Source organism: Bidens hawaiensis, unplaced genomic scaffold (genome assembly GCF_021521415.1).
Source record: "Bidens hawaiensis isolate Kalapana, Puna unplaced genomic scaffold, B.hawaiensis_p1.1 tig00062677_1, whole genome shotgun sequence".
In the NCBI taxonomy this organism is placed as follows: domain Eukaryota; kingdom Viridiplantae; phylum Streptophyta; class Magnoliopsida; order Asterales; family Asteraceae; genus Bidens; species Bidens hawaiensis.
In genome coordinates, this window is record NW_027501253.1 from 1 (window position 1) to 58945 (window position 58945).

The window sequence follows — 58945 nt, forward strand, 5'->3', positions numbered from 1 at the left end:
TATGTTTGGTTGGACTTTGAGGTAATTGAATGAAGAGGGAATGAGATTGGAGAATGAATGAAATGTACATGGGAATGAAATGGATCATTGCATTCCTTTGTCTTGTTTGGTTAATCTATAGGAATGAAATAAATTATTACTTTATGTTGTTTGGTATCCAAAAAAATTACAAGAATGAAATAGAAATAATAAAAACACTCTTATCTCAATATATGTTTTCATTGACCAAAATAAAAAAAATACATTGGTGACGGTGGTGGTAGCTCTGGTGACGAAAATGGTGGTGGCGATAGTGACGGTGGTGATGGTGGTGGCGGTCAGGCTGCAGGGGCGATGGTTGTGGCGGTGGCAATGGTTAAGCAGTGGTAGCATTGGTAGTGATGACAATGGTAGGGTAGTGGTAGCGGTCAGGTAGCAAAAATGGTGGTGGCGGTGACGGCCAAGCGGAGGCGATGACAACGGTTGCAGTGGTTACTTCAACGATGGTTGCGACGACGGTGGCGGTGGTAACGCTGGTTGTAAAGTGGTGGAGTTGTTGAGAAAGTACGGTGAAGAAGGAATTGAATGAAAAAAAAAGAAGGGGGGGGGGGAGAAAGAATGATTTTGATGGAATGAGATTCCATGTGTAATGGATGATTCCATTCCATTGAGCAACCAAACATCATATTTTTCATTTCCACGTAATGAATCATTTCATTCCTTCTGTTATTGTTGCATACCAAACGTTACCTGAGTGATGTGGTGCTTATACGGAGTAAGAGGGGTTAAAATATACCCCAGACATTAAATGACATCTAGGCGTACCGCCTAGCCGACTCAAAAGTCAAAATTGTAGAAGACAACATCTAGATATGTAAAGAGCTGTTAGTTGACATAAATAGAACAATCATTATGCGTCATTTGGCACTATAACGCTAGTTAGTTTGGCATTTTGGTCGTAATTCTCATATCTCTGCGTTTATGGTTCGTGACTTGCTTAAAATTCATGAATCTAGCAATTTGGGGCATAAGAATAGCCAGGTGCTATATGGGATTATCTTACGACGTGCTAGTGTATTTAGAAAACAATGAACAAAGTCATCTTTTAAACTAAGCCGGCTAGGTTTGCAAAATGGTGGAAGACATAAAATCTTTGGTTTTTCTTCGGAGAAAAATCACACTTACAAAATTTGTAATGAAAGAATTGGTGTAACTTTTCATTAGAACTCTAATTTTGTTGTTTGGTTTCAACTCCTAGTTATTTTAATGAAATTTGTCGTTTAAAAAACCTTATGCTACAATTTACAATTGTACTAATGTTAGAAAACGATTATTCTTCAAGGCTATTTATTAATAAAGTTCAATACAAATTTTGAATTCTCTTTTGACAGACGTACACCCTAGAGATTAAAAATGCAACTCGTGTAAATTGCAAAATGTATCCCTCCACATCATGTTTGGGATTGAGTTTGAAAATGCTTATTGGCTTATTGGTTTTCTTAAAAAGTCATTTTGAAAAGCCAGCATTTGAGGTTTTTGAAAAACTGCTTTTTAACTCTTTTATAAAACTAAAATAAAAAAAAATTTGTGATTGTCAAACTCATTTTAACTTATTGGCTTTTTGAAAACACCAATAAACCAATAAGCATTTTTCAAACTCAATCCCAAACATAAATTTTTTAGGTTTACATGGTTTGGCGATACAGTAAGGTTAGATGGTATGGATAGCATCTCCAAAATTATCAGTTTTGTTCTCGATTGCTGTATTATTCATTTGCTTTTTTACAGGTTCTTGTTTACTTTTATCATTGTCTTGTTGATGAAGATTTTGGTCATCCTAGGTTGTAAGATCACCAAGTCTTACTTTTGTATCTGGATTCATTATTTGGTGTTCAATAAAATCTTTATGTTTAGTTTATTTTACAATCTATCAAATTTGCCCCCCTTTGTCTGTTGTACTTAGGCTGGTTCATTTGCAGTATTTCTGATGCTTTTTACTCATTTACTTCTATTTATGGCATCAGAAACAGCTTCAACCACAAGAATTATTCACAGAATATGTCAACTTGGATGCCAGTGAAGCAAAACCGGTGTTTGATCAAGTTGGTTGTGCCTAGAGATGGTAAAAAAAGGCCGAACCAGGACCCCATACCCAGGCATAACTATGTTTTAATTTAACAAGAAAGCAATGTTTAAAATCACACATAAGTTGCATTACTAAAAAAGAGTCCATACAACATAAAAGTCGCTCTTAATTTAAAATAAAAACAAATAAGTCGCATTCTTGGTTAAACTGCAAAAACACCTTAGAACCCAAGCTTTGTTCTGCGCCAATGCCTGCGCTTCGCATTATACCTAAATCAAATAAAAAAAACATGACAAACAATTAGAAAACATAAACCCATTGTGTAATTCCGTAATGTATGTTAAAATACCTTATGGTATTGTCAGTCCTCATGCGAATCCAATGAGGAATAGGCCTGTTTTGCCTCATCTTTTTCGCCAACTTCTTCTTAATCATGAACGTCTTGTGTGACGGCTGCAAATAAGATAAGCACAAGGTTAAGTTGCTATTTGTTCAATAACAACAGCAGCAACATGATTGCTGATATTATAGTCCTAACATCAAATGATAATCGCAACTGGAACATAACTTAAGCAAAAAGTGTTCTCACTATCAGTCAAATGTGAACCTTCAAACTTTGACAATGGTTGATTAAACAGATGTTTCATATTATAGTTTTGGCCCCAACTTTTGCAAATATTAGGGGTTTGTTATTCAATGTTTGCGGACCCGTAAGTGGACGGTGCTTAAATTTCTACTAAGCTTTGATTAAATGAATATTATACATATCCCTTTGTTAAAAACAAAAAGAAATTAAATGACTATGTTTGTTTTTAGTTCTTTACGGAACTATCTAGCTCAAAAATTATAAATAATCGAGTATGGCCAGCATTGGTAAAATGAATCGAACAAGACAAAACTTGTAACCGTGAAATAGAATGTATCAAAACAACCAACAAAACCCAAGATCAAATATAATAAAATTCTCAAGAGGAATCATGTAAACAATTTCGATAGAAGAATTAACAAAGAAGAAAAGTTACCATGGCGTTGGAAAAGTGAGAGCGGCGGCGTGAAGCTCAAATGCTGAGGAAAGAGGATTAGAATATGTAGCAACCTAGGTTCCAGTGGAAGAAAGTAAAGGGCTCAAAAGCCCAGTTACTATGTGGGCCTCTTGGAAAACCATGAGCTGACTGCGGTTTTATGTTAAGAGGTGTTTAGTTTGTAGAATGTTTTGTAAAAAAATATTAGAAATAGAATTTGAATTCAGATTAGGTTCGATCAATGGTTTAAAAACCGGTACGTATCGTTTGAAGCATTATACGAGCGTACGTGTGGAACGCCGATATGTTGGTATGAAACAAGAGATAATCAGACATTCCAGAGATATATAGTTCAGTTAACGACATATAAGGTGTTGCAAATTAGTGAATGTCTCAAAACTGCCAAAGACAGAAAGAAAAGCTACGCAAACGTTCATCGTAAGCCGTTAGAATTTCTAGTGGGCGATTAAGTGTTATTGAAAGTATTGCTTGGCTATACGATTCTGTAAGAAGGGAAAACTAAGTCCTCGTTCCATTGGACCATTTGAAATTCTCGAACAAATCGTTACAATAGCCCATTGCTTATGCTTGTCAGAAGAGATGAACGGAATACATGATATATTTAATGTCTCTAATATGCGTAAATGTTTGACAGAAGAAACTTTAGCTATGCTAGTAAGAGACGTTGCAATCAACGAAAATCTAAAATTTGTATAGCAACCTCTATAGATAGAAGATATCAAAATAAAGAAACTTAAAAGACAGAAGCTAAAATTAGTCAAAGTAAAGTGGAACTCTCGAAGATGTCCAAAATATATCTGGGAATTAGAATCAGAATTGAAGAAGAAATACCCACAATTGTTTTAGCGAACCTCGAGTACGAGATTCATTCCAAGGTAGGGAGGATGCAACATCACGAAATTTTCGGGTCAATTTTGTTAACTTTCAAATGTTGAAGGATGAAAATGAAAAATCTGAATTTTTTTCATTCAACCGCTACGCGATAGGCTAAGAATAAGTACCTCGCGATAAGCGATGGAGTCTCACAAAACCCAATAAATGGGCGGTGTAGCGCTATGCGACGACCTTATCCATTAAGTCATCGCGATACGTGATTACAAGGTTATGTAACCAGAAACACGTGTCGAACCACGTGTAACACGTGGCACAATGTGATAAACCACGTGTCACCATGCGCAACACCTGAATTTGTTGAGTCATCACGTTATGCGATGGCCTAATAACTAAGCCATCGCGATATGCGACAAAACCCAAACTTTGTCTATAAAAGGGGGCAGTCGGGCTCTGCTCCAAGCATCCAAAAACATTCAATATCACACACATAACCTTGGGAATCGTGCCATGTTCCGAAACCCTGAAGTTCCGACACTTTAAGCCCAAACACACGATATGGAGTAGAAGTGTTGCTCGATCAACCTTAGGCGTCCAACTTCAAGTACCGATATAAGGTAGGGGCTCCGCTTAAGTTATATTTATTATATGGCTAGTCCCTAATCGAGGGTATAACCTAAACCCTAATCAAAATTAAGTATACTTAAGTTTTACATATGCAAACGTTATAGTCAAAATAATGTTTCTTTATAACTAAGAAACATCAAGTTTTACATACAAGAGCTATTGTCAAATTGACGTTTTTCTTGAAGAAGAAACCTAACATGGACGTTTCTTTGTGAAGAAGAAATATAAGATATAATTGGTAAATAAACAAAGGGACTAAAGGTCCAAATGTTTTATACAAGCAAGTGATTTATCAAGGTTAAAGCTATGCAATACAGTCTATAGGTCTGAAGCTACATCGTTGATCTAGTTATTTACAAAAGTTATTCTCATACTATAGGTCTGAGGTAACGCACAAAAGTGAATACGTCTAATCTTTTTATAAGCATAAATGCAAATGACTTATTTATACAAAAGTTTGCATGGGATTATAGATCCATAAAACTTTAGTATCTATTATCATTCAGGCTAGTTATATGTGTGTCTGGATCTTTACATATGTGGGCTAAGGGTAGGCATACCACGCCACATTATTACCATGTCCCTGTCTCTAGAGGGCTGCTGATTATTTCAAGCATGAACTAAAGGTTTACATAAATATGTTTTAGCGTTAGCTTGTTCGCCAGCATGTGTTGCTGACGTATTTTATAAACTGTTTTACAGATAATGATGAATAAAAGTTAAGTATATATGGTACTGATAGCCGTTAGACTATCTGATGGCTCAGATTTATTGATCAATGCAAAAGATGTAAATTATGGTTTTTATTAGATAATATTTTGTAAAACTCTATTGCGTATTTAATTCCCGTCATTTTGAATATAATAATATTTTAATAAAGAGACTTTCTTTTTGCTACATATACTCTGAAATATTTATAAAACATGTACCAATGTTGGTCACAGGCCTAGGCTCATGGAGTTTAGTGTGACAATAGATCATTTGTGCTTAATAAGGTATGTTTCTTATTTAATCTCAATGGTGTATTATGTATATTATTAAATTTAATTTTTTTATTGTATTTTTTTAGCTACCTGTATATCACAAGAACTCTAACATAAGATTAAAAGTGACTTGTCGTGCATAAGATGGCTTTTGATTTTTATAGTTTTTTTTATAAGCATGCTTTTTTTAATATTGTTTATATCATAACAAATATAACTGATGCAACATTTCAAAAGGTTATGCATTTTAGGGGAGCATATAGATGCGCCTTAAAGAAAGGTATGTCTTAATCATCCATCCCACCCCACCTCCAAACACACCAAAGCCTACAAATATTAATGGTGTTTGGTACATTTGTTTGTTTGTTTGTTTATTTAGATGACCATATGCTTTTCACCTTATACGGCACCTTATACGGTGTACCCTAAATTACTCTACCAAAACTTCAATATCTCTTATTCAAAATATATATTTTCCACGATAACTTCTATCTTATCTTTTCATAAATGGCATTTATGACATTGACTATAACTTCATAACTCTCATACTATCATCATCATTATTTATAATTTTGACATAGGTGTGTTTACATGTGTGATTTTTGCAATTGACTGAAACTCGTACGTAAAGCCTGTGACATCATAACACGCTGCTTGTGCACGCCCTTAAAAGACAATAAGTTAAAAGAAGTTTTTACATATTTCTTTTTACTAACAGTATCTAATACATATCTTTTCAACTAAAAAAATCAATTGTATATTTTCCTTTTTATATTAAATTACCCATTTATTCCTATACAATTTACAATAATAGTTAATCAAATGAAGTTAAAAAACCAAAGAATAGAATCACACCACCTGAAACCCCACTTCTCAAATTGGAATTGAGGTTTCTTCAAATGGGTTTGGCCGGAACCACCACCACCTTCACCACCACTAACAACTGTCAAACAAGAAACCACCAATGTTCAGATCTGAAACGCCCATGATTGCGGCGAACCAAGGCGTGTAGAGAAGGGATGCGACGGACTGATGGCGAAGAGGCGAATCTGAGTCAACCACCGTCGACAAATTCCACCATTGTTGGATATGAACAAATCGTAGTATCGTACGGTGGTTTTCCGACGAATACTCAAGGGTAGCAATAGTATTTGGTGGTTGTGGCTTGGAATGGAAAATACATACAGTCTCTTGTTTGTGAGAAGTGGTGAAAGTGGTGCGTTAAGAGTTGCCTAAAGAAACAGTGAGTTATGAAGCTTGTGAATGAAAGATTTTCACATTTGATGTTATTTTATTTCATTGATTAATTAAATTTAAATAATAAATAAATAATACTAAATTATTTAGAAAACTAAAGCATAAAAAAGGTTAAAAATTATTATTTGTTATTGAGGGTATTATAGTCATTCAATAAGATGTATTTAATGAAATGAGGAAATATGTTATATATATATATATATAGGAAGAGGATTAAGAGAAAACTCACATTTAGAGAGAAAACTAAAAAACTCCTAAAGAATTATTTTTAATTAAAAATAAAAAAATATTTTTAAAATTCTGTTTTAGCCATTATTCTTATATTTTCTTATATTTCACTCAAAAAATATAAAAAAATAAAAAAAAACCCACTGTAATGCACATACGTATTACTATGCGATACCGTTGTATTACACATGTGTATTACTATATATTTTTGAGTTTAATAGTGTTTTATTGCATATATTCAATATTTGTGTATTGTATATGTGTAGTAGTGTTGTATTATATGGAAAAAAAATAATAATAAAATAAAAGTCGATGTGGTACACATGTGCGTTAATGTTGTATTACACATACGTACTAATGTGTATTCGATGTGTGTATTAGTCTTATATTGCATATATACAATAGTGTGTATCAAATATGTGCAATAGTGTTGTATTCTATGCAATACAAACACTTTTGCATATATGCAATGCACACTATTACACATGTGCACTATACCCATGAGGTTACCGACAATTTTTTTTAAACCAATAACAACATATAAGAATAATGGAAAAAAAAAACTTCAAAATTTTTTTTTTTAAAAAGTTAAAAATAGTTTTTTAGAAGTTTTTAGGAGTTTTTAAGTTTTCTTTTTAATATATTTATATATATATATATATATATATATATATAGGAGAAGTATAGAATGAAAACTCATTTGAGTTGTGAAAACCCGTGAAAACCTTATGTAACATCGTTTTTTTTTGCACACGTAATATATGTTGTAACATTTAGTACAAAACATCGAAACATCAAAATGAAATTGCTATTTTTAACATTTTTTTACTAATTTTTTATATGTTTTCAAAAGAGAGAAAAAGTTAAATTTATGTTTACATTTTTTATTAACTTTAATGTGGATCACATGATTCAAACTTTAATTAAAAATATTTGTTTAAGAATGAGCTTCTAGAGTTTTCATAACTAAAGTAGGTTTTTATTTTAACCTAACCCTATATATATATATATATATATATATATATAGAATATGGATATATTAAAAACCTTATTGAGTTAAAGAAACCCAATCTAATCCATTCATTTAATTAATTTATTAACATTCAATAGTTGAGATTGTATTATGATCAAACAATAGTTGATTCCAATATTTAATTATTATAGAAGTACCACAAGAGTAAAGTTTGAAGATAAAATATTATCTCTCTCTAGACTCACGTACTTTTGCCTTTTACAAATGGAATTTGAATTTTAAAATTTTCAATAAATTAATGGTAACTTTGTTGACTTATATATTTATATTATTAAATTTAAATTTCCATTTTAAATATTATATAAGAAAAAATCTAACATATTAAAGATTTATATTTTTCTATAACAGAATTTTCGTTAAATAAATTGCTTGCTTAATTTTTTTTAAAGTTTAAACTTTCGTAATCAACTTTTATAACATTTGTCTCTTAATTACATTTGTTTCATAATCAACTTTTATTATTTTATAACCAACTTTTATAATAGTAATTTCAAAATTTTGTAATCAACTTACGTGAAAAACTATCATCATAAAAATTAACAAATTTTATTACTATTATTATTATACATATTTTTAATATGCTTTTATATTTAGAAAATAATTTAATATGTAAATAGGTTAAAAAATATGTATCTTTTTGCTTAAAAATTGTAAAGATGAAAATTATTAAAAAATATATAAGTGCTCTTAATTCAAAATTTTGTACAGACAAGCCTTCAATATTTTTACATGCTTAAAAAATTGTTAAATTAATCCAAATACGTGAATCTTAAAAAAAAAATATGTAATCTTAATTTAAAAATTTGTAGAGATGAACCTTAATTATATTTACACACTAAAAATATATGTATTTCTAAATATGTAAACTTGTTAAAAAATATGTACTCTTAATTAAAATATATATAAATAATTAAAAAAAGTTAATTCCAAATATGTTAAAAAGGTTAAGAAAATATACTTATAATTTAAAATTTTGTAAAGATGAACCTTAATTATATTACATACTTATAAATGTTAAATTATTATTGTAAATTAAAGGTCTAATTTTTGAACATATTTTTAAAAATATGTAATAAATGGTGATTGAACAAAATTTGATTTTAACATATTTTCTTAAAGTTGATCAATTTGTAAAAAACACGTGAACAAATTTTGAAATATATATGTTACATATTTTCTTAACTTATTTGATATATTTGTTACATATTTAAAACTATGTAAACTTATTAGAATATGTGTATTTTTGAACTCATTTCATATATTTCTTTATTTAACTGTATTATTTAATATATTTGTTACATATTTAAAAATATGTAAACTTATTTGAAAATATGTTTTTTTAAAGCTAAAATTACTTTTACATGTATAGAAACATGTGAACTTATCCCTCACTTGTGGCTAGTGGTAAGAGGCTTGGGTTTTCCAGTGGAGACTTAAGTTCGAATCCCATTTGTGTCATATTTGGGTGGATATTGCCAATGAAGGATTTGAGCTAGGCCTTGTGCAAAGGTTGTCAGTTCGAATTCTGAGCCCACCCGGGTTTTCGTGCCACCGTGTGTTACGCCAGAGAGTTCTGCTCTTGTGATGGCACAATGACTGTCAAGTGGCAGTCGGTGGTATGGTTTCCATGGGGAAACTCCCAAGCCAAACTCTGAAGCCAGCGTGGGCCCGGTTAAGACAACATAGTCTGGCCAGAATGGGCATCGGGGCTCTTCAAATTTGAAGAGGATGGTAGCCTGAATATAAGAAAGTCGTCGTTCTAAAAAAAAAAAAACATGTGAACTTATTTAAAAATGTGTAAACATATTTAAAAAACAAGTAAAAATTTACTTGAAAACGGTTACATATATTTGGTAAATGTGTTACAAAAATATAATTCTTATAATAAGAAAATTACATATAATTATTGTAGTAACAAAAGTACAAAATAAAAACTTTCTTAACTATCTTTTTAGTGGATAAAATGCTTGTTTAATTTATTTACATTTGAAATTGCTTAAACTTTTCTAAAAGTGGTTTGGAAACCACCATAATATTAGAGGAACAGCTGCAAATGGATGTATTCAATCGCTTCATGCATTGACAGGTTTGGAAGACGGAGATGGCATTAAGCTTGAAGTAGATTTCGGTGACATTTTTTGTGGGTACCGAGAAAAAATGGTTCTGATTAACGGTGGCGGAGAGACGGCGTCGATGTTGAGGGTTTTGAGCTGCTTTGTCCAGAATTTGTGATTTCCATTGGAGCTTGTAGACTTTATATATAGTCAACAAATTAAGATCTGCTCATAATCTATAATGTGTGTTTTGAGAATTGGGGTTTGTGAGGGAGATAAATGAGTTAGGGGATGCACTTTTGTTCTCATTAACTTAAAAAGTTGGTAAGAGCATGTGATACTGACCTTTTATAATAAAAGGTTGGTGATAGGTAATGAGTATAAAGAAGGAAATGCCATTAACAAAATATCTATTAAAAAGGCAAAGGAGCATACGTGGGAACATGTGAGCCTTTCATTGAGTTTCTTGTGTTTTCTTAACTCATTCAGGAGAGTTTTTAAATTATACTTAACCTATATATATATATAGGGAAGATTTCAAATGAGAAACCCTTTGAATTTTAAGAACTCGAAAAACTCAGTGTAACGATTTTTTTTTCGAATTTTTTTTACACATGCGTAATATATGTAGGTTACATACACGTAAAAAAATTACAAAATTTTTTACGCATCGAGTCGACTTTTTACACATGTGTAACATACGTAAAAGTTAGTGTAACCACTTACATCTTTATTCTCTCTCATACTTTGATTTTTTTGCCAGATTAATCTCAACCACATATTTCAATCCATTTAATTAAATGTGTGGCCTAGAATTAAGTTCTTAAGTTCTTAAAACTCACCATGGTTCTCAAAATATCTCTCCCATATATATATATATATATATATATATATATATATATATATTAGAAAGGGGATATATGTGATTGATTATTATGGTTTGAGTATCATCATCATCATACTCAGTATATCCCACAAATAGCAAAGCTATGATAGGATCTGAGGAGAGTAAGATGTAGACAACATTACCTCTACCTCATAGGAATAGAGAGGATGCTTCCGGTGAGACCCATGGCTCGATAGTAGTTTTGCATTAAGCTATGGACATAAGGCACATATCACTCAACCATCGGCACATCGGTCGATTGGTGCATGTACCATTGTCTTTCGGCTATTAACGCCACCACAGGATGCCTAATTAACTTTCGGCCACATTTAATGTTATTTTCACGAGATTAGTAAAATAACGTCAAAATTAGTGCAATATGTAAAAATTAAACTAATGCACATTATTAGTAAAATTGGTTTGAGGATATATGTAATAAATGAGTTTAAGGAGGAGAAATATGTAAATGTTTCATAAGTCGATAACCAAACAGTTGAGCGATACCTGAATATACATTACAACTACAACATTTGCGTAATATATAATTTAAAGTATAAAATTAAACTAATGCACATTATTTAAACTGATTTATCTGTTTACAAATAATGTTTTAGCTTAACGGATTCTCTAAATCTTGCTTTGCTGAAGAACGAATATGTAGAAACTGATTTCTTTTTCTCCGTACCCAGAAGATGACCAAAATTCTCGTCTTCAGTTTTTACCAAAAACTGCTTCAAAGCAGTTATTTTGAGTGAAAATAGGTTCTGGTTTTGATATTGGATATTCATGTAATTATTTTAGAATTTATAAAATCCCGTGAACTTACAATAAGAAAAATCCAAGCTCCCAGGAGCGTTTCCCCCTAACCCCGCCAAATGGGCAGGGCCACTTGGAACTCCATATATCTACCCCTAAGAAACACGCATACGTTCCGCGTCTTCTGACTTGTTTGATGTATATAATGATTCAAGTGGTAACAAGCCAATCTATTTACACTTAAATAATATTCATGACACTAAAATTGATCACCAACATGATTCTGGGCGAAGACGATAGTAGTACTTGTTGGATTAGTCTCATGAAGCCTTATCATTTTCTTAAGGAAAGTGACATACTTTTTCGTCTATTATAAAAATTGCGGGAAAACAGAGAAGACACTCTTTTTGGAAGGATACTTAACTTTGTCACACCTTCACCTACTTGGTGGTGTATTTATTTATATATAAACTTTACAAGCAAACTGAAATATTGAGAACTATTAGAAGACAAACATATACTTCATCTTTAATCATATTTCACTACTCCAGTCCACTTGTCCTATTGGTTTTCAAGTCCATGTCTGGGAAGCTGCAAGCATATATAGATACCAATTAAAAGACCATTCCGTTAACATTTCATCTTATGATTGATTAAACATATATATAAAAACGAATGCGTACCTAGTCGTGAGATTTTCCATCCTTGATCGCCTACGACTGTCCAAAAGAAATATCCCCCTATGTTAAGAGATCGGGCATATTGTACCTTTTTCTGTATCGAGTTAACATCGTCATATCCAATCCAAGAGGTTCCTGCATACGAATAATAAGATACGGTTGATGTGTCATACACCACCTTAGCATTATTTTGGGCATTGAATTGTTGCACTTCTGAGTAAAGCAATGATCCATCATTTCCTGGTCCTATACCCAGAGCCGGAGCCCCGATACCATGTACAGATGGATCCGCTAGTTTCCATGTCCAACCATATAATGGCAACCCCATCACCAACTTTTGTCTTTGGATCCCAGCGCTGATCCAAGACTGTAGCCCGTCACTTGTGCTAAGGCCATCACCACTTGGATCATATAGCGCGGCTGGTGGGCCAGTTGCATCGGGAGTCCATGGCCCGTAATAATCGTAACACATTGCATTTATCCAATCCAAATTACTATTTATGGATGCCACCGGATAATCACAAACTTCATCAAACGTGATTTCTGGCATATAATTAGTGGCCGCTGATAGAAGAAGCCGCGGCTTACCGGTTGACTTGGCTTCTTGGTTGACCGCCACACGCCACTCACCAAGCAAGAGGCCAAGGTTGTCCATATCGGTTTGGGTTTGAGGATATTCCCAATCCAAGTCAGCCCCATCAAAGCCATACTTCCGTGCCACTTGTATGGTGGAACGGATGAAACTTGCCCTCGAGCCCGCGCTCGAGGCCATGTTGGAAAACACATCTGTGCCAAATGAACCGCCTCCGATGGAAAACAATGCCTTGATATTAGGGTTCTTTCTGTGAAGGGTGGTGGTGAAGCTATTTAGCGCGGAAGCTGTTGTCGCTTCAATATTGTCGAATTGGAATGTGTTTGGGTTAGGGGAAAGAAAAGCATAATAAACATGAGTGAACAAAGTGGTGTTAATATTGGATGGTGGAAAACTATCTTGAGCCCATGAAGGCCAATAACCACCTTTGATTGGAGCACTCGTAACACAACATATGGTGAGACTCAATATCACAATAGGAGCTTTAAGGAATTCCATGGTGTCTTATAATACTTTGTCAATCCCACGCTGTTATATACTTGAGCTTCGAGGGATTCAACTTCAAACGCTATTTAATGCAACTCATTGACTTTGACCTTTTTGGCTTCTCTAAATGTTAATACTTCATATTTCTCATCGTGAAAGTAACTTCAATGTGACGAAGTAAATGGGATTAAAAGTGGGACCCATAGACCACTGTAGTTCCATTTGAATTTTGATAAGGAATGGACGAAAAAAAGCCAGGGGTGGCAATTTTGACTAACTCCACACGTCTTAGTGTGGACTAGGGGTGGCAATTTTGACTTAAATCATTTTAAATAGATTAATTTAGGTTGTTTTAAAAATCATATGGGTTGATTTGGTCATAGATTTTAATAAGATGGGTTAAAATGGGTCACTTAAAATTTCACCTTCTTATTTTCGGGTCAAAATGGGTCGACAAATTTAAATAAATGGGTTTATTTGGGTTAGTGTCTTAAGGAAATGTGGCAAGCTCGGGTTGAAACGGGTTTTGGATTGGAACGAGTTCGGTTTAGGTTTCGAGCCGACATGAGCTTTCGCACTGGACGGGTTGGGTTTCGGTATCCTTTGTTTCTTTTTGGTCAGTTTCGGAGCACTGGACGGGTTGGGTTTCGATTTCTTTTGTTTGTTTTTGGTCGGTTTCAGATTCGTTTTCTGCCTTTTGTTTTGTTGTTGTCTGTTTTTTCAGTTTCATTTCTGTTAGTTTCAGTTTTTAGTTTCGTTTAGATCGATTTTTTTGGTTTTGATTAATTCGGTTCGTTTTTGGTTTTTGTTTCGTTTCCGTCGGCTTTCGGTTTCAGCTCATTTTTCGGTTTTTTTTAAGAACGAGGACAACGGCGCAAACCTTTTAGTGTTTTTAAATTTTTCCTTTTTGATTTATATTTTGAGTTATGAATTTTATATTAATTTTTTAGAATTTTTTTGGGAGAGGTTTTTATTAACAATAAAAACATGTACCCCTCCTAAAAAAATTAATAAAAAAATCATAACTCAAAATATAAATCAAAAACGAAAAATGTAAAAAAACTAAAACGTTTGCTCCTTTACCCTCGTTCTTAAAAAAAAAAACCGATCCGACCCGTTTTGACCCGTTCTGACCTTGACCCATTCCGACCTGGACCCGTTCTGACCCAAACCTTTTGACCCTAACCCGTTCCAAACCGAACCAAAACAACCCTTTTTTTAGTTGACCCATTCCGACCCTAACCCGTTTCGATCCTAACCCGTTCCGACCCATGACCCGTTTCGACCCAACCCATTTGCCACCCCTAGTGTGGACATTAACTATCGGCTAGAACAATCTAGATAAAAAAAACATGTTTTCATAAACAGCTCGCAAATCAAATTGCATGTTTAAAAATTTAGGATCTGTTTGGTAGGAGACCCAATGACCTCTTTTTTTCGTTCATTTTGGCCATGGAGTGACTTCATGTGGCGATTAGGAACATTCATATTGCGGGTCTTTTTAAAGGAGCTTCTTTTGGTAAATTTATCTCTCACATTTTTTGTGCGGATGATGCTATTTGCTTGGTGAACGGTTAGATGCTAATATGGAGAATATTCTCATCGCTCTAAATTGCTTTTATTTGGTTAGTGGGTTAAAAATTAATTTGAAGAAATCTTCCTTGTTGGACATTAGGGTGGATAGGGAAGACGTTTCTAGAGTCGTTAACTACGCGGGTTGTAAAGTCGGTTCTTTACCATTCTCTGATTTAGGTATTCCGAGAATGTGGCTCATTTTAGTGTGTAGGACCCCGATTATCAAAAAAAAAATTAAAAATAAGCTTTCTAATTGGAAAGCAAATCTTCTTTGTATTAATTGGTGTGATTGAGCTACCTTGATCACTTCCGGTTTTAGGAGCTATTAGAACCTATTATTTCTCTTTATTTCGTGTTAAAGTTATTAGACATCTTAAGCAATCCGATCTAATTTTTTTGGGGAGGGATGAAAAACATAGGAAGATGGCTTGGGTTAAATGGGATACGGTGTTATCTGATAAAAAAAAGTGGTGGGTTGGATTTCGGTAGTCTTAATGCTTTGAACTTGGCTTTGCTTTATAAATGGAAGTGGAGATTTCTTGATATTCCAGATGCATTATGGTCTAAGGTTATTATGGCTATTAACGGAGACTTAAGTGGGTTGGATAAGCCTTGTAATACGGCGGCGCATGGAATCATATTTGTCTATCTGTATATCGGTTACATTCAAATAACATCCTTCCAAATTAGGTTATATCCAAAAAAGTTGGTAATGGTAGCTCTATTCATTTTTGGCCAGATACTTGGCTTGGGGAGGTTACTTTGGCTACTCGTTTAGCCGTTTGTTTTCCCTTGAGAAGAACAAATCATGTCTCATTACGAATTGAAGCTCGAGCGACCATTGAATTTGGGACTGGCATAGGGACCCAAGAGGAGGAGTAGAGCAATCCCACCTTGGTGATCTTTTGAATTACCTCTTAGAGGTTCCTTTCCCGGACTCAGTCGATGCTTGGATTTGATCTCTTAACGGAAACACATAATTTTTAGTATAGGATCTTAGATTATATATTGATAAAGTCTCTCTTGACACACCCACTTTGAATTCGACTCCAACTAGATGGAACCCTTTCGTTCCAAGAAGAGTTAACATTTTGGCTTGACTGGTGATTCTGATCGTTTGCCTACTAGATGAAATCTTAGTCGTCGTTCAATTGATATTCAGACCATTGTTAGTCCTATGTGCAAATCGAGTGTTGAAGACAATGATCATATTTTTGGCTCGTGTTATATTGCTTCGAGATCTTAAAGATTAGTCGCGAACCGGTTAAATGTTGATTTTACGGTTGCGGTTTGGCCAAAAACTTTGATGGAATTACTTGATGGTGCTAGAATTAATGCAAAGAAGAAAAAGCTTATCAAGGCCGTTTGTTTCTGCACTTGGTGGGTGCTATTAAGACACAAAAACACTTCTATCTTTCAGCCGAATAAAATTAGGAATGAAGAGATTTATTATTTTATTTTACACTGATCGTATCTTTGGCATGTTTATAGGAACCGTAAAGTGATTTTTTTCTTGGAACAAGTGGTTAAAAAACCCTCCTCTTGATGTAATTTATTTGCACCGTTTTCGGCTCCTTGCCGGATTCTTTTGTTTTATATATCTGCCATTAAAAAATCGGATTTGTTTGGCAGGGGTAATGAAGTCGATAAGAGAATAGAATAGACAACGGAATGAAATGGTGGTAGTGGTGGGGGTGGGGGTGGTCAGGTGGTGGTGACAGTGCTGGTCAAGTGGTAGTATTGAGAAAGTAGGGAGAAAAAGAATGAAATGGGAAAAAGTTGTGCGTTGCGGATATATGGTTTGATGTGTTTAAAGAGAATGTGAATCCTTGTGTAATAGATTATTCCATTCCATTGACCAACATTAATAAAAATGCCTTAGTAGTTGCATGTCTCTAAAATAATAGTTTATACTTGAATCCACAATCAATTTGTAAATTTCGTATCATATTTATGTATTCATAACTTCGTTACACCCAAACCAACCAAGTTGGTTGTTTATTTATTTATACATCAAACTTTACAAGCAAACTGAAATGTGTAGAATTATTAAAAGGCATATGAATGCATATTTCAATCCTTCAATCCACTTGCCCTCTTGGGTTTTCAATTAATTCCATGTATCCGAAGCTGCATAAAAAGAAACCAAAGACGACAATTGCGGTTAAGGTTTCATTGTTTGATTGTTAATCATCCATAGATTACTTTTTAAAACCAACTATTTAAAATGGGTTAAAATCATCTGCTTGCATGTGTTTAAAAATGATAGAACTGAATGTGTACCTAGCTGAGAGATTTTCCAATCTTGATCACCGACAACCGTCCAGAAGAAATATCCTCCAATGTTAAGTGATTGTGCATATTCTATCTTTTTCTGTACTGATTCAATGTCGTCGTATCCTATCCAAGAGGTTCCTGCAACAGAATAGTAAGATACAGTTGGCTCGTCAAACACCACTTGGGCATTGTTTTGGGCATTGAACTCTTGCACTTCTGAGTAAAGCATTGCCCCTTCATTTCCTGGTCCTATACCCAAAGCTGGAGCCCCGATACCATTCACACTTGGATTCTGTAATTTCCACGTCCTACCAAATAATGGCAGCCCCATGACCAACTTTACTTTTTGGATTCCAGCGTCAATCCATGATTGCAGCCCGTCACTTGTGCTTACATCGCCATTCGGATCATATAATGCGGCTAGGGTCCCAGTTGCATCTGGAGTCCATGGTCCGTGATAATCATAGCACATTGCATTTATCCAATCCAAATTATTGTTTATGGATTCCACTGGATACTTAGAAACTCCATCAACTATTGACTTATAATTAGTGGCGGCTGAAAGAAGAAGTTGTGGATTACCGGTTGACTCAGCTTCTTCGTTGATTGCCACACGCCACTCATCAAGCAAGAGACCAAAGTTGTCCATAGCGGTTTGGGTTTGGGGATATTCCCAATCTATGTCAATTCCGTCAAAGTTATACTCTCGCGCCACTTGTATTGTGGAACTGATGAAAGTTCCCCTCGAGTCTGGGCTCGAGGCCATGCTGGTAAAGGTTTCCGTGCCAAATGAGCCACCTCCAATGGAAAACAGCGTCTTGACTGGCGGATTCTTCCCGTGAAGGGTAGTGGTGAAGCTATTAAGTGCGGACGCTGTTGACTCATCAATATCGAATTGGTATGTTTCAGTGTTAGGGGTGAGAAAAGCATAATAAAGATGAGTGAACAAAGAGGTTTCAATGTTCGATGGTGGAAAACTATCTTGGGGCCATGTAGGCCAATAACCACCTTTGTTTGTGTCACCCATAGTACTACAAATGGTGAGACTCAATATCACAAGTGAAAACATAGGAGCTTTGAGTAATCCCATGGTGTCGTATTAATACTTGAGGAATCTCAAGATGTTGTCTTATATACACTTGAGCTTTGATGAATTCAACTACAATACAATTCAATAACTTTGAACTTTTCTAAGTATAGAGCTGTAAATGAGTCATCAATTTATCATTCATCTAGTAACACATTTCTTAACGTGAAAGCAACTGTAATATGACGTAGAAAATGGGGAAACCTTGACTTTGTAGAATTTGCTTGTTTTCTTTTTAAAAAGTTCATATAGTTATAAAAGTTTAATGTATAAGATTATAAATGAAATTGAATATTTAAGGCGATATTTTATTGTTTAAAGTCTTGAGGAAATAGGTTACCAAACAACAAATATACAACATATTTTTTCTTTATTTTTATAGTTAACGTATCCATGTTGTATGATCCTTTTAAGGAATGAATAAAAGGTAGGGAAGATGGTCAACTTTTATAATATGGTACTTTAATTCAGATAAGAAGACATCTTATTATAGTAGACTTGAATGCAGAAATGAAAAGTCAAATGAAATGTCATCTTTCTGCTTAATTTTGTTGATTGCAACACCACCCCTAATGTAAGTTATTGATTTTATATATATATATATATATATGTATGTGTGTATTAAGAGAGAATAAATGTCTAATTATTTGATAGCTAAATAAATTAATCATGAGCAATGGTTTGGAAAGCGACAAGAGTTAGATGGGCACGTATAGCGAGTCAAAATACGAAGGTAAGGTCATGATGATGGGTGCTGGGGCGGATCCAAGGCAGGAAGACGGTGGGCCGGTGCTCACCGTCCGGCTGCCGGAGTGCCGCGTCTATGAGTGCGTGTTAGTATATTATGACTCAACAGTCAGTTCGTGCCCACCATTGGCTGCCAACCCATGCCAACCGTCGGTTATCATCATTGATAGATTTACAGAGACCGGTGGTCTTGACTTATGAGGGTCCGGCTATGCCGACTGTGAAAATGAAAAAGATAATGGGGAAGATAAGAGTAGTGTAGACTTAAATGCTTTTTACTTTGTTTTTTTTGAGGTTATGCTTATCAAACTCTATTTAATTAAAAGGCCAGGCTAGTATATTATATTTTATTATACACCTCTTACCTCTACAAGCTTACCACTCACCATAATTTTTGTCTATCAAGGGTGGGGAGCTAGTATATTATTTTATTACTAAGTTACCGTCTTGATTGAGGAGCTAATAATCTTACTTTTTGTTATTTTGTAAGAATTTTATTATTTGGTAGAATACAATTTTAGTTTGACAAAGAAATATTATATTATTATGTAAAAAAGTTTTTTGAAAAAATAATTTGTGACCTTCCGATTATTATCAACTAATGTCAGTAAGTTCACGAAGCATGTATAAACAAAAAGTATATTGCGATCCTCCAATTAAAAGTTTTTTTTTTACCTTTTCATATACCCTGAAATAGAGGTGTACAAAAAAACCGGTTTGGGTTTAAAACCGATTTCACCCAAACCAGTTCCCAAATCGACCTAAACTGCCAGTTTCAGAACTCGTTCCCCTTAAGATCCACCAAATCGGTTTTAAAACCTAACTGGTTTGAGAGAAAAACCGGTTTATAAACTAGACCGGACCGACTTGAGAAAACCGGCCTATCTTGCTTTTAAACCGGTTTATAAACCGAATCAGTTTAAGTCTAACCGGTTTTGACCAGCCGTTGACCAAACCGGTTCGGTTTGGGTTTAAAACCGGTTTTGTGCCCCTCTACACCGAAAGTTCATTCCACTGTGGCCCGACAAAAATGGTTGGTCGGCCCGATCCATTTTGGCCCGATTTATTTTGTGCCCCCCGTAACAAAAATTCCTGGATCCGCCTTTAAATGGGTGTAATGGTTATGGAATGTTATGCAAAATAGTGGGAAACTCGGGTGTTATCACGGGACACGTTAAACCACGAAACCTTATTGCTGGACTATAGTGCCCTAAACCACCGAGGCAATGTTGCTACAATGTGTGAACACATGACATATGATGTGCTAAAAGTAGTTATATAAAAATACGTTAATCTAGACACTAAGTAATAAATTCTAGACTCTTAAACTTAACTAAACTACTAACCGGCAAGTGAACCGGTTGACTCTAGTACAACTAAGTAAGTCCGGATATCGAACCCATAGGACTCTTTAAATTACGTTAACTAGCTAAATTTAGACTTAATTACAGACACGACTATTTATTTATTATTATTGGGGGGGGGGGGGGTTCTAAAACTAATATTAGACTAATATTAAATTAACCACTAAGACTTAAAGACGACTTAAACCTAGACTTAATTCAAATGATGACAGGCAACCACTTAGGCTAGAATCCCCTAAGTTTCAGTTATTAATTAACCGGGAAAATATTTAGTTATGGAACTGGGATCGTAAAATAGACGCTTAAAAGAAAACCCGAACAGGACCCCTGACCCTTCTCAAGAAGACACCTATGGGTTTCTAATAAGTTTTAACACTCACCAGTATTAAAAATCAAGTTTCCTTACGGTCACCTAATTAATTATAAACTAGTTCCTTTAAACTAAATCCTACCTTACAGCACGGAAATCAAAGGCAGTTTAATAAATTCAATTGACTCAATAGACAAAGTTAATCAATCAAACCTAGACGGACTCCTTACGAAGAACTAAATCTAGCAATCCTGATCAACAAAGATCTATCAATAACCTAGCACCTTACAGATATTTAGGTTAGCAGCACACTTAGGTTTATTTGATTAAATAATATTATTCCTATGATCTAATTCGAATTCAATCATAAAATAGTCAAAGACACAAAGTAAATGACCTAATAGCAACCTATCATAATGACAAACAATAATCAAGGCAACTATGGAATAATAAAACTTAATTAAACAACCTCAAGCACGCATACGCATCAACTCAATATAATTAAACCTTTTACTAGTTCATAAAACCATAACGATAAATAAAACCCAAGCCAAGATCAAACGTCAACAAAAGTTCATCATAAACCTAGGCGGTCTAAGGGTTTAGCCAACAACCATACTCAAGAACAAACCAAAATAAATAAGTCCAAATAATGAATTCATAACGAAAACAATAAATTCAAACCGAATAATAATGATATTTGGATGAGTAGGTGTTAAACCCGGACGCTTTCTACTCGACCCAGTGTGCTCTCGCCTTCTTTTTTCTTCTTTCTTTGCGTGACCTTCTGTCCGTCGCTCCCTTCCGCCAATACTAAAGAGAGAATATATATATAATGATCACGGGTCCTCCTTCAATTATATATGGCGGCTGTCCTTTTTGTTGCTTCCAATCCCACCGACCTAAAGTCAATTGGTGCCCAATATAATTCTTTAATCTCCGGCCCATACACCAAAGTTTTGAAGGAGTCTATAGTTCTTTTCTAGGAGAAAATTAACAAATAATAATTAACAAATAACATGGACCTATCCATTTCACATGTACAGATCTCACGAGGAATTTCAAATTACAATCTCATGACAAAACATATAACAGACATTTAAAACTTTTTGTATTACATTCAATTATATTATGAATTAAACAATTCGTTTAACAAAATTTAGCTCAGAAGATTTATCATAAAATATATAAAACTTGTTCAAAGATTTACTCGTTGTCTTAAGTTCATAATTCCTATGTCATATTAGCTCATTGTCTCATGAACCCTTAAAAACCCCAGACATGAACCAATTAGGCGAATTATTTAATAAAAACTAACATAAAACCAATTTAAAAGTGTAGGAATCATTTGTAATATTTATATATAATTTAGCCCATATCAACATACTCCAAGTCCAGTTTCTGAAACCAAATGCTTTCACTACTATAACAACGTCTATTAACACCGGTCTAAAAAAATATTTACAACTGTTTGAGGTCCAACTGTTGAATATAATGCAGAGCACCGTTTTCTTTTGAAAATTATCCAAACCAGTTGTAAATAAAAAGGAAACTATCGTTGTTTAATAGACAAAACTTTTAACATCAGGTTTTAACCATTATATTTAGACGGTTAACATCTTCACGTTAGATTCTGTTAATATATTCATTACTTTTAACAGTTCTACAAAAGCCGTTCTATAAACTTAAAACGTTTTGCATTATTAAACCGTTGAAAATTCTAACCATTTTCATTTTTCAATAATAAAAATTACAGTAATATTCCTTTTTACACTGGTTATAATGTAAACCATTTTTTAAGTTTAAAATAGTTGTTGAACAAATATATTTATAGTAGTGATTTAAAATTAGAAGATAAACACATTTATAATAAATGGTTTTTAATAAGGTAAGTGGTTCATCTGGCAACTAATAAGATTAATATCGATTAAATGAGTTAGGTACATCGATAACAAAATCATATCAATAAATAGAAGATCGATCACTTTGCAAATTTCAACTTGCTAACGTACTCTTCCAATCTATCTGGCTACTTTCAAAGTTCTCCAATATTTCCTCATGCAAAATCCTCCATTTACGTGTCTTCGCTAAATTATGCATAAACATTCTTCTACGCCCTCTTCCAAAACCACCTCACTAAAATTTCTTGAACTTTTATATTTGTTGGAATTGGTGGTCTCGGGAATATAATACCTTTTGAACGATCTCTTGTTTGTTTTGATTTTTAGATCGATTCCAGGCAATGAGAAACGAAATGCTATACGCATTGGATGAGTGGATCCAATGTGTTGGCTTGTCGCATTCTCCTATATCTCTAGTATATCTGGAGTTTTATGCTTTAAGGTGTCCAACAGTTTGACTTTAGGGGGTCTTGGCTAAGCTTTAAAATTGCTTAAGCTTAGCCCAACACCTTCTAAGACTGATGACCATATGACGTTTGAAATGCTAAATGGGATATCGGTGTAATCGTGTTGATAAACGCGTATCCGAGATCCCAAAGTGCTATTTAAAGTTGGAGAATCATATCCAACTAAGATATGCATCGGTGTAAGCGTGTTGATAAACGCATACCCGTGACACCAAAGTGTTATTCATTGGAGATCTTGGTTTAAAAAAGCGGGCCTGAGGCGAGCCGAGGTGAGAGGTGACCTAAGGAGAGGGCCTCTTCGCTTTAGGCCAGTTAAGACGAGCAATGTTTAAAAGGCGAGCCTGAGGCGAGATTTTTAAGCAAAAAGCGACCTAAGGCGAAGTTGAGGCGCTCGTCTTTTGTACACAAATGGTTTTTAAGCTTCTAAATGTTGTACGATATGCTTTTTAGGTTGTATGTATAGGTAGGTTATATATTAAGTCATATTTAATAGTTAAATATAGCTACATTATGGGTCGGGATGCTAAAACCCATGATATATACATATATAAAAATTATATAAGTATGTTCACCTCGTGTACAAAAAGCTCTCGCTTTTGCGCCTGGCGCTTCACGCTTCTGTTTTAAACCCCGTCGCTTTTATTCACCTCTCGCTTTTTAAAACCAGTTAGAGATTCATATCATCATGTAAGTAATGATAAAGTCAAATGTTCTTTAAAAACATATTGATGATCTTATCGTTGGTGTCACGAATGAATGCTAAATTCAAAACAAGGTTATATGCATTGGTGAAATCATGTAGATAAACACATACCTAGGACAAATTCCAAAAAGTCTATATTTTTGTATAGAAATTCTTGTCCAAATCCTTTGTACCATTAAATTAATTTTGTTAATGTTAGAAATATTGTTTATTTATATCTTTGTTGAATTATGATGTTGTAAATAACCAAATATTAAAATAAACACATTGAACATTGTTTGTGTATGACTTTAGTCAACTGGTCTCACAAGTATCATATCTAATATTGTTTATTCATATAACTAATTAATTGTAACTATCACTAACAACTATCTAACAGCACGTACAAATAATAAAAACAAATTGATATAATTATAAATGATAATAATATTAATTAAGGTAGAATATTTACAAGTAAAAAAAATAGACAAATAATATTAGTCCAAATCTTCTAACAGTTCAAGTAGAGTGGTGGAGAAATGTGTATATAATCCTAAGGCAGGTTTGATGGGAAGAGCACTTGGTAGAAAATCTTGATCTTGATTAATCATTTCAACTCTTTCTTGATTCTCCAGCAACCCTGGCCATGGTACTTGTGACAAAATGATTCTCATGAAGAACCTGGGATATATAAGTATCCCTCGTTTATGTTCAATGTTGTCACACATATCTCTTAGCAGATGCTTGGAGTAGTTGTTGGGTTGTTTTTTCACAATAGCATGAACTATTTGTTACACTTCTTGTGGCACAAACTCTCATTCACTAACCTTGCGTGAAAAACACAAACAAAGTTGTGTGCATAAAAATTGACAATCTTCAGATATGTGCTTTTTATTCACCTTGTTATGGAAAAATGTTCATGTATACCTCATCTCCCAAAAAATCTGGCGCACGTCATCTTGATAGAAGAACTCTTTGGCTTGAGCATCATTTATTCGTAGGGAAGCACGAATTTCTACTTGATCGATAACGAATTCTGATCTATTTACCACACGATGAATGTCTCGTTCTAAATGCCCATTTATTGTATAGGTTTGAATAATAGAAGAATCCCAAAATTCTTGTATCCATCATTGATATACATCGACTTGATTATTGTGACATTCATGACAAAACCGGATACACCTCAGTATTCACAAAACGAATAAGCGATTAACCGCTTATTGCGTAACGAACGAACGAATAACCAAACGGGTCTGGTTATGACCCAGATATATCAGGGGGCCATCTATAAGTGATATACGTTTATTATAGGCCAACATATTGATATTATGGCCATAGTATGATAGCAAACCAGTTAAACAAAAACATGCTCGTTTAACTATCCGTTATGACGTCAAACACGAAGGTTAGTTCCAAAACAAGTATTGTATCATCCGTCAAGCCGACAAAGACCTACAAAACACTTTTTTGGAATGTTTTAAGCAATCCGTGAAAATATTTTCGATTTTTATAACAAAATGGTATGTTTTGCTGAATTTACAAGAAATTGGCCGAAAAACACTCGTTTTCGCGTTGTTTGTCGTACCCGATATATTTTTCTCAGCAAAAATCGAACCCGAAATAAACTTGGAATCGGGATTTCATGTTTGGGCACGCGAAACGAGACTAATGGGCTAAAATTGGGCCCGAAGGCGGCCCAACAAGCCCATCCCGCCAAAGTTGACTAAAAACCCTTCATCATCATCATCATCATCATCATCATCATCATCATCATCATTATTATTATGTTCCTTTAAAACAAAGCAACCTTAGATATTTTTAGACAAGAATTCTAGAAGTTAACATCAGGTTTTTGGCTGTTCTTTCACACACCAACAAAACCCTAAGGTATTATATCTAATTTGATCAATTTTATGCATGTTTAAGCATGTTTAAATTCATATAAACATAGTTTGATTGCCAAAAATTACTTCTAACAATGTAAAGCTCTTCAATATGGTCCATAAACATGTTTTGATCCTACACATGGTTAAGAATCTGGTTTGATAAGTTTTTTTTGTCCATAAACACGGATTAAGGGGTTTAAATCACGTTTTTACGGTTCAAAAGTTCGGTTTAAAACCCTAACCGAAATACTAACTTTCATGGCTGGTATATTGATGATACATGCTTGATTTGTGATATAGGATCTGTACCTAGCTTACTTAGAAGCACAAAAACTCGGGAACTTGTATAAGAGAGCGAAAACGAACAAAAATCGCAAAGGTAATGCCGAAATGTTCGATTACGGGCTGTTTAGGTTTAGATTATGATGTTCATATTGTTAGCTTGTAAAATTTTGTAGGGAAATTAGGGACCATATGAATTAGTCTCAGTCCAAATTTGGTAATTGTTCGACCATCCGAGAATATTTGGTTAATTTATTACCGATTTGGGGAGTTTAATTGGGAAAAATACTTAAAATACTTGAAAAATTTTAAATTTTGTGGGAAACTTAGATTTGGTATAATATAATGATATATGAAATTTGGGGTCATTTGGAAAACACTAGCTATACTTTGCGGATTCGCGTTTAATTGGATTTTCATAGTTATTCTTGGCTCGAAAAGGATATTTGGAAAACTTGTTAGATTTTTGAAAATTTATAGATTGTTTTGGGAAGCATTTTGATCACTCGGGAATTTTTCCGGATTTTTCAAAAATCGTTTGGTATAAACGGACGATTTTCGGGCTAAATATAGCATATAAAATGAATATTTATAAATTAATAGATCAGTAAATAATTCCAAAATATTTTTATAAAAATATAAACATTTTAATAGATAATTTTCTAAATTTTCATAATTTAATGGTAAACGGATCATTAATTGTGCTAATTTGAATGTTAAGCAAATTCAATTTTGACAAAAACCGACGGGTTTGCGATTAAGGAACCTGTTAGAATATCAGAACATCATGAGTGATCAAAAAAGCATATTTTCGGATTATTTAAGTAAAAGCAAAATTTTTGTGGAAAATCCGGACAATTTAGATAAATTGTGCGCGTTTTTCTCCAAACCAAATTGAATAAACGGAAATAAGCCCCGTAGCGAATCCAGACCCCTAAATTGTGATGTTTCTTTATAACTTAATCATTTTATCAACCAAAACGTTTACCCAAGTTAACATACTCCTACCTGTTTTTCAAACGCGTAAACGAGCAACTTGACCAAGCTGGTGAACCAGAGAAACTGAGCCAAGTTCGGTTTTAAATATTAGGCATTGAATAACATCACAATATAAGCCCACTGACACTTTCTGGACGTGATAGCAATGCCCAGACTAGCTATACATCCCAGTTTAGTATGAACATTATAATAATATTAAAATATTAATATTATTATCATATAAATTATAGGGACTAAGTGATAGCAAGGGAAATGAACCCCGAGCTGACATTGCACTGAGCACCTATTAAACTGTGAGTTTCATGACCCCTCTTTTCAACTGTTTATGAACTTTTGGGGTGAGAAGCATGTTTATGTATGTTATCTATCTGAAAACGGTTAAGAACATAACTTATCTGAACATTCTTATACGAAAATTCCCTACAAACATAATGATTGACTACGTGCTAATGAAAGGTGAATAGTATTGTTGATTGGTAAATTAAAATGGAGATACTACGAATGCCAAAACATAATGAAATTACACGTGACAACCTATTCATACAAATACGCTATGTAATGTTAAACACAACAGGTTGGGGAATAACGTGGTCTGTAATGGCCATGGGAATAACGTGGTCTATAATGGCCATGGGGATAACGTGGTCTGTGACGGCCATGGGGAGAACGTGGTCCGTGACGACCATGAGAACAACGTGGGCAGTGAAGGCCACGAGGTTATTGTGGGCGGAAGGGGGGCCACAGTGATTGATGATACGTGGAAAATAATATACGTGTATACATACATACATACATACATACATACTATGTGGATAGGCGTAGAAGTACTATAGAATAGGAAATACTTGCTTATATATATATACACTGTGCAGGGGTTGATTTTATGTGGAACCTTGTGGGCGGAAGGGGGGCCACAGTGATTGATGTCACGTGGAACCATTATGGGCAGAAGGGGAGCCACAGTGGTTGATTTTCATGGAAAATAAAGGCACGTAGTACGAACAAACAGTCATGATTCTATGTAATTTCAAACTTATATCTTAAACATACACATATACATATGTACATACAAACATACAGATGTATACGTATATACAAACATAAATACATTTTTACATACAGACGTACATACAAATTATGACTATGTGGTACGCAGAACTGATTTCGTTAAAATTTATGAAACTCGCCAACTGAGTCGCACGGGCCACGACTCGACCTGGTTCCACCTGCAACTCGAGCCGCTATGAATGCAGGGACAGGTTAAAGGGTCTATTTCGGTTCCTTCGATCGAGCTTCAGCATCGCAACCGGGTTTGGGTTCCTTAGTTTTGGTTGAGCCATTTGAGATCCGGGTTCCGTAGCTTCGTTGAAACCCGTTTGCACCGTGCCGTCGCTACAGCCGTGCCTTTCCTGACCACGTCCACTTGCACCTTGTTGTTAACACTTATTATTATTATTATTATTATTATTATTATTATTATTATTATCATCATTAAACTCATTATTATTATTATTATATTATTATTATTATTTGATTCAATTTAAGTTCGTCTAAATCGGGTTCATTATGTCGGTTTCATGAGCTCGTTTTGGTTTCAAACTTTCAAAGTTCATCCATTGATTATTAGATCTAAAAGAAATGAAAACAAGATGAGAACGAACATAAACGATTCTAATACGTTCATACCTTTCGGAATTGCTTAGATCTTGCTTATTTGAAATCTTAAACGAATCTCTCAAATTCTTTGCTTGAATGTTGTGTACAGGGATTTGTGTGTGTATGGGTGTGTGTGATAATGATTAGAAGATGATGATGGAATGATAAGGATAAGGATAAAATTAAGGTTTTAGGGGTTTAAATTGGCAAGCCCAAAGGCTTTTAGGCCCATATTTATTTTTAAGCCCAATTTACCTCTCCTTGCCTTATCCATTCTATTCATATTATTTACTTAACTTAAATTAATGCAACACGACATACGTTTAAAACGAACTTATATTATTTATTTAAATAATCCTTAAAACGAGGATGCTACAAGGCATTTCGAGCCTTTGTTGCGTTCAGATAGAAGTCCAGGGGCTAAAATGCCAAAATTAAACTTTAGGAAGCCACCCGATACGCCGCACGGCGTGGCCATGGCTGTGCCACGTGATACGCAGTGGCCTGGCCTGGTGATTCCCCATCTCCGTTCCCCCACGTAGCGCTAGGGGAGGGCTTCCCCCTGTGCGGCTGGGATGCCTTTTTCACCTTTTTTTAGTTTTAAAACTTGTTTAAACCTCTATTAACACCCATTTGAATGTTTATGAATGCTGGTTATGACAATTTACTGATTTCAAACATGTTACAACTCAAATTACTCAGTTTTAACTCAATTACTGTATTAATTGATCCAATTCAAAATGTTTTATGAGTTCCTAATTAGCTTGACCAAATTCAAACTATTTTACAAGTCTTTAGTCTTGTTGTCATATAAATAGTCCCTCATTCTTCTGCTTTCACTTTTCCATTCTCCATATTCCAAGTTCATTGTGTTTTTCAAGAGGAATTGCTTTTGTTCTCAAGGTTGACTTTTAAAATCAAACTGCGAAGAACTCAAGCCTTCATTTTCTTTCTTCTTTTTATCTAATCCAGGTATGTTGTAGTTGTATCCAACGAGTTCCAATTTTTTAGACTGTAATACTTTGCTAAAATCCTGTTAACATAAGTGTTCATTCACCAAAACGAACCCGACTAGTTTATTTGTCCATCTGGTTCGGTTTAGTTAATTTTATCACATCAATATCTAAAACCAAATTCTTTTTATCTATTATTCCGGAAATATTATTTTATGAAGTTGGAAACAAACCTAACATAAAAGTTGAGTTTAGGTCCGACCGGAAACGAACCACTTGATTAAACTCGTTATTGGCCGATTTTTCTCGAAACATGTGCGATTTATTAACGTGACTAAGATATCTTATAACCCAACTTCTATAAAAAAAATAAAAGTAACCAACTTATAAATTACGACAAAAAGTCTAAAAAATATAATTATAGAGTAAATATATATTTTTGCTTTCAAATATTTAAAACATTAACCATGAACCCAATCTTCTAAGTCTTTAATTTCCATTTATTTTCTTGAATCCTATATTGAACCTAGAAATATTTTTATAGGACCGCTTGTTGAACCGAACTCGCTTGGTTCAGCTTTCTTAACGCTTATTTTCGACCTTTGTTCGCATAAACGTTACCATGTATGTTTTTCATAACCCCTTTTTAATGCTTTATAATGTTTTTGGGTGTAGCACGTCACAATTTTTACCTCCTTAATTATGCACTTGTTGCAAACCGATTGTAAGACCCCGACCTTCGGCGTAATATGCCGGGGCGGAATATGTCAGGGCGTTACGTACAGATTGCTCACAAGCTATGTGATAAATATAATTACTTCATTTCATTAAATCACAAGTACACAATTTGGCACTAATCAAATAACAATACAATAACTTTGAACTTCTTTATGATATGTTTCTAATAACCTAATGGTCCAACTATCTAGCCTTCAAACCTCAAATTAAACTTCAACCTACAGCACATTTAAAATAATATATTTTGTCAACAATAATGTTAGTGATAATTCATAAAGTTTTGCATACGTATATAATATGAAAAGTGTAAAATTCACAAATCAAGATGTAGTGTCTCAATCATAAAGTAAGAAAAGTAAATACATGATATTCTCGTTCGCTTGACATAAGTCAAATCTACTAAGGAACCCCCGTTCGCCGAGCTACTTGGAGTATAGATAATGATAATAATACCGCCATTTATTAATAAAAGTTAAAAAAAAGGGCGGCGCAGGTACGTCCCGCCGAACCCTCCCACTTTGCGTTTGAGTATGTGTATGAGTCTCTTCTACCAACAAAAACAAGATATGAAACAACTTGCACATAATCACAACTAGCACATAATCACATAATTTGTAAGCAATATGATATGAAACAAACACATACAAGACACGCGTGTGAATTTTAGTTTACAACATGAAACATGAAATAAAAATAAAAGTTGGTAACGTGCTACACACCAAAACGTTAAAAGATGAAAAAGGGGTTATGAAAACTCACATGTTAAATAGCGGGAAAAGAGAAAATAAGCGAAGATGTCTTAAGCAAGTGAACCGACAAAGTTCGGTTCAACGAGCGACCTTAGATAAGAAACTAACTAGGGTCAAAATGAGTTTGAGGAAAGATAAGAAAAAAGATGGCTGGCATGTTCGGTTTATAAATTCGTGAATAAAAGTTTATTGAAAATATAATTTTATTCTATTTTTATAAGTTCAGAGAAAAACAAGTTAGTTACTTAACTTTTAGTCAATTTATTTTAGTTTTTGGGAAAATATAGGTTATAATATTTATTAATTAATTTTAACGAGTTCTGTTCGTTTTTAAAAAACGAACCCGATTTTATTAAGAAAAGAAAGGGTTGAGCGACTAGTTTGTTTTTTTCTTTTTTTTTTGTCGGATACGAACCCGGGGTTGAATTAGGTTTATGTCCAACATTTTTAGGATGTGAAAATAATGCTATAAAATTTAAAGGTCATATTCAAAAGGTTTTGATTTGAGAAAAGTATGTTCTTGAACATAACCGAACATTAACGAACCGAGTGCGGGAATATGTTGTTACCACATATGTCAATTATTTTGACAACATAACAATGACAACATATGTAGACAAATTAAAAATATCATATTAATTACCCAGGGAATGCTAAACGAAATAATAGAATTTGAAGTCGAACTTGGTTATTGAGCACCAAAGATAAAGCTAAAATGAATAGTAGTGGAAGTTAGGTTGTGACAAAGAATGAGCACAAGTAGAGTGCTCTTTATATAGCCAATGACTCGTTAATAACAAGACAAAATAAATTAATGCAAATGACTAGTCAAAAGGTTAGTTTTAAGGGCTTGAAACAAGAATTTGACCAATTAAATAAGTTTTATGACCATTTGATGATAAAGGATCATGCATATAAGTTGGAAATGAGTCTAGATACATGTCACAACATCCACAATAAGTCAAAAGGAGAGAAATCAATCAAAATAAATAAATATAGACGAATGCCACTCATATGCAATTAATCATAACTGGTGAAAGAATAATGGTTGAAATATAGTCAAAACATAAATGAATTGAATTGATCTTGAATTAAATTTAATGTTTGAGATAACAATATTAATAAAACATCATGATAATCATAAACAGCATAATTATCATATTCAATAAATTAACCGTCTTTAATAATAACTGAAGGTCCGAATTACATGAAACATTTTAAACGAGTCGGGTTTCGGGTTTGAAAATTAACAAATGTTACACCGATTCACATTATATCATTCGTGTTAATATTATCCTACCATATTGTTTATGATACATACGTGAAATTATGTGCAGCGTGTTTACTGTTTTTATGGTGGAAGAGATGCATGCGCAAACGTATGCACATAGAAGGAGGGTCCGACGGGACGTACCTGTGGCCGCCTAACGCTACAACTTCGGTTGTTATGCATGGTGGTTCTCATAACCCTTATTACTTCGGCTTCGGTTAAAGGAACGGGAGGACAACACTATTTGCTTTCAATTACTTTATATCGGAATATATATTGCATGATGATTGTTAAATCACACGTTTTCATATACATAAATATCTCAAACTTATGAAATCTCACCAGCATAGGTGTTGATAAATTATATTATTTAAAACGTGTTGCAGGTTGAAGTTAGATATGAGGATTGAAGACTCTAGATAGTTGTACCAATCGGGTATTAGAAATATATCATAATAAAATTCAAAGTTCTTGTATTGTTATTCAATTCATGCCAAATTGTGTACTCGTGATTTTAAGAAAATGAAATAATTATATTTGTTACATTAATAGTGTCACGAGCTTGTGAGCAATCTGTGCGTACCACCCCGACATATTTTTCCCCGGCATATTACGCCCAAGGTCGGGGTGTTACAAGAAATGTGTGAAGTTGGATCAAGAATTTATTGTAGACGACTTGGCCTTTCGGTTTCACAAAACACAGGAAAAGAAACTAGTGAAATGCATTGAATTACAATGGTTATACAAATACACCGAGTAACTGTTCTTTCTTGTCACCAATAACACCGGTCTATTAACCAGTTTATTTATAACTATCATACATACATACATATATACATACATACAACATACGTACGTACATACATACATACATACATACATACATACATACATACACGCATACATACATACATGCATGCATACATACCACATAAACACACACATTATAGCCAACATCGTGCACATAAATCATATTCCCTTTACATTTCAACATATCAGCCTACACAATCTACTAACATATCATACAAATCAACTAAAAGTCTCCTTACACAATATGTATACCATGCACATTATCACCAACACCTTACACAGAAATCATACAGACTTCACATTTCAACATAACAGACTACACAATCTACTAACATATCGTACACATCAACATAAAGTACCCTTACACAATATGTATACTCTACACATATCCATCCATAGTCTTTTAACATATCATATACATCAAATAATAGTCTCTTTACACTAATAGTCAGATAAAGAGCAAACTTACTGTTGGGCATTGTGAAAGAATGGATATGCGAGCCTGACATGTTATAAATCACACTTAATAATTAAATGCTTGGTTTAATCATCTCTAACTACTTAATGTTATTATGATTACAGAGTTACAGAATGTTTTTTATGTATGGGTTCAAACAAACACCCCATTACTTAATCTTCTATTACTACTAACTACACAAAACAACCACACGTATAGACTTTGTAAATAAAGTAATAAACTAAATTAGGACATTCTAATGATAAAGTGAAATGTTACTCAATTACATAGCATACACAACAAATACTACTAACTAAAAAACACTTACTACATTTGATAATCTTACATAGAATGATATGCTACATGTGGATTCAAAAAATTACACAAATGAGTAATATTCACTTGTTAATAACTACATCATACAACGAGATGTATAAACTATGAAAAGAAACGTAGACATGACCTCCTATGAATACTGTAGCATCAAATAGTGCTCTTACATAACATGCACTTTCTTCAATAATTAAGCAACCATAACATATATTCCTCACTACAAATTAAAAGCCATTTAATGACACACAAAAAGTGTCACAAGAAATCAAAGAAGTGTCACTAAAGAACCTTGTTGGAATGAGTGACACAAAAAAAGTGCCACTAGAAGCGCTACCACTAAAGCCTTTTAGTGGCACTTGTGTGGTCAGCCACTACAAACTTTTGGGCTTTAGTGGCACTTTTTCCCGTATGCCATTAAAAACATTTTGGACTTTTAGTGGCATTTTTTTCGTATGCCATTAAAAACATTTTTTGACTTTCAGTGGCACTTTTTTCCGTATGCCATTAAAAACATTATGGACTTTTAGTGGCATTTTTTTCGGATGCCATTAAAAACATTTTGGACTTTCAGAGGCATTTTTTTCGTATGCCATTAAAACATTTTGGGCTTTTAGTGGCATGTTTTCCGTATGCCATTAAAATATTCTGGACTTTCAATGGCATTTTTGTTCGTATGCTATTAAAAATTTTTTGAACTTTCAGTGGCATTTTTTTCGTATGCCATTAAAAACATTTTGGACTTTCGGTGACATTTTTTTCGTATGCCATTACAAACTTTTGGGTATTATTGACTCTTTGCTGTACGCTACTAAACCTTTTTGTCTAGCACGACAAATATTTGGGATCTTAGTGGCACCTTTTAACAACATAAAATAAAAATAAAACCATCAAACATAGAAATCATAATATTTTTACCACAATTAAAAGTTCAATCACATTCTAAACACATATCAATCACATTCCAAATGCATATTAAATGTCTAATAACTCTCTCAAGTTAAGTCAAAATATCAATCATATAAAAAATAAAGTAACAAATATTTGAATAAAAACTAAAAATTTCACCACTTGTTAGTCTCTTTCACCATCTTCAATCTTCATACAAGGTGCCTAATAAGAAAAATAAAAACTTTTTAATATGTAAATATATATACACTAACTTGTTTGCCGGCTTAATTATTAATCTAAAATCGATAATAACCTATTAAAATCAACCATATCAACGCGTGCGAGCTAGTCAAGATTGGCTTGTGAAAAAGCTAAGCTAGCCCGAGCCTAAAAATAAGCTTGTTTGATAAACGAGCCCGAGCTTCATTGTCGAGCTCAAGCCGGCTCACGCACCAAACATTTTTATAATATATATATATATACACACACTCTAAATGGTTCCTATGTGAAAATCCCTAACCGGTTCCTTTCATTGGTTACAATTGGAAAGTAACCGGTTTCTTCAACATCGGTTATTAACCGGTTCGGTTAACCGGTTAGGATTTGCACCTCGAGTTACAAACAAATCGCATAAAGCATATTACCATTATTATTTCGTTAAGATGATACTTGGTTAACCGAAGAAATTGTACCCGATACCTAAAACATATAAAAGAGAAAAATGTTAATACATAGATATGTAACCATAAAAAGAATAAACAATAGTTTATGAATATGAGTACCTTTATGTTCATATCGCTAATAACTGAAGACAAATTTGCATTGGGAATATGTTCTTGAATGATGTTCAACATAACATTGACAACATTCATTAGTTGATCAATTGCCGACGAACAACAGCAATCTGTCTACTAACAAACGCTTCCACAAGCGGTGTGCAGTTAATATTTGTATAAAGAGAAGGCTTTGATGAGCACAACAGCACTCTAGCAGATGCATTTATATCTACACCACACGGTCATTACAAATCAGAAACACGTTGAAATAGTGGTTAGTTATATATGTTAATTACTTAATTATTATAAAAAAGTCAACAACTGACACATATATGTTTTATTTACCTTCAAAAGAGTAAATACAAAATAATAAGGGTAAGTAACTTTGAAAAACCGAAGCACACATAATGTTAATAAATTGATGGTTTTTCCAAGTTAGTAAACTGATCACTATTATATCTTTAAACTAGTAATGTATAATGTTAATAAACAGCCCGAGCCCAAGGTTCACTTATCTAGCTTGAGCCAGTTTACGAGTCGAGCTCAGGCTCAGATCAGCTCGTTTACACCCCCTGCTAGCAATCAAAATATATTTTTGTTGTTCATTTATCTTTTGGCTGCAAATATAAGATACTAATATTTCTTATGTTTTGCATTGTAGGACACTATGTCAGTTGCACAAAGTGAAGAAATACAGTGAATCAGTGATAAAAACTGGAAAAGAGGTAGCCTTTTACTGATTTATAAAATGCAATTAAATCAGTACCATTTATTTAGATTTTTATCTTATTTTCTGTTTATTTTTTTCTTTCACGATTACAATTATTAATACAATTTTGGATGTTTAGAATTCAATATCGGTACCGAACTAATAAATCGGTGCGGTATGTGGTATGCTACCGGTTCGGTATCGGTGCCGACTAATAATCTCATCGCTACAGAAATATACATTACCACAACTTCAACGGCTTTCTCATCAACAATTGTTCCATCTTTACGAGTGTTAGCTTTTATATATATTTCTCCTTGTGTTGGTGTACACAATTATTCTTTAACTACATCAGCAGGCAGCAATTTGATTGATACTCCTTCCTCCTAATCTCCTATCTAATTCATAGCATACACAGCTCTTCATAATTTACAAAACCATACTAACAATTTAATACAAACTATATGCACAGAAAGTAAACCAAATGCTCATAGTTTCATGTGATAAACAAATAACTACATCAAGAGTCAACAATTTGATTGATACAGTAAACAAGCCATTACACAAGAGTAGATCATATCCGCTTCAAAAACTGCATGTTTGACAATCATCATTGCTAAACAACAAATCGACTCTGTATTATTGCCTTCAATTCAGAACAAATGACATAACAGCTCAATCATACACAAATCACTATATAACAGTAAACAACAGTCGATCGATTAAGAACTAACTAAACAGCAATCGATTGATTCAATTATCAAGCTAAACAATAACCTAACAGCTTAATCATACATAGATCTTTATAAAACAGCTCTAATTACTGTCTTCAATTAAGAACAAATAGCATGACAGCTCAATCATACACAAATCACTATATAATAGGGAACATTAACAATTTATAGATCTGGAGGTATGAGCAATTAAACAAAATTGAACGTTTAGACCAACGAATATTAACAGTTTAAAGATCTGGAGTATGAACAATTAAACAAAATCTAATATTAACAGTTAAAAGATGAGGTTGAATTTCGTTACCTGAATCTGAATCGATTGATCTGGAGAATGAGCAATGAAGACGTAATGCTCGAAGAACTTGAATTTCGCTAGCTGAATAGATGAGATTGAATTCCGTTAACTGAATAGGATTTAGGGGATCTGAGTAGTGGATGGTGGGTGATAAGTTTTATATGGGTTTAAGTATAATTAATTGTTTACTGATTACTCTATGAGAAAACACTACTGATGTAAATTGATTACTAATTGTTTTTTTTTTCTATTTCTTTTTTTCTGGAACGACCAACTAAGTAATGTTGGGTACTTTGTACGTGGCCTCCATTGGCTAAAGGAAGCCCGAGCCGGTCACGAGTTCGGACAGACGGAGCCCCTAGCGATGCATCTATTGAGGGATTCCCCGGATAAAATCCGACCCCCACGCTCGCCAAACGGCACGACAGCGAGGAGCCAGTAAAACCGGGTGAGATCAGGACTCGAACCCAGGCAAGCCGGGGTCATCCCTCACATCTCCAATATAAATTGGTTATAGTGAGGTTTGAACCCCCTACCTCTCACTAGTAAAGTAAGTACTCTACCATCGAGCCACATCTTAAAAATCATTTGGATGATAATCCAAAATAATTGTAGGTTTTGAATTTTTTATAAGAAAATTATTTGGATGAAGTCACACATCTGTATAGATAAAGTTCACATAGTTATTCCTTTCCTGAATTTCATAAAACAAAAATTATTTTTGGTTTAGTCTGATTTGTTGACCAGCATATACTTTGGTAACGCATAGGGGTGCAAATAAACCGAGCTGCTCGCGAGCTCGAGCCTAGATCAATGAAAGCTCAAAACAGACGAGCTTTCTCAAGATGCACGTTTAGTTATCAACCCCGAGCTCGAGTGTTGTATAGGAAACTAATTTAGACTTGTCGAGCCTTACGATCCTTGTGTGTTTTTTTATAAGTTTTACATCTTTTGGACTTTTATGTATTAATTTTACACTGCATATCCGAGCTTGAGCCTAGATTTGGCTCATTTAAGGTACTACATGAGCTTAGAGGTGCACAAAAAATTCGGAACTAGACCCAGAGAAAATCCCCGGAACCGGTTTTTTTAAAACCCGAACCCGACCCCGACCCCGACCCTACCCGTAGGGTACGGATAGGGTATCACTTTCAATGCTGAAACCCGAACCCTCACCCGTACCCGATAATACCTGAAACCCGGGTTTTTTGCATACCCGGTTAATGGCAAAAAATCACGTGACGATATATTATTAGTGGCATACGTAAAGTGCCACTAAGATAATAAATTAGTGTAACTAAAACTTACTGCCACTAATAATGTGTTGTAAGCAAAGATGGCATAACCAAAGTGCTATTAAAAACGTAAATTAGTGGCATAAAATCTAAATGTCATTAAAATCGTATGCTACGAGATTTTTAGTGGTATACGCAACGTGCCACCAAATTCATAAATTAGTGGTATTAAAATAGATGCCACTAAAATGTGTTATAAGCAAATATGGAATGCGTAAAGTGCCATTAAAAACCTAAATTAGTGACACAAAAGCTAAATGCCATTAAAAACACGTGACGATAGATTTTTAGTGGCATACGCAAAATGCCACTAAAATCATAATATAGTGGCATTAAAACTAAATGCCACTAAAAATGTGTTATAAGCAAATATGGCATACGGGAAGTGCCATTAAAAACCTAAATTAGTGGCACAAGAGAATGCCATTAAAAACGCATGACACTAGATTTTTAATGGCACACGCAAAGTGCCACTAAACTCATAAATAGTGGCACTAAAACTAAGTGCCACTAAAAATGTGTTATAAGCAAAGATGCCATACACAAAGTGTCATTAAAACCTAAATTAGTGTCATTAAAACTAAATGCCATTAAAAACGTGTGCCACTAAATGGCCTTTTATTTGTAGTGCCTAACTACATATTACAATTACAAGTATTCAATTTTTGTAAAAAAAAACATATTTACCTGATGTCGGGATTCTTTACACTTTATAGTTTTACAAATTTAACTCTCGATTAATAAAAATCCCAAATAATTAAGTGTCGGATATTATGATAAACTACATCTAAAAGAATACTTAAACTAATATATGTCCACAGTAATCATGCCATCCTACATAGCAAAGAAAGTTCATATACAGTTGTATGTAGGTTTTCATACACAAATACCATGAATACCTACACTGAATTGTAGAAGATACGATATGCTTTGAACATAAAATGCCTAGTTATAGGCCAAAATAATAAATTCAATAAATTACTGAATTGATGTTTTTATGTAGGTATTTAGACTTCAAATTCAGGTATTGGGAAAACACATTAACATAATGTCGGGATTTTCGCTTTATATTGCTTAAAGTTATCTATCTATGTTTAACAAACACAACAAATTAACCAAAACTATTGTAAGCCTACACAATTCTACTTCAAAACCCTCAATTCTATTTTGACGAACTACAACTATTTTGTTTCGAAGCGTAGGGCACTTCGATTCAATAGAAAACCACAATTTATCAAAAACTATTAGGTGTAGGGCACTTTGATAAAAAAAATACCACAATTTATCATACATACTTCAACTCCTTTGTGTAGGGTTCGGTCATTGTAGCAGATGAAAAACCCCTAATTCTGCTACAAAACACTCTGATAACAAGAAGTGGGCCACGATTGCTTCATATATACAAATAAAAGAAATCAAGCTGGTTTAAATTCGTCGATTTGGTTATCAATTTCACTAGTAGACTCAGATTCCGTGCTACACATTATATGTCCAGCGATTTGGGAGTGAAACAAGGGATACCAAACGTTCCTTATTGTAAGCATACACCTAATTGACGATCTTGCCCTTTTAGGCATAAAAATGTTTGTAAGCTTTCAAAGTATTTACAAAAATCTCATTTTATATCTTAGACCATTGATTTGTGTAATCAATGGTTGAGATTCACTTCTCGCATTCTCACTCTAATGTTACTTCTCGTATGAACCATCCCATATATATATATATATATATATATATATATATATATATATAGGCTAAGTATAAAATGAAAACCCACTTGAGTTGTGAAAACTAACCCATTCTCAACCACATGTTTTTAATTAATGTTTAAATCTTGTGGTCCACAATTAAAGTGAATAAAAAATCTAAATATAAATATAACTTTTTCTCTCTTCTGAAAACATATATAAAAATTAGCAAAAAAATCTTAAAAAATAGCAAAATATTTTTTTTTGATGTTTCGATGTTTTTTATTAAATGTTACGACATATATTACATGTAACAAAAAAAAAACGATGTTACATAGGGTTTTCACGGGTTTTCACAACTCAAATGGGTTTTCATTTTAACCTTGCCATATATATATATATATATATATATATGTATGTATATATATATGTATGTATATATATATATATGTATATATATATATATATATATATATATATGGGAGAGAAAATTGATAACCTTGTTGAGTTTTAAGAACTTTAAGAACCTTATTCTTAACCACATATTTCATTAAATAAGTTGGATTATGTAGTTGAGATTAAATCTGATTAAAAAATTAAGTAGGAGAGAGAATAAAGATGTATTGATTACACTAATTTAAACGTCTGTTACACCTATGTAAAAAGTCGATTCGGTGTAAAAAATGTTATAATTTTTCTACGTACATGTAACCTACGTATATTACATATATATATAAAATATTCAAAAAAAATTTGTTGAATTCTTTCGAGTTCTTAAAACTCAGATTGTTTAAAAAGAAATTAGCTATATGTATGTATGTATGTATATAGGCTTTATGCGAGAAGTGATATTAGTGTGAGAAGTATGAGAATGGATTTAACCAATCATGTCATTTCTTTTTATTTTTGGATTTATTTTATTGGGGGGGGGGGGGGGGGGAGTAGATTAGTAAAATGTTGGAGTTTTGTTTTTGTTAAGAAATAGTAATTATGTTAACATTAAAAATCATGTATTAAGTCTTTAATTGTTTTTCAAAAAATTATCATTTCAAAATTAATTTTATCATATCCAAGAACTACATGTGCAACGTTATACCCTATAATTGTCATTTTTTTTTCTTAAACAAACTATCAATTCTTTTTTTATATCACTTTAAGATTATCCTAAATCCTACACAAGGTTTTAATACACCCACAAAATAATAACATAAACTATAAAAGGAAAACCAATTTTTTAGTAAAGTGGCTCTTACATTTTATATAAGAGTCATAAACATTTTGCTTACATTTAGATAGGCTCACACAAAACACAATGGTTCATCAAAACAAAACAACATATAAAAGTGTAGGTGTAGATTCGTTATGTGTGAGTGAAAATAAAATAAACTAACAATCTGGGTAGATGAATATGAGTTGTGTATATGTGAATATTAATGGTGTGTTGGTGAAAATAAAAAGAACTACCAATATTTGTAGGCAATTTATGAACCTCCACATAACTAACAATCGATGTGGGCAATGTAGTAGCACCTACACAATACTTAGTAAAATCCTACACATAAAAAAAACAAACTAACGTTTATATTACACATAAGACTAAGAACATACACTTGTAACATTTCTATATACACCTTCGTAATACCACCAACACAATACATTAATGTGTCTAGGCAATACATATCACACTATTAACCTACACGTACATAACTAGTTCATGGTATCACCTACACAATATTTTAATAAACAAACTAAATGGTATTTACCTACACAAACCACAATTGTTCATCATAACACATATAAAAATAGTTCCCTACATAAATCATAGTCCTGGCATACATATACAAAATTAATTTATGTTATCACCTAAATAAATCTGGGTATTAACCTACATATACAAAGCTAGTCACGACCTAATGAGTCACTAGGTCCTTTAGGTCCAGTCATTTTTTTAGTAATTTTAACTTATAATTATTTTCAATAATTTATATACAAATAATAGTCTATATGATTGGATATATCTGACACATAGATGAATTTTGGTAAATGCACAACATGCAATTAAAAAAAAAAGATGAAAAAAGTACCAAGTATACATCGAAAAGAGTTTAATTGTGTATAAAATAACATTTCAATATTATAAAATCAATTACCGTTGCTTTTTTAGAATAAGTAAAACGATATTAATTATGCCTTTATGAAATCAAATTAAAAGAAACAACAAATACTATCATTTGGATTTGGACAGTTAGAAATTTATTTATGGAGAGTAATATGGAATTCAATTGTTTAATAAAAAAAGCACAGAATACATACAAAGACCACACTACCCTATTTTCTTAAATACCTTAGAAGATTATTTTCTTATTTATTACAACTTTGCCATTATAACTATATACCATAGATTAAACATGATCAATTGTTAAGATTAATTTCTCGCACTTCTTACACTAATATGACTTTTCTCGTATGAACCATCCCATATATATATATGTATGTATGTATGTATTGATTTTTTTTTCATTCTGAAATCATTAGTATATATAATACAATTTTTTCACTTATAATATATACATACTAGGAATGAGATCGATATTGTATCCGTACTTTTGCCTGCACCTATATCTGAAAGTATCCGTATCAAAAACCAGTAAATCTGGGTACCCATACCCGTACCCGAATTTTATGGTATGGGTACTTTAAGTACGATACTTGCTTTGGTACCACATTTTCTTTTTTAAAAAATTCTCCACTGAACTTGGTATCGATACACCGACAATCAATTATCTATAATACAAAAACCAAAACCGTAGATACCACAACCAAAACATATATCAAAACTAAAAATAAAACGAATAAACCATAATATAAAATTCATTCGTGGTGGCTGTTGATAGTTATTGTTTGGAAGAAAAAAAAGAAGAGAACTTGGGTTTGATTAGAAATTCAGAATTGTTAATACTTACTATTTTGATTATTAATAATGGTTTGAAAAGCCCGATTGAAGCCTTGAGGATATCCCAATAAAAACATGGTTAGAGTTATGAGTTTTGGAAATCCCAATAAAAACCCTTACACATTCTTAACGGGAACCGAGTACCTGTAATACCCGTAATTGTACTCGTATCTATACTCGAAAATACTCGTACCTAAAATCGGTAAATTTGGGTACCTGTACCGAATAAACGGGTACTGGTATGGGTACCGATATGAGTGCTGAGTGGGTACGGATATTCGGGAAAAAAATCTCATCTATAGTACATAGAGGTTTGAGAGTTTTAATTAATATTTTTTACCCTGTGTAATACACGGATTCTAACTTTTATAAACACTTAAATATGGCATCAAAGGGTTAGGTTTAAATAAGAAGTTTGATTTTCCTAAGAAGGCTAGGAAGGAGGGTGTTTTAGTCTGATACTTTAATATCAAAACCCACTTACTTTAATCTCAAAACCCACTTAAATTAATTTCAAAAACCCATTTACATAAAACCCAATTACATCTTCACTCATCTATTACAACCACCACCACTCCACCGCCACCACAACCGTTACCCACCGCCACCACCTCGCCGGAAAAGTCCCAAAAAACACAATGGAAAACACTATGAAAAACACAATGAAAAAAAAAACACAATGAAAAAAACACAATAAAAAACACAATTGTATGACACAATGTAAAAAATACAATGGAAAAAACACAATGAAAAAAAAACACAATGAAAAATACTATTGTATAACACAATTTTTGTAAAACACAATTCGGTAAAACACAATTTGTAAAAAACCCACTATTTTTTTTAATTTTTATATTACAATATGGTACTCATATAAAAGATAAGAAGACACTCGTTATTATGGTAAATTTGTTTTTCAATAAAAACGTCATAAAAAAAGTTATGAACGTTTTAAAATGATGGGGGAATTTGGCATGTGCCTTGTATGTGAAGAGAGAAAGTCAACAAATGTTTTATTTCTTTTATGCCATTTACCTTGTGTTCACACTTGATTTCCCCCTAAATTAATCTCAACCATTCATATTAAAAATCAATAGGCAAGATTACTTCTTATCTTTCCTACAAAAACTATACTTCCTATTATAACCTAACTTTAGCATCAAATATGTACCTGCTATAACTTTTATCCAAATAAATACTTTTGGTTCCTCTATCGTCAAGTGCTTTCAAAACCATGCACAACAAAAAATCGTTAGTTGAATTACATTCAATATGTGGATCATATCATATTTATTTATTCATAACTTTCTTACGCCCAACTAACCAAGTTGGTTGAGTATTTATTTATATATTAAACTTTGCAAGCAAACTGAAGTATGTTGAATTCTTAAAAGTTAAAAGGCATATTTCACTCCTTCAGTCCACTTGCCCTCCTTGGGCTTTCAACTTGTCCATGTCTTGGAAGCTGCATGCAAAGAAACCAAAGAAGACCATCACCGTTAGATTGTTAATTATCCATAGATTACTTTCTCTTTAAAATCATCTACTAGTGTGTAAAAGTGATAAAACAGAATGTGCACCTAATCGAGAGATCTTCCAATCTTGATCACCGACAACTGTCCAAAGGAAATATCCCCCTATGTTAAGCGACCGCGCATACTCTACCTTTTTCTGTACTGAGCTGACATCGTCATATCCAATCCAAGAGGTTCCTGCAACAGAATAATAAGATACGGTTGATGTGTCATACACCACCTTAGCTTTATTCTTGGTATTGAATTGTTGCACTTCTGAGTAAAGCATTGCCCCTTCATTTCCTGGTCCTATGCCCACGGCTGGAGCCCCGATCCCATTCACACTTGGATTCTGTAATTTCCACGTCCTACCAAACAATGGCAACCCCATGACCAACTTTTCTTTTTGGATCCCAGCGTTGATCCATGATTGTAGCCCGTCACTTGTGCTAACATGGCCATTTGGATCATATAATGCGGCTAGGGTCCCCGTTGCACTAGGAGTCCATGGCCCATGATAATCATAACACATTGCATTTATCCAATCCAAATTTCTTTTTATGGATTCCACCGGATACTTAGGGCCTCCATCAACTACTGCCTTATAATTAGTGGCGGCTGAAAGAAGAAGTTGTGGCTTACCCGTTGACTTAGCTTCTTGGTTGACCGCCACACGCCACTCGTCAAGCAAGAGGCCAAAGTTGTCGATAGCGGTTTGGGTCTGGGGATATTCCCAATCTATGTCAACTCCATCAAAGTTATACTTTCTCGCCATTTGTATTGTGGAACGGATGAAAGTTCCCCTCGAGTTCTGGCTCGAGGCCATGTTGGTAAAGACTTCCGTGGGAAATGAGCCACCTCCAATGGAAAACAACGTCTTGACGGGTGGATTCTTTCCGTGAAGGGTGGTGGTAAAGCTATTAAGCGCTGACGATGTTGCTTGATCGATGTTGAACTGGAATGTGTCTTTGTTAGGGGAGAGAAAAGCATAATAAACATGAGTGAACAAGGTCGTGTCAATATTGGATGGTGGAAAACTATCTTGGGCCCATGTAGGCCAATAGCCACCTTTGTTTGTAGCACTCGTAGTACTACAAATTGTGAGACTCAATATCACAAGAAAGAACATTGGGCTTTGAGAAATCCCATGGTGTTATAACACTTTGAGGAATGCCATGATGTCTTATATATACTTGAGCTTTGTGGAATTCAGCTACAAACAGTATTTGATGCAATTCAATAAATGTAAACTTTCTAAATATAAAGATGTAAATGAGTCATCCTTCATCTAGTAACATCTCTCTTAACGTGGAAAAAATTGTAATTTGACGAAGAAAATAGGCAAACGATGACTTTTTACAATGTATTTATTCCTTTATAGAATCAGATAATTATTAAACTTTAATAAGATTATAATGAAATCACTACTGTAAACTGACAAGGTTGTGACGGCAAACGTTGTCGGAAAAGCGTAGCAAATGATGACGCGGTGTGCATGTAGGAAAAACACGTCATTCTAACGCAAATTTTTGTGAAGTAACAAATATACGAAATAATTTTTTTTATCGGTAGTACTTTTGTATGATCCTTTTGAGTAATGGATGAAACGGAGCGAAGATCGTCAATTTTTTAATTTTCAGTTTTGGGGATGCCAGCTTTGAAACGCAACTTCATAATGCGAGACTTCAATAGTCAAATGAAATGTCATCTTGCGGCTTTTGTTTGACTTTTTTTATATCGGCTATCCATATGAGTGCATCAGCCAAACATCAATTATCGTCCAGAAGATGGAATGGTGACTACAACACCACCCACCTAAAAGTAGACCCTGTGCAATTCGCTGCATTAACGTTATGTGTTAACGATCTCTCTCTAATTCTCTATATATACATACATACATGCTAGATTACAGACCTATGTATTTATAATTTCGTATCATTCAAAACTTATAATAAATAATTAACCATATATATGGTTAATCATATAAAAAATACCTGTAATAAACGGGTTGTGACATGTTTTCCTTTTTATTTTTATTTATTAATATTGAGATAAAGGATAATTATTTTTATTTTATTAAATATTGAAGATAGAATATATTAGGGGAGAATAATTTGTTACTTTTTCTTAGCGGCTTTAATTTTATAACAACCAGGAAGCTAGCATGAAACATAAGAAACATCACATGAAAAGAAGTGGATTTTATAGTCGGTCCATCCAAAAAAATCTAATTTTTTATTCTTTTTAAAAGAATAACCAAAGATATTTATCTTGCTAGGCATATGACTCTTAAGGAGATACGCCATTTGTAACACCATGCTAGCATATGTGTTTGAAGAAACACTAAACTGATTATGGGGGTTAGTGTCACCTCTCGACTCAGGGCTTGGGTGCGACGTCCGTTAGTTGGTATTTGATTTTGAAAATATATCAGAGTTGCGGGTTATTATCGGAAGTCTTGTAAATATAATATTCATTTATAAAATGTTGGGTTAGAATCCCCGTTTGGATATTGTAAAATATCAGCGGAAGTCTTTTCGGATAAAATATTATTATATTGAAATCTCGGGAGTTGAATACCCGTTTGATAATTTAAATACATATCTTTTGAAAATATCATTCTTTATAATATTCTGAATAAAATATCTGAGCCATCAGATCACCTCTAATGACTATGTCTCCAATCTTCTATCAGTCTTGCCTGTCAGTTCTATTCTTTACAGTTTCCTGAAATGTGAGGGAAAAATACGTCAGCACACAGCCGGTGAATGACACTGACTCAATAATACCACTGTGTAAACAATAACAATACCTTTGTGACAATACTCATTAGGCACCCAGCTCAATTGGGTTACAATTACTCTAAGTACATGTACAAAAACTAAAACTTCTAATAAACCCAATAGTTAACTCAGGAGGTCATCTAGCTTTTAAAAACCTACTAAATTTGATGATTATATAACCTCCTTAACTAATTTGAAATGGATGATGAAAAGTTTACTGATCCTACATCTTCTAATTAAACCAGTAATATCAATCAATCTTCTGAATGGAATAAAGCTATCATTAGCAATCTAAATTAAATTCTATAAGTCAGAATAACGTTTTGGATTTGGTTGAATCACCTAAGAGTCTTCATAACTAAACTAAATCCTAATACAAACGTTAAGACACTAAGAAGCACGATTGATTATTAAAGGTTATATTCAAAAAGGAATGAATCATCAAAGAATCTTTCCCATATTACAAAAGATTTCTTTGAGGATCCTCATTGTTGTTCAAGTAGCTTATAATATTTAAGAGCTACATTACATGAACATTTAAACAACTTTTCCTAACAACTGGCTTGCATATTTACATGTTCATAAAGCAACTTGAAGTTCTAAACTGAAGGTCAAAGAACACTTAGTCTGTAAGTCAATATATTCTATTTATGGGTTAATGCAAACATTAGAAGTGTGATGAAACCTTTATACAATAATTTTCATCAACAACTAAGTGGATCAATGTACCTACCTCAAGATGAGTGGGAGCAAAAAAAAAAAAAAGAAAAGAAAAAACTTGTCCTTATATAGATGACATTCTTTGACAAGCATATGTTACATATGTCTAAGTATTGTTTGTACATACTTTGATATGATAAATCTCAAGAGATATCTCTTACGTGATAGATATCATAACATACTGAGATAGACCCGAAGGGACAATATTTTTGTTCTATAAGTATTAACTTAAAAGGGTCCTTGTACATGTAACACACAATAACGCTCTCCTTTAGAGGATAATAGGATCACTGAGATTATTTCCTTGTGCTTCATTAAGTAGAAGCCGTCTATACTCGTTCAGATATTACTCGAATTGCAACACACTAGATATGTCTAGAGTAACGCAAAGCATCTAAAAGAGTATTAAAATATCTTTAAAGGAAACGAGGGACTATAATTTAAAAGAAAAAGTGAGAATTCAAACCGATTGATTACTCTAAACTTCGTCATATTCAAAAATAAGAAAATCTAATTTTCGGGATATATTCTTATGTCAGAAGATAATCTATCTCATGGAGGAGTCATAATGAACTGATAACAACAATATAAATTTTAAAGACATAATATGTTGATTAAATCTCAACGCAATTGTCAATAAATGTTGTTGAAAATTTTATCATTGGACTCATAAGTTTATTAACTCCATATAAATTATATATTGAAGACTTATTGTGATAAAGTCAGCTACCATGTTTTCTCAAACAGTAACAGTTCGAGAGGTGCTGGATCAAATTTCGATATGAAATAAATTATTCGTTTATGAACGAATTGAGGAAACTAAATTCTCATATAGAACGCATTCATGATATGCTTGAGGATCCTATAACTAAAGGTCTATTACCCATAAGTCTTATGAAAGCGCCTATAATAAAGACGGGATTATTTATGACCATGTGTAATAGTATATTGTTATATGAATGACCAATTATTATTGACTAATTATTAATTTTCCTCATCAGTTTTGATTTTGTATGTCTGCATGCGTAATGACATATAGACAAATTAATATACAAATCAAATATTTGAAGGGCTTACTTATAAAATTTTGATCATAACTACTTAGGTTTTAAACAAGGACTGCAGTATGATTAATAGGAGTCTTGAGCTGATGTTCAATTTAATGACTGTATTTCTCTGCTTCAGTTTGAGTTTAAAGCTAAAATGAGTGTTAAAATCTGCAGACTAATCTAACGCTCATAATAAATGATTATTCGGCCAAGTGGGAGAATGTAAGAATAAATATATGGATATATATATATTTATGTGTGGCCATCATTATCATTTATATAATAATAGATCAAAATTAATTATACCTAATTATTATATTAGCTAGGTAATTGTTGATGGACCATATTACCATTACCTAATCAAGGGTTTCCCCTTGGGTGTATATAAATACATGGAAGAGATATATTAACATCATAAGAAAAACCTAACTATCACATTAAGAAATTTGTGACCCCCTATATCTCTCCATATTCGGTTTTCTCAAGAACCCTGATCCCCATTACTAACATACATCCTAAAGGGGAACTCGACCAAGCTGACTATCATGTCGTTTACATCCTTCTACGGCGGTTACTAATTCCCCTATTGTAACAGGTATGTTTTACTTATGGGTTTATCATAACATTCATGTTTTCTATTACATACGTGAAGAACTGATCAACACGATGATGCTGGTGGAGAAAATGACAAAGATGGAGATGAGTTTGAGTGTCACTGCCGTGTGGCCGTCTCGGCAGGCGGCCGCGTGCGGAGCCGACGGCGGCGCATAAAGTCATGATTGAGGTTTGGGTTGGGTTTGGGTTTAGATTCAAAGTCAGGATTCCATTTTTGATTTTTTCTTCTCTTATACAATCATAATTTTGAATGATGAGTTTGATTTTAATAACATATTCTTGCTTATACATACAATTCAAGTCATTAGTGAATTTGTACTTTTTAAAGCACTTTGTGATAATGTTTAATGACTTATTATTTGGTAGATAAACTGCGGGTTTGCTTTTTTTAGGCTTTTTAATATCCAAAATCCACTTAGGAAATATGAATACCCAGATGATAAACCGCATACAGACCCATGGTATCCGAACCCCGGAGCATCCCATCAATACAGGATTTAAGGTTATAAAACCATACGCCTATGAAGTGTTAGCCACTAAAACTAGAAGTGTAAGATTTTAGTTTATATCACCAGCTATACGGCATACTCTAACGTTAAACCTACCCAACCATCGTATGATAACGCATTCAGATTTATAAAAAAATTTTAATTTTCTACAATCAAACTAAAAATGAGGCTTGAGTATGGCCCGTCCTTTCATCTCGTATTTTATACAGACTTAACATGTTTCTCACTAAAGATCATATTTTTTCGTTAAACCAACTATCAAACTGTCTTTTCATTCTCAAGCCTGAGCCTACCGACACATCCCAAGTTAACTGTCTAGCTGATGACACATCTCTCATGCCATTAGAAGACATCGAAGTTGATGAGAACTTAAACTACATTGAGCATCTAGTGGAGATAGTGAACAGGAAAGAGAAGCATCTTCGCCGTAAGATTATTCCCTTAGTTAAAAAATATGGAAGCATGGGATCATATGCTACTTGGGAAGTCGAAGAGGAGATGCGCAAGTTTTACCTGAGCCTATTTGGTGATAGTTAGGTTTTGGGGACATAACCTCTTTTAAGGAGGGTAGACTTTTTATAAATAATAAATAAAGGAATTTTATTTATTTAATTATGTGTTATTATTTAAATATGCTAAATAATAATAGATTGTGTGGTAGGGTTAGGAAAAAAACATGGACTAGGAGATGATTATGGGCTTTAGGTCCATGGGCTTGGAGTATTTAAACTCCTTAAACCCTCCCTAAAACAATAAACCTCTCATTCCATCTCTGCCTCCACACACTCAAAACACACAGACACACTCCTTATTCCATTTCGGATCCAGATCTGAGCAAGAGCGAAGGCTAATTCGTGTCCGATTATTTTAAACAAACGATAAACACATCAAGATTCAAGTTTTGCTCAAGAACCGAACCAAAAGCGGTCCATTTAAAGTATGTTTTAGTTAAAAGGTTATGTTTTTGTAGTCGTATTCCCATAGGATTTGGCAGGATGTTAAATTGGACTCTAATGAGTAGGAAAAACACAAGCTTTGTTATAAACAAGTAAAAAGGTGTGATTTGGGTTAACCGGGTAACATTCAGACCTCTATAACAGTGAAACGGGTCATAAGTAAACAAAAGCTGATGAAATGGTTGAAAGAAACGACTGAGATAAAGAAAAGAGCACAGTTCAAATTGCAAGGGCTAGAATGCGATTGCGATTCGGGTGTAAAAACGCGATCGCGATTCTGTTTGAATGCGATTGCGTTTCTGTTGGAATGCGATTGCAATTATGATGGAATGCGATTGCGATTTGGTCCTGAAATGTGATTGCGATTAGGTCCTGAAACGCGATTGCGATTAGGTCATTGAATGCGATTGCGATACTGATAGGTAGCGATTGCGATTCAGGATCAATGCGATTGCCCATGCGAATGCGATTAGGAAACAGTAACCCCATTAACTAAGTTCATTCAGTTTATTAACTTAGATAGTAAGACTTGGTTAGAAAAGTATTTAATTAACACCTATACTTGTTACACAATTAGTCTTGTCCAGTTGAAGAAAGGTGTTACCATTAGCTCCAAGAGAAATAGGATCAAGGTGAGTTTTTAGCCCCTTTCTCTACTTATGTTTTTGGGCTGTGTGCATACTTGTATGTGATAAGTTAATACACTTACTTTAATTAGTAAGTGTATGTTATATGAATGTTGTATGTATATAGAAAGGTTAAGAATATATGCTTGTATGGTTACAAAGGGTGGCAGACCCTAATAAATTCTGTGAAAGTAGGATGGCAGATCCTAATAATATATGTGAAAGTAGGGTGGCAGACCCTAATAATATATGTGAAAGTAAGGTGGTAGACCCTGAAAATAGATGTGAAGGTTGTAGGGTGAAAGGCTCTTTAGAACATAGAATGATTTTGTATGTATTAAGTAAGGTAAGTAAAGATAAGAAAGTACGAAAATATAAAAGTATGTATGAATGTATGCATGAAACAAAGATAAACATGTTAAGTATGTAACGTGTATCTCCGGATACGTATGCGTAAGTGTGAGAATGCATGGTATGATACTTGTTAAACTAGAACTTACTCAGCGTAGATGACTTTTTGTATGCATGCATGCAAATATTATGAAGTAGCTGACTTGAGGGAGACACATAACATGGACTAAAGAGGCTGGTATCCATAGAGGAAATGTTATGATGTTCGTTTATGATGTATTATGTTATGTTTTTAAACAAGAAGAATGTTGGATAAGATAAGAATTTGATGTTATCAAATTTATGGTTATCTTTAAGTCATCCGAGAAATGTTTTAATTAACTCTGACATTTAGAACTGTGTTTATGAGTAGATCCAACGTCAAAGTAGGGCAACCGGGTTCGGGGCCTTACAATGTGCGGACATAAAAAAAAACTTTAGTTTTCAGTCATACAAACTCCGCGGAGCTTCTCCAACAATAGTCATGTCCTTATCTCTAAGATGAAACCCGAACGAACTGCTTTTCGTGTGATGCTTGTAAAAAACGTTGAACTTTTCAACATTAGGAATCAGACCTTGACTCTGACAGCAAAACTAAAAATGGCGTATACGCATCATCCTAAGAGGATGAACTTGAGTAATGTGCAAGCCATAAGTCAGCAAGAGATCGTGGAGAAAAGTTGTGATCGGGAGATGAAATTACTGTGGCCAAAAAAGTTGGCGTACAAAGCTAACTTGCTGGGCGGAGCGTCTATCGCAGTGCTACCGTCGACAAGCAATTTTGGCTCTCACTCCTGCGAAAGAAAGTAACCGGAAACCAGAGTTTCGAATTAAGAGTCTTTCCACCTTATAGTTACATTGCCAATTATGGAACCACCACATTTCTTCTCACTAGTAGAAGAGGCCGCCATTAATCGATGGCAAGCGCCGGAGATTGAAGAAGATAAACGGAAAATCTTGAAGCAGAAGACAGAAAACTTCCAGGGAATGAGAGAAAGGAAAGAATAGAATAAAGAAAGACGAGCCGACCTATTAATACAAACCGTCGGTGACAACCGGGTGTAAAACTGAAAATTCCAAAAACCGGTCCAATGAGAAAGTGACACGTCAGGCAGAAGTTTCAAAACTTCAAAAGAAGTGGGAATGTGCGAGACACGCGCCAAAAGGTGAAAAGACACCCTGACATGGCAGACGCCGCTTATGTCAGAGAAGTCAACCCACTTGTCACCGATCCTATCCATATCAAAAGGCTTAGTTAGAATCCAGTTAGCATATGGTTTTAAAAAAACTCACAAATTATAACAGGGTTCTTTCGCATTACAAAGGGAATAAAATAAAACATGCGGAAGAACCTAAGAGAGTAATGAAAGCAGCCCAGAATAGACCGAGACAACACCCGCATGAACGGAGTAGTTAGAGCTACGAAGAACACTATTAGGATTATAAACTGACCAATAGCATAATTATCAGAGGAAAAATAACGTTTGGTTGGAACGAAGCCTAGCCCGAGATCACGCCCAAATACGGGACATACACCCAAAAGACAGACAATGATTTTGGTCCAAACGACATCCTAGGTCAAACAATCCATAGTAAAAATAGAAGTGGAAAGGAAGATAATCAAAAGAATATAAGCAAAAAGAATGGAAAAATGAAAGAAACCAAGGTATTCGATATCTATTTATACCCATAAAATTGAATGCGGTAGAAGACAGCTGGACGCATGGGAAAGAAATCACCAATAGAAAGAAGACACATGGCGCAAAAGAAGTACAAAACTTTAATGCGCCGCCGTGCAAGAGAAGTTACACATACACCTGAAGTAAATAAAAGAGAGCACCTATGTATGATGACATCACCACAGCCTAGCTGTCAGAAAAATAGTCAACAGCTACCCTAATAAATGAACCTTATACGTAGCGGACGAAAACTAGAGTCAAAATCAAGCAAGTCCAAAATTCCATCCATGATGAACCAACGCGAAAGAAACAATGGATTGAGGGGACTTGTGGATGGTAAGGTACTAAATCATCCACATAACACTATAAGGTATAGCAGTCATCCGCGGAGCGGAGGATCATCCGCAAGGAAGATATATCTTTGGCGGAAGGCATACCTTACACTTATCATCTCAAAGAGTTAAGCGGAGGATACGGTATGCTTCAAAGGCAAGATCGCGTGTGACAAGGAAAGGAAAGACCAATCATGTGTTAAGATTCCCTCCATGCCCACATTGCTCAATGGACCAATCACAAAAGGCCAACGATGTACTTGCCTGCAACTAGAACCTCCATACGCTAGCTGTTTGAAGGAATCCTTATCATGCTTAGCCATAAGATTGGAAGGTTCTATTGAGGTGGGACAGCTGACCCAATCCTTTTCCTTCCATGCGGCTATAAATACTCAAAGAGGATCAAAGTTAAAGGGATCTGCAACCCTATTCTCTCAAGAATTACTCTTACTACTTACCATACTGATTCTCACGTCGGATGGTGGTTATGAGAAGAATCCCCCCCTCTCAATTCCCCTTCTCGTAACGAGCTCACGGTATCCTGTTTTGTAGGTGGAAGTTAAGCTGTCAAACCCATAACGATCTGATCATAATCCATTCTCGGTCGAGATATTAAGCTAACTGTAACATCTAGGAAAAACCCATATTTATTTTGGGTTAAAGTTGTCAAATTTGAAAGTTAAAGGATTAAAAATAATCTTAAAGGCAAGTAATGAGAAAAATGAGATAAGAAAAAAAATTAAGCATCTTATGTTTAAGGAAGTAGGAAAGTCCATCCCACATGGAAAGATGGAAGAAAGTGGAAGCATTCCACATGGGTATAAATAAGGAAAAGATACTTTCATCCCACATGGAAACAAACAAAGAAATGGAAGCTCTTTATAAAGAAGCAAGTTTTCATAGAAATGTTTTAATATGGCTAACCATTCTCCATAGTCCTAACGGAGGGTGCGAAGCACCCGACGAGCACGTGCTCGGACTCGGACTCGGACACGGACTCGTGCAATGGGCGTAATGTGGCGTTTTGATGGCGCACTTGGCACTTCGCACGCTCGCATTGCCGCATAAGGGTCCGCTTTAGTATTTTTAGAAAATGGAAGTATGATCAAGAAGTGGCAAGTTATCAAAGACGAGGGACTAAAAATAAAAATTTGAATTCTGGGACCCATCGCGCTATGCGATCAGCCCAGCCTCAAGACCATCGTGCTATGCGACGGTCCATGATGACGCAACAGACACGTGTCGCGACGGGATGACACGTGGCATAATTTCCTGACATCGTGCTACGCGATGGCTTAAGACAAAGGACCATCACGCTACGCGATGGATCCCAAATTCGGCTATAAAAGGGAGGGGTCACGGCACATTCAAATCACACCTCCAACACACATTTTCACACACTTTCTCACACACACTAGCCGTTAAATAGTATTTCTTAATGAATAAGAAATATACTGTTCATTCACACAGGTTATAATTAAAATGTTTTTTCTTGAAAAAGAAACCTGGTATAGATGTTTCTTCCTGAAGAAGAAACCTGACATATAATTATAAAATAAAAGGACTAAAGGTCCACATGTTTTATACAAACAAATAAATTATCAAGGTTACAGCTATACAAAACAGACTACGAGGTCTGAAGCTAGATCGTTGATCTAGATATTTATACAAATGTTATTCTCGTACTACAGGTCCGAGATAACAACAAATCAATCAATCAGAAAGCTGAAAACAGAAACGGGAATCAGTAACAGAAACTGATTTACCGACATGGGTCAGCAAAAAAAACTGATCAATATAGAGGAATCAATGTCAGAAACTGATTTACCATCATATAAGGTGAATACGCCCAACCTTTTACAACTCTTTAAGAGTCTGAACTGTTTGCATGGGATTTGCGAATCCTTAAAACTTTGTGTTACAATAATGAGAAACGGGCATACTCAAATTAAGAGTATACATGTGTCTGGATCCATACATACATGGTGACTCGGATTTCCCCGAGGCCATGCATATCATCAAACACGCCTCTGGTAGTCTACGGGACTGATCAGAGAAATGATATTATGTATATGATTAATTATGGATTAGCTCTTGTTTAGGTTGCTATTATTTTCAGGATTCTAAGTGTATAAGAGTTGGTGCAGTATAGTGTACAAGAGGTGTAATCGGAGTTAATTTTGGAGTAAAATTTAATGACTCTTTTTCCCCCACCTCTTGTACTTCTGATAAGTCATTTTAAGGACTTTTACTGCTCCCACTGACCTTAGAAACCTTTAGGAAATTGGCCTGCTTATGGTCAATATTTAAAGACCAATTGATTCTAATGGAGAAACTAGTCGTTGTAGTTTCTCTTTTTTTTAGGATTACTTTAGTTATGATAAGAAATCTGATTATGCCCATATTTAAGTATCAATGAAACTTTTGTAAGAGTATTGTTGAATTCTAAGGAGATAAGTTATGATGCAATGTCTTGTACAAGAGGTGTAATTGAGCTAATATCAAGTTTTCACCCCCACCTCTTGCAAATCTTACAAGTTATGATTAAGACACTTAATGCTCCCACTGATCTTCGAATCTCTTTGAAGGCTACATGAGAAGTTTCAATGATGTACGTGACGTAGGAACATTTCATTCATATACAGACTTGGTTTGATTTCTTTAACGTCCATATGTCATAAGAAACTTAGGGACATATTTAGAAGGAAGCATACTAAGTATATATGAATGGATCTCTTTAAGACCATGGACCATAGAAGTCAGATTAAATACAAGTAAATAGTCGTTAAATGACAACTTATGTCTGAATATTCCATTTGGAATAAGTTCTACGAATGTCAGTGAAATATAACTTTGGGTGGACCCATACTTATTCCTTAAGCCTAGTAAGGCTTATGGCATCTAACACATGATTTTAATATCACTTAGAATTAGATTAGATGAAAAATCATCCTCATCAACCATGTTATGATCTCTCATGAAATTTTGGTTTCAATGGATGACGTTTATAGGTCTAATTTGTCTTTTGTTAAGTTCACATTTGCATGATAACAAAAGTTGTGAAAGTTTATAGTATCATCTAGTTCTATCCAAATATTGATAACAAATAATATATGAGAGTTTAATGTAAGAGTGACTTTATGTTGGCTATGCAAACCTCAAAACTGTCATAACGCAGCTTAAGTATTGATACTAAATTTCTGATTAAACACCAGAATTCATAAGGTATCCTAAAGCATAACTAGAACAGTTTATTATGGTTTATGATAACTTGAACATTTAATTTTTCCACTAACACTCATGCTAGTTATTCGTTGATTTTTGGTAAGGAAACATATAAAGAACTAGAATCAACATATCATGTGTTAATTGGAATATAGAATTAGCAGACTTAAATATCATGAATATGTGACTACTGATTTTAGCTAACAGTTCTTTTAAATTATGGAAAATCTCGTTGCTTATGCCTAGTATAATGACATATATATGCATTGAGGCTTCTCGTTAGAGAACTTAAAACTAGAAGTTATACTTGTATTTTGTCTATGAACCTTAGAATTGTCCTCTTTTAGGTTTTAGTGGTGGTGAGTTGAATAACATCTTATTTTCCAGTACTAGATATTTCTTTTCTTATACATATGTTGCTGATCAACACACTCATTTTCCTTTGGTACTTCTGAGTGTTATAGTTGATTCTTAAGGCATCAAATTGTACTATTGAAAAATTTAGTGTATAATGTACTGGAAAAATTATACTTATTTTTATGTGTAAGTCCTTAATTTTATGGGTCATGTCATGATATTGTACATTATGATGTATTCAATAATTCGATTTAACCTTAAAGTTAGAATTTAGAAGAAATGCAAGCATTTTAGGAGTTATTTTGATTATTTTCTAGATATTAGATTAGTTTTAGGGAAAACTAAATCTAGAATAACTCTATTTGATAGCATGATTTTATTAATTATCATAAGAGATATTATGTTTGACTCATCTCATTTATCATGCTCTAGGTTTCTTCTTTATTGTTTCTATTATTAGGAGTAATTTGATGGTCATGTCTTGAGAAATAATAAAAAATGAGAATAGCTAAAAGTTAATGAAACTCTTTATGAGGCAAAACATATTAGATTTGAGATTAGAGTGGATGATTTGAATGAGAGTAATTTCTATGAAGAAAATTATAGTGAGTAATGTAATGGAATATTTAAAGTAAAATAGGTTAATTAAATGATCATTAGATTAATGAAGGATCATTAATTGTGAGGATCATTATATTTTGTTGAAGATGTGATATGTCTATTATTAACATCAAACTAATAGACAACTTAAATTAAAAGTTCTACTTAAATAAAAAATAAATCAC

At 33.8% G+C, this 58945-nt stretch overlaps 4 protein-coding genes across 4 annotated transcripts; all 4 read right to left on the reverse strand.

Moving 5' to 3' along the window:
- Positions 1–2133: 2133 nt before the first annotated feature.
- LOC143603766 (large ribosomal subunit protein eL39z/eL39x) lies at positions 2134–2514 on the reverse strand. The gene is made up of 2 exons (XM_077080470.1): positions 2415–2514; positions 2134–2334 (listed from the first exon to the last, which is right to left on the reverse strand). The coding sequence occupies exons 1-2, from the start codon at positions 2498–2500 to the stop codon at positions 2286–2288; spliced, it is 135 nt and encodes a 44-aa protein (XP_076936585.1). The 5' UTR covers positions 2501–2514; the 3' UTR covers positions 2134–2285.
- Positions 2515–12234: 9720 nt separating this feature from the next.
- LOC143603765 (nod factor hydrolase protein 1-like) lies at positions 12235–13539 on the reverse strand. Its single transcript, XM_077080469.1, has 2 exons — positions 12447–13539; positions 12235–12354 (listed from the first exon to the last, which is right to left on the reverse strand). The coding sequence occupies exons 1-2, from the start codon at positions 13531–13533 to the stop codon at positions 12335–12337; spliced, it is 1107 nt and encodes a 368-aa protein (XP_076936584.1). The 5' UTR covers positions 13534–13539; the 3' UTR covers positions 12235–12334.
- A 3518-nt stretch (positions 13540–17057) lies between these two features.
- On the reverse strand, positions 17058–18718 carry LOC143603767 (class V chitinase CHIT5a-like). Its single transcript, XM_077080471.1, has 2 exons — positions 17380–18718; positions 17058–17226 (listed from the first exon to the last, which is right to left on the reverse strand). Exons 1-2 carry the CDS (start codon positions 18461–18463, stop codon positions 17207–17209), a joined length of 1104 nt encoding a protein of 367 aa, XP_076936586.1. The 5' UTR covers positions 18464–18718; the 3' UTR covers positions 17058–17206.
- A 25954-nt stretch (positions 18719–44672) lies between these two features.
- Positions 44673–45887, reverse strand: LOC143603768 (class V chitinase CHIT5a-like). Its single transcript, XM_077080472.1, has 2 exons — positions 44986–45887; positions 44673–44870 (listed from the first exon to the last, which is right to left on the reverse strand). The coding sequence occupies exons 1-2, from the start codon at positions 45743–45745 to the stop codon at positions 44848–44850; spliced, it is 783 nt and encodes a 260-aa protein (XP_076936587.1). The 5' UTR covers positions 45746–45887; the 3' UTR covers positions 44673–44847.
- Between the last annotated feature and the right edge of the window lie 13058 nt (positions 45888–58945).

Excerpts from the sequence above, each read along its gene's own strand:
- LOC143603766 (XM_077080470.1), bottom strand. The coding sequence starts at position 2,500 with ATGATTAAGAAGAAGTTGGCGAAAAAGATGAGGCAAAACAGGCCTATT. Across the intron at positions 2,335-2,414 it reads AGGACTGACAATACCATAAG|GTATAATGCGAAGCGCAGGC; the intron begins GTATTTTAACAT and ends TATTTGATTTAG.
- LOC143603765 (XM_077080469.1), bottom strand. The coding sequence starts at position 13,533 with ATGGAATTCCTTAAAGCTCCTATTGTGATATTGAGTCTCACCATATGT. Across the intron at positions 12,355-12,446 it reads ATGGAAAATCTCACGACTAG|CTTCCCAGACATGGACTTGA; the intron begins GTACGCATTCGT and ends ATATGCTTGCAG.
- LOC143603767 (XM_077080471.1), bottom strand. The coding sequence starts at position 18,463 with ATGGGATTACTCAAAGCTCCTATGTTTTCACTTGTGATATTGAGTCTC. Across the intron at positions 17,227-17,379 it reads TTGGAAAATCTCTCAGCTAG|CTTCGGATACATGGAATTAA; the intron begins GTACACATTCAG and ends CTTTTTATGCAG.
- LOC143603768 (XM_077080472.1), bottom strand. The coding sequence starts at position 45,745 with ATGGCCTCGAGCCAGAACTCGAGGGGAACTTTCATCCGTTCCACAATA. Across the intron at positions 44,871-44,985 it reads TTGGAAGATCTCTCGATTAG|CTTCCAAGACATGGACAAGT; the intron begins GTGCACATTCTG and ends CTTTGCATGCAG.